The sequence below is a fragment of the Haemorhous mexicanus genome, chromosome 11 (assembly GCF_027477595.1).
Source record: "Haemorhous mexicanus isolate bHaeMex1 chromosome 11, bHaeMex1.pri, whole genome shotgun sequence".
Lineage (NCBI taxonomy): Eukaryota > Metazoa > Chordata > Aves > Passeriformes > Fringillidae > Haemorhous > Haemorhous mexicanus.
The window spans coordinates 12,617,868-12,687,949 of record NC_082351.1 but is presented as its reverse complement, the minus strand read 5'-3'; the positions used below and the strand labels follow the sequence as shown (position 1 = coordinate 12,687,949).

The following is a 70,082-nucleotide window of genomic DNA, read 5'->3' as shown; positions in this document are numbered from 1 at the left end:
TTCGACCCTCAAAAACTACCTTTCCCTAAAATAAATAAAACTAAGACCGGGAGTCTAGGATTTTAAAGCAACCCTACAATAACAAAGCAGTGTGTGCAGATCAGTTGTCACCAGCAACCCTACAATAACAAAATAATACACGCAACCCTATGCAACGCTGAAACAACCACCACGGGCATGCGAGGAAGGAAATATATTTTCCAGTGTCAAACTTAACAAGACTTTGTTCTGCAGTAAACTCAGGGGTCAGAAGGGGGATGTAAGGACCAAAACACCTTGAGCTGTGTATCTTTAATGTCACGCAGCAGGCAGGGCTGTGGGACACGCGGCAAGCGCCACTTCGTTAGCGCGGGGCTTAATCGTCTGGAAAAGGAAAAGAAAGCGAGGGTTTGCGATGAAACAGGAAGTTCCCTCAAATCCTGGGGCCTTTGAAGAATTGTCAAAGGAATGAGAAGCCTGAGTGTTTGAAAAGGCTCTGGGTTGTGGAGCCAGAGGGGGCAGGGGGACACAGAGAGGGAGGCATCGAGCAGAGACCTTCTCCAGACCCACACTCTGCTCTTTGTTCCCCTTTTCCTTTTTTTTCTTAAATTATTAGATTTTTTTTTTCATTCCTTATTTGTTTTGTCTCTCTCACGTGCACTTTCATAGGCCAGCAAGAATTTTTGTACAGTTTCAGCAAAGCCCCAGTCCTACACCATGGCATTGCTGGTGTGGCATTTCCCACACCTTGCTGCAGAACAGCACGTGGAAGTAGCTCTGTGATCCAGGCTCTGCTCACGCATGATGCACAAACCATTTTTTTGAGGAAGTCTTTTAGGGAGTTTGAAAAGTTCTGGTTAGCTGCCTTTTTTATATTTTTTAATTAGTTTTTTCTGCCTTTTCTATGTTTTGGGTGTGGCATTTCTGTGTGGCTGCAGGAGCACACAGGCAATGCCTCCACTTCTCCTAGTGCCTGGTCAGCCATGAGCAACCAAAGAAAATTCCTGTATGATTTCTGAGGCATTTTTCTCAGCATTTGAAATGCAAATATGCTGAAAAAGAGTAGTTCAGTGGCTTAACTATTACTAGAGGGAATCTGGTTGCGCAAAACTGGTGATGATGGTGATGATAACAATGATGAAAGGCTGGTTCAGGGTTGAATTTAATGACCTGTGGTGTGCTAGTAAAAGGGCCTGGAGACTAGAACTGGGAGATTCTCAGCCAGCTGAAGGCATCAAGGAGGATGCCCGGTGCTGGCACACTTTCACAGAGAATGGATTTCATTTCTTTTCAAGCCCAAGGTGTGGAAGACAAGCTTTTTCTTCCTGTATACTGAAGGGAAACAAGATCTGCCCTCCCCAGGCAAAAACTGCTGGTGATGAGGTGCCTTTTCCCCTTGCAGGGTGCCCTCCCCAGTGCCCAGAAATGGCAAGACATGACCAGTGAGGTGGCTGAGAGGGAGCACCCAGCTGCTCTGCAGAGAGGGCAAGCCTGGTGAAAGAAGCCTGGAGCGAGAGCTGAGACACACTGTCATGACACTGTGCTTTCCTCTGTGCTAATCGTACGCTTGGGACCAAATTTAGCCTGGTGTAACTCTGCTGCAATCACCAGGGATTCATTTGGCCTCTGGTGGTTCCATTGTTTTAGCTAAATGAGTCAGAAGAAGCAGTGTATTCTTATCTGCACACAGTGGGGCAGTGGCACTAATGGCTCAGTGAGGCAGACCCCAAAAGCAGCATGACTGGGACCTGGGCTCGGGGCTTCCATGAGACGAATGGGGCTGCAAGAGGAAATGTTTTGACATTTGGGTTATAGATGGAGGCAGGCTCAGCGTGGGTGCGAGCGGCGCTCACCGCTGCTGCAGGCAGAGGGGAAGGGGGCTGGCAGGTTCCCTGAATATTCGGCGGTGCCGTTTGGAGTTCCTCAATTCTTCGGCCATCGGAGAGGGAAGCTGTGGCTCTGGAAGGGGCACGTGGTGTCAAAGGGGACTTCACACCACTTCCCGGCCTGGCGAGAAAGGGAGCCCGGGCTGGAAACGTTCAAAAAGCACCGGCTGCATCCCTGGCTGCTCGTGCTGCTGCCAGTGGCTGGGTGTGGGGAAGGAATGATGGGACAGAGCACAGGCCTGCACAGGGCTGAAGTAGATGTTTTGGGGAAAAGTTTTGACTGCTAGCCCAAGGCAGGGTGCTGGTTTAGTATGTTATGAATTCCCTCAGACTTCTGGGAAATTGAGGATGATTTGGAAAACCACAATTTTTCCACCCCAGGTCAGTACAAGCTGTTTCCAAGCAGAGAGGTGTTTGCTGGAGGGCCTGCAGGAACTGTGTGCCTCACCCAGCCAGCATCCAGCCTTGTGGCAGGCAGTTTTGGAAGGGAAATGGAGCAGGCAATGGAGATGAAAATGTTGCTCCCCTTCCCATGCCTGTTGCTGCACCCCATCTCCCCTTTTCCCGCTGCACCCACTGGGCAGTGAACACAAGACTTCAGTCTCCAAGGCTGTCAACCTGGCACATTTTGCCATGGCCAAACACTCTTTAAAGCAAGTACAAAGGCAGATCTTCTTCTGAGGATGGAGATAACATTAGGTAGGAGGGGCGGGGGAGAGCAGACCTGGAGCCTCGCTGCTCCCAGCGCTCCTGTACCTCCACAGCCTGAACGGGCGCATTCCCAGCGTCCGGAGCCGGATAATAAGCAGAGCCACAGGAGCTATTCAGGAGGCTCTGACCCTGGCTAGGTAACTACATAATGAGCCTATTTGAATTGCTCCCGTCCCTGCCAAAGGGGTGGGATCGGGGGATGCTTTTGTTTGCAATAATGAACCTGTAATTATGCTACATTTCTTGGTTTTAGCCACATTTTGTGTGTGTGTGTTGTTCTCTTTGTATTGACAGATTTATGGCCAGGATATGCTGCTGCACCAGAAGCCGTACGGCACCGTGTGGAGACTGTCTGACTGTCGTCTCAGAAAGGTGTGGGAGAGGAGAAGGAGGGGGTCTTTGCACTACCTCAGTCCCCGAAGGGTTAAATAAATGTATTAAAATTATTGCAGATGGCACAGGTGCTGCCTTTCCAAAAGTCACAGGTTTCAGCAGGGCAGGAAAAAAATCTTTTAGGCTCCAGGTGAATTAAAATTTAAAAAAAAAAAAAAGGTAGGGAACAAAATAAATAAATAGCACATACCAGACTTCAGCTCCAAGGCGCTCAATAAAATTACACTTTGAAATGCAAGGATTAAGCAGAGTAGGTGACAAGGTGACTTTGTTAACAGGCTAATCTCTTGCCTTAACAGAGACAGGGGATTTACATGTGACTGCACAAAACTGCTTTATGGTCTTCTTTCCAGCTGGAGAATGTAGGAAAGGGGAAGGAGGAGACGGGACAGGGTTGGAAGTTTTAGAGCCATTTGTAAAATAGCTTTAAACTATGTCTTTCTTATTGTTTTAGGTTTGATTGTGGTTGTTTAAGCAAGTCTGTATGGAAATATGGCACCAATAATAAGCTGTTTCCAAAAGGTCCAGGTAGCAGATGGTGAAGATGTACAGAGTAATGAATAATTGGGTAAAACCATTTGTGGTGTGATTTCTTCCTAAATGGTTTTATTTGCTTTCTTATAAAAAGCCAGCCAGTATCATGGACTATTCAAAATGCTACGTCAGGACTACTTTTCTCTGAGTCTTTCTCCAGATTTCAACACTTCTTCACCAAGGAATGTGTGAATTCTAAATCCAGGGTACTTTTTTCAAATGGCCTCTCTGTTCTTGGGCAGGGAAGGGGAGAAATAATTTTTAAAAAAATAATTTAAAAATTAGAGCTTTAGGTCTTTACAAAAATGGAAATGTGGGGAAGCAATCAGTTCAAACCTTACCCAGGCTTCTTTGTCTTTGGATAAAAATGACAATGAGAAAGCCAACTCCTGCACAGGGTTCCTCTGAAATTCAACAGAAAACAGGCTGAGCGTGTTCTCTGGTTTTAAATAGATCTGGTGAAAGTATTTATCATGTTGTATTTGTTGCAGCATATCTGGGGTATTTGTGGTGACTGCAGACATAAGAACAGATTCTGTATGGAAACTTGGTGTCAGATCCCCAGCCCATTTACAGATTCATGTGCTGGACCATTTCTGGATGAGATTTCAGCTTTTTCAAGTGGGTAAAGATGATCTCATCTATGAGGGCATGGAAACAGACATCCTAGTGAGGGAGGGGAAAGCTGATTTTCCCTTTGCTTTGATGCTGGGGTAGCAGGAGGGAAGACAGTTTCATTCAGAAGAGTTGTGCACCTCACTTGAGTATGACTTTTTAAACAGTTCCAAACAATCATCCCAAAGAGATGATTTGCTGAAAAATTTTTAAATTATGTGCTTGAGTATTACCCCTCAGGGTTACATCCACTCCTGCATTTCAAGCTACCTTTGCAGGAAGGTGAGTGTAAAGGCTCAGCAGTCCATCTGCCCAAAACAGCCATGGCCAGCTTGTCCATGGACATGCCAGGAGGTCATGGAGCCAACAGGAACACAGGCAGAGGTCAGAACTGCAGTGGTGTAGTGGGAGGGGAAGTGGAGGGATGGGACAGGGCTGTCACCCAGCACGGCTGTCACCGTTTCCCTTGGGGAGCCATCTGACTGCCCCAAGAAAATACTCAGCTTTGTGGTGAGTTCAACAAACTTGCTGAAACAGCTGGTCCAAGGTCCAGCTGTAACTTGGCCAGTGAGGACCTGCAGTATTGCTCTGAGTCCCCTCTGCCCCTCTGGATATCAGGGACAGCTGGAGCACATCCTCCTCACAGCTTTTGGATGACAGTGGAACTCGTGTGCTCACCACTGCCCAAGGGTTTGAGATGGCACGGGGCCATGCAGGCAGCCATGTGCCAGGTCCTAGCAGGGCTCATCAGAGGCAGACCGCTGACTGTGAGCACACCAAGCACTTTCTCGAGCATGGATGGAAGAGAAAGTAAAAATTACCCACTTTAAAAATCAGGCACAACCTCAACTCTGAAGTTTACCCACTATTTGGGTGCTAAAACATATTCAAACCTAGCAGCAGACACTTATTCTGTGCAGGAATCTGACCAATTGTTTCCCTTCTCTCTCTTGTCCTTATACCTTAAATCATTTTGACCTTTAATTGGCCCTAATTTGCCCACAGACGGCCCTGGGACCCTTCAACACATTTGCTTGTAATTGGGTCTCTTTGTTATTTTTCTAGAGAGCCACTGTTGGTTGTTTCTTTTTGAAAACACTGTGGCATATCACTGAGAAGCCGCTTTTAAATGAGCCCTGCTGGAGGCCGGGAGAGCCCTGTGAAAGCCCAGCAGAGAGAGACAGAGCTATCTAAACGCAATTATCATATCACTGTGAAAACGTGAAACAGCCTGAGCTTAAGCAAACATCACCCGCCCCTGGGCTGAGGGTGGTAAAAGCTTAGCTGGGAGGTGCTGGGTTGAACCCATGGGAGAGGTTATCCTGCCATCACACCTTTCACCCAGCAAAGCAGGGAATGTCTCTCTGCCTGTTGCTTACCGCGGCTGCGTGTGTAACTGGGCCACGTGTTTTTCTCCGTGGTTTTATTTAAATTCACCTTATTTCAGTGTGATGGCTTGCAAGGAATTGCTGAGGTACAGCCACGGGGCACTGCTCTGCAGAGCAGGAATGGGACAGCCCGGGAAAGGAGCAGCAACAGCAGCAGACAGCACTGCCCCAGCCAGGCCCTGTGTGTGCCACTAATCTGGCTGTGGCCACAGTTTGCCCTTAGCCCTGCTCCTAATGTCATCAAGATCTTAACTGTCCAAAGTGAAGTTAGGACAGTGAGGGATGATACTGCATCCAGATAGCATCTGCACTGCCTCCTCACTAATGGACACTTGCTCTGTGAGCCAGCCTCTGCAGTCAGCCCTGCAGCGTGGAGACCTCTCGTTAATATTTGGCCCGTGCAGACCTTACAATCAAGTTAAGCTACAGGGCTGTTGAGCCTCTGACCACAGCTGCTTGTGCCAATGGTCCAAGAGCATGGGAACTGCAGTGTGTTCCATAAAGCTGTTTTAGCACCAGATCCCAAATAAATTCACTTCCCATGGCTTAGAGCAGTCACACAGGCAGCACCCACAGACTCCTGTGCCTTGGGACAGGTTAGCAAACTACATCTCACATTGTACAGAAAGTCAAGTGAGTCATGGCTGGCAGGGCTGAAGCTGAGGCTGAATTTCTGCCCTGTGGAGGAGAGTTTTTGTATTGGGTCAGCCTGTTCACAGGTGGCTCCAGCAAGGAAAAGACACTGCTGTTTCCACCTGGCTGACACTTGTGGAGTTCAAATGCAACTGAGGAGGATGTGCTGCTCTGCAAAGGTAGCAGGTATGATGATGCCTCCTGTCCCTCAAGGTTATGAGCTGAGACAGGCATGGCAATATGGTGTAAAATGTAAGATGCACATGTTTGGAAGGAAAAGAGAGTCATGCCCTACCAGCATGGCTGTTAAATGTAGCTGAAACCAGCAGAGGTTGACCTTTAGAAGCAGAAAAACCTCAAAAGTCCTCCATTACCCCTGGATAATTCTTGATCTCTTGGGCTGGAAGCTGTAGTTTCTGGTGGTCAAGGCATCTAATTGGAGTTAGACATCTAATTATGTGGATGGAATTAGCTCAGTAAAATGAGTCTTAATAGTTGGCAGCAAGACTCCCAGTTATTTAAAGTTCCTACCATATTTTGCCAGCACATAACTGGCTTTCAGGCACTGGGGGAAGAAGCCCATCTAAGTGTCCCCTTTCCTCCCTAGGTCAGATCCTGCTCAGTCAGAATTATGTGAAAGGGGCAAGACTCGTTTGCCTAAATGTCTCCCAGCTGGGACAGTTCACCCAAAATACCAAACTCCAAATGCAGCTGGCACAGAGACTCCAGGAGTGACTGAAGTGCTGGTTTGAGCCCAGGGGTCAACTGCAGTCCCACAAATGCAGTCAAGGAAATTCTGGTTCTAAAGGTACCATGGAGCCAACAGGGTGAGGTTTGGATCCACACAATACACCCAGGCACAGCTGGGTCCTTCCTTGGAGGACAGACTGGGCATAGAGAGCACAGGGCTGCCAAAGCAGGGCTGGACACTCTGGAGTCTGCAACAATGAAACTGGGAAGCATTTTGGAGTTGTCTTCAAAATCTTCATCTCTCTCCTGACTTTACTGTGATTTTTTTTCTACTGCTTTTCCGATTTTTCTGTCCAGGTTGCTTAAAATCCAAGACATTTAATTTCTGCTAATGAGGTACTGGTCAGATGTGGGTTCTTGCTGGGGTTCAGCAGTGGACCCTTGCTGTAACACCCCAAAGCCTTTATAGTGTCCTGGCAGATGCTGGTCCTCATAAGTATATTTAGATACTGGATCCTTGCCCTTGAGCTCCAAGTGCTCAGGGTTTTTGTATATGCAAATATTTGCCAGGTCACGGCTCTATTTGTATTGCCTGTTCAATAATTTAAGTTTATATTTAAGTTTCTGATGCTCTGTTAATTTTTTTAATCCAGCCATAATTTTAAGGAAAGAGGTTTCTTGCTTTGCTTTTTAAGCAGATGTCTGCATTGTCACTTGTGAGTTCAGTATGTTGCTGCAGCAGTGGGTCCAGTGGTTTGAGATGCTGTCTCTAGTTTTGGTCAATAATGAAGGAGCAGGAGAACTGTACTGTACAAATTTGTACATTCCTGCTGTTCTTTTGTCCCAGTGGTGGCTAGGACATGCTTTCTGCTGTCAGAAAGGTCTGTCCTGGTGCTGAGTCAGAAACCTGGTCAGCTGTCCTGCCTCTGAACAACACAAACACACCAGGATATGCCTGCACGTGCCAGCTCCTCTGACAAGCCAACATCTCTCAGAGGGCTTGGATACCATCCCTGGCATGGGAAGGAGATGTTCATGTCATGGACACCCTCTGCACCACCTTGGTCAGATCTGGAGAAAGAACACAGTGGGGACAGTGGCATGGGAGTTTGCTCCTGCTGTTCTCTGACAGCAGTGCATGGAGCAGCAGAGGGTACTGGTTTCAGGGCTGCTGGGCTGCTGTTCAGCACTAGAAAATTCCCCTTTCAACAATTCTCTGTTTTATTAAAACAAAAAAGCTTGAATGCTCAGGCAGGAAGAAGTCATTTTTCCAAAATAGACAGTGATGAATTTGGGAAAATTGGAGGGAGCCCAAGGAATGATAGCAGACTGAAAGCTGGGTGACTTTCCTGGGAGTGACCAGGGAAGATTTCAAAGCCACCAACCCCCCCTTCCCCACCACTGCCACAGAAGAGCTGAAACCTTGGCGAGCAGAGGAGTCACTGCCACCACTGCTGCTTCCTTTTCTTGCTGCCAGATAAAGAGGACAGACTCTCCTTTTTCACTCCATTCTGCTCACACAATGGGCAAAGGGGATCAGTGCCAAAATTACAAGTGTGAGCCCTTAATGCATCAGGTTGAACAATGGGCTTTGGAGGCGTCTGCCTTGTCGGAGGAGCAGTACAGCTTAGTTCTGACTACCCAGTGCCATGGAAAAAAACCTCATTGTCCTGGCAAAATGCTCCCCAGAATGAAAACACCCTCCTCCTTCTTTCTTCAGCTTCCTAATGGGAAGCAAAATAACAAACCAGGCCCACAATTAAACAAACATGCCACTAACTGAGCCGAGCTCAAGTGTAACAGATGTTGCTGCAGTTGGGCCAGGCTGGAGGCCGGGAGCAAGCCATGCTGGCTGGCTACTGCTCCTGGGATGCTGTTGCTGAAAGGTTTTCTTTGCCACAACACAGCCTTCTCCTTCCACCAATCTTCCTTCCTTTTTCTCTGGTACGCCTTTTTTCTTGCTCTCGCCCTTGTGCATCTTCAACTGCTCCACCTCATCACATGTCATTCATCACTTCATCAATTTCACTTTTTAGCACTCAAAGCCACAGGTTTTGTTTCATAAAAGCTGAAGAGATGAAGCAAAGCCATGCCAATTAACTTTTTAGGCCATGTTAGTATAGGAGAATGAAGCAATTCTTTTTCTCCATTTCATTTCTCTCGATCTGTCTCATCACAGGCACCTGGGCTCCACAAGGATAATCAACGCCACCTCCCAGTTCCTGCAGTCCCCCCCAAGTCTGATGGCTATCGTGCAGGTGACTGTGAGGCTGTAGCTCAGCACACCTGAGATTCCCACCCTAAAAGTGCTTCTCCTCCAAATATTATGAACATCTCTGCAACACAAGAAATTTGGTTTTTGAGAGGTGACAGAGCTGGCTAAAGAAGGGCAAACAAAAGGGAAATTGTGTCCTTTTCATTTCTGGCTGAATCCATCTTCTCTGCAGCTTTAGAACTGGTGCAATCCATGATGGGAGTCTTATGACCTCCAAGGCTTAAAGTCCCTGGCTCCCCACCTGGCACCAACTGACTGATGCCTATGATAGCCCATGCACCCCTTCATTTACGAGGATCTGTTCCTTCCAACTCTGTGTCAAAGGGACCAAAATAATTTGGCACAAGGCAGAATCAGAGGCTGCTTGGCCTTGCTTGTTCCTCAGCAAAGCTGTGCCAGGCTTCTATTACTGCTAGAGGAACAAGAGGGACTCAGGGCTGGGTGACAGCCCAGTGGCCCTCCAGGGCTGGGGACAGACTTCACAGGCTTTGGGTCACTCCCTAGAGCAAAGCCTCCTTCTCTCATCCAAGAGCCATAGTCACCAACACCTTCCTGAGGTGTTTGGAAGAGGAATATGGGGCTGTACATTGGAGCACCTGTGCCCACACCCATCTTTGGCTTCTCTTTTGCTCTACTTGCTCTTGCAGCTACCGGGCCCTGTGCAGTGGGGCTTTGCTTTGCCCCAGGCTGCTGTAGCACTGCAACTTCTGTGACTATTAATAGAAGTCTAAGGAAGTAAGAAAAGTTAACTTCTCTTTCTCCTTCGAGCAGGGAACCTGGAAGATCCCTTAAATCTTTCCTGGGGTGTCTCAGAACAGGGACTTTGCCAGCACAGGGGCCCTCTGAGCCACATGTCACCAGCACAGTTTGGGACTGGAGCATCCCACACCTGCCACGCTCAGAAATTCTGTACAGCGTAGGAGGTAAGCAGCTCAGAATGAAACCTTGCTTGGTTTACCCTGTTTGTTAGGCAGGACAGGCTGGATATCCTGGGCACTGGCAATATTAAGCCAACACCACCTCTCAAAGCTCTGCTCTGGTAAGAAACCAGCCAAATGCACAACTGTCAAGTAACCCTGTCCTATAAAACAGTGGGTGCTTTTTTCAAAAAATCCATCCTTCATCTCACTGCCCTTTATTCTTCACCCCACCCCCTTTCTCTCATTTAAAACACAAATTTGCATCTGTTCAGTTCCCCCACACGGTTGCCCCCAGCATCTTTTATTTTCACAACAGCTTGGAAATGCAGGTTTTGTGACTAAGACCTAGAGAGACACACCTTGTTACAGCAATGTATCTGGGCTGTGGCTGCAGAGCAGTCTCTCTCCTCTCACCAGCTCTGGGGCTCACTGGATGCTGCTCTGAGCCTGTTCAGGATGCTGAGGAGCAAAATGAAAGCAATTTTTGGTTTAGTTAGGTTTTATGGCCAGCTCAGTGTATTGAGGCAGTTCTTTACAGGGTCAAGTGAAAAGGAGGGGAAAAGAGGGAGACCAAGTAGGAGAGTGTGCTCAGCAGAGACATTGGCTGGGGATGCTGCAGAGCTGCTGCCTCCAACCCTGTTTCTTTAATGCTGGTACATTATATATCTTGTGTGGATGCTTGTTCTGGTTCCTGCTCAATGCATTGACCAGAATGCTGTTTAACAGAAGTCCTTCCCTTAGTCCCATCCCAGCAATCTATAACTGTGGTGTCTGTATTTAAAGCCCATTTAATTTCAGTCTTCTGTATGCAGGACTATTTTGATAGAGCTGGGGAAGTAATGACACAAATAGTTGATAGCACAAATAGTTGTGCTGGCAGATCAGAAGAGGTGGCAACCTCTGGATGAGAGCCATGAAAAGCAGCTGTGGCCAGACACCTCTGCATGGAGTTTGGCTGCAGCTGGAACAGGATGCACAGCCTAGAGCTTCAGTCACCATTCCATCAGGTCAAAGGAAGGGGAAGAGTGAATCAGTCCAGAACAAATGAAAACTATTCTGAATGCTTGATCATAAAATTAAAGGCAGCTTTTAAAATCTCAGCAAAAAAAAGCTTTGGCTAATGTTCCACCACTCTCTTATTTCTGTTGTCAGTCTCTCACCTGGCTTAATTCCCATCCCAGACAAAAGTAGAAACGCCAGGATACCACAAGTGATTGTTGGTGCTGTAGCTCTTCAGGTCAGGAAGAAGCAGAAGTAGGGAGGATTTCTCATTAATTATCCTACCAGTTTCTAAAAGTATATCTATACAGTCTTGAGTATCTCAGCTTCTTCTAGAGCAGACACTGTAAGGCACCAGCAATAGCACCATTTTTGATAGTGACTCAGACCAATTTGGCTGCAACATCTCAGAAACCTCATCCCATGATATCTAGAGCTCTCCACACAATGCTTCATGTCAAGTGAGCAGTTACTGGAAAGAGAAAGTAAAGTGAAGGGGTAGCACCCCCTGTGACACAGAGCAAGAAATGAAAGCAGGACTGAGTGAGGCTAAAAATGCTGTGTGGTGGCAATTCTCAACCATTGTAACAGCCCTCAGGAGAGCAGCTACAAATCAAAATAGCTTGCAACAGCCCTCTGGGGCCAGAGCCAGAGCAAGGAAGGTATCAGCCAGTTCTGTCCCCATCACAGAACTGAAGCTTAGCATGACTTGGAAAGCAAAGGACCTGTTTTCTCTCTCTTGGAAACAGGGATCCACAGATGTCAGATGATTAGGGCTCTTTTTACAGAAAATGCAAAATAGAAGTATCACATAACCCTGCAGTCTGCTCATCTTTCATCCAGCAATTACTTTCTTTTAGATTCTTCTTCTGTCCCTCCTGGAGGGAGAATTCACTTTTGCAGAGCATTGGCAATGTGATGCCATGCTCATGCAGGCCTGGAGGAGCCTTGCATTTTCCAGTGCCACCATCAGGACAAAAACGTGACCTTTTGCTGCAACCAGAGCTGCCCATAATCCTCAGGTCACTGGTGACAGCATGCCTGACATGCAGTATGCCTGCAAACATTCCAGGAGATCTCTCTGATGCAAAGCCCCTTTGGCCATGCGCTTCTGTGCAGGCAGCCTCCATCTCTTTGCATTTCAATCCCATCCATCTACAGCCAATCATCTGGGAATCTTGTCACTTGCATGAAGTCCTCTGCTCCATAATTACAAGGGCCAAAATAAGTTCTTTAAATGGTTTGTGAGGTGATCCAGGTGATGAGGGTGTGACCTAAGGTATCAAAACTTCCAGCAATAAAGGAGCATCATCGTTAGCTGGTCCCCTTCAGGGGCTGGTATGTGGCAAGCACTGGAATGCACCACTTTTCTTCCTCTGGCTTGATATAATTACTTTCAGTGTTATTTAAAGCTCTGACTAATCACAGGCAATGGCCAGGTTTATAATGCAACAGTGTGTAGCCTGGAGGAAATTCTGACATAATTACACTGTATAAATTCCCCCATTAGAAATGACACTGCATTGGCATTGTGTATGAAGCAGCCATGGTCCAGTTAACTGGCTCTGTGAAAATCTTTCTGACCCTGTTGATATCTTATTGACACTTCTTACAATGATGAGACTGTTCCATGACAGCAAATGGAAGCCAAAGGCTGAAGAGTCTCTCCTTTCCTCTTCATGTCTTTAGCTGTGGTTGTTTTCTTGCCTGGTGTTCTCTGGGTGAGGCCTTGCTCAGTTCTGATCCCTCTGAAGTAGAAAAGAAGCATGTGGTTATGGTACAAATCACAAAAGCCCATAGAAATCCTGACTGGGGTTGCATCATCTGCTTCAAGGAGCAATTACTCCCCTAGGTCCTATCCCTTCACTGCAGTGGGATTTTGGGCCATATTAGGATTTGTTCCGACCTGGCATTGCCTTGCTCCATGGCAGGGTAGCGAGAGCCAAGCTGCTCTCCTGCTGGCTGTAGCTCATGCCAATGGAGCAGCAGGGTGCTGTGATGGGCTAATTTGTCAGATCCTGATATGTTACTCTGCAAAATGTTTGCATGACATATTTGTTTCCCACTGCAGTGTTAGGGCTGTGGCACAGAGGGAGACTGCACCCTTGGTTGGGAGGATGATGATAGAACCCTCAGGACTGTGGGCAGTGCCATTTGGGCAAAGGAAACCAAACACATTTCCAGTTTTGGAGCACTGGTTCAATGTAGGTCAAGGAAGGACTTTGACCTTTTTGGCCATTATCTTGCATAAGGATCAGAAAAGGAAAAAATTAATAATCTGAATAAATTCAATGAATATTGGTTATAAAAACAAAAGCTTATAGAGAACTTCAAAGCAGTTTTATCACCTCACTAAGGAATGTTCAGGTGGGACCCACTGAAAATATATCTTAAACAACAGGCTTTCTAGCAGCAGAACAAATGGTGATAAGTTCAGAGGCTGGGATAGGGCAGTATGATTCCAGCCTCCCTCTAACCTGGGAGACCCAAACTAATTTCAAGTATGGGGAATGGGATCTGGAGCCTTTCAGATCTTCAGTTTCAAGCTGACTCAGGAGACCAGCAGGTCTCCAACACTGACAAACTTAGGAGATAAATGGAGTGGGGGAGTTTAGTTATAGCTGGAACAAAACATCCTACCTGTAGAGGATTATCCCTTGCAGTATGCTGTCTATACCATTTAATTTACAAAATCCCAGCAACTGGGTTTTGTTGTGAAGAATGTGAGAAAGACTATTCTTTAAAGGAGGTATTGACACAACTATTTGGGAATCTTTTGGGCTTTATGGAATACAAGTGTCATTGGTGGAATGTGTCCATTTTCACCAGCTAAGAGATGAACTCATTACCCCCCACCCCAAAATCTGAGGCAATAATGCCTGTCTTTTGTTTCTTTATTTTCAGCATCATCAGGAAAGCTGTGATCTGGATGCTCCACACAGTCTCCTTCTTCAGCAGTAAGCAATGCCTCTAAGAGATTATTCCTAGTGGTAATCAGAGCCTGGAGCAAATGCTGTTGCATGTATGGAGAAGTGGGGTGGGCCCTTGCTGGTGTCCCCACACTGAGCTGGGTCCCTATGGGAATACAGAGGTTTCCCCAGTCCCTGCCTCCCTGGGTGCCTGCCCTTGCCTGGGCCAACACCAGCATGGAACAAGTCAGCACTGCTGTTCCCTATGGCAAACCAAGCTGTGGCTAAAGGAGTATTTGGATACCCTGGGCTGCCAATTCAGAACTTTCCTAAAACCAGCAGTAAAATTTGCCTCCCATTCCTTTTTAGGAAAGGAAGGCTGTAATATAAAATCTCATTTTCTAGGCATTAAAAGTTTACAACCCACACCATTAAAAGCGACATTCTGTGTCTAACTTAATGTTTGGTCTTCAGGAACAGCTAGGAGGAAAAGAGAAGGTTCCCTGTTTGTTCTACAAAACAGGAAAGTGGTTGCTTTCTATACTGTAAATATGCATTAGAAAGCTCTTATAGGCTCGTGCTGGGGATTTGATGTTTTTAACTGACTACATTCCTTACATTTTTGTATAACTGCCAAGAAAGCTAAATAAAATGGCTTTTTTAGTGTTTCCTCTAAGAATAGCCCCGCTTCTTTGTAAATATAGCAAAGGAATTGTTGATAATAATTCTTTGGGAGAATAACTGGTGTTATTGATGTTAAAAGTAGAAAGATTGCTGTTTCTCTGTCTCAGAAACAGAGCTAACCAAGTAGGCTGGGACTTCAGAAAGCCTGAGCATTCCTTGGCCAGTTACTGAAATTAGACTGGTTTCATTCCTGTGCCACAAGGTGTAGAATCAGAGAAGACCAGCACTGAAACTCAAGTAGAAACAAAAAACCCAAACCCTAAGATTTGTATTTTCTTTCAGGATGCAAAACTGAACTTTTTTCCTCCTTGTTTGCACTTCTCCATTTGCAGATTGTTCTGCCTTTTGCCAACTTACCCTGAAAAACTGGGGTTAATTTACTCAATTTGATTCAAATGTGCACAACTAACACTTGGGCACCCTTAAACCTTTGCAGTGTTAGGGGAAGTCCCACCCTCCTGAGATACCAGCATGCAAAGACCAACATTCTCGAGTGGAGCCAAAGTTTAGACTACAGAGCCATGCCGAGTGCTTGACTGACACTCATCATATAATGTGCCAAGACCTTGGATATGTTTTGTAATGCCATGCAACAAACTGGGAGTAAAACCAGGATTGCAGCATGAGAATTTGAACCAGCCTGTGCCATGCTTTGACTGCTAAACATTCCTGCCATCCAGGATTACCAGAAGGTGGAAGGCTCTTAATCCACTTGCAAGTTACTTTCACGGGGGAAAAAGCTACAATTATTTTTTTAGGGCTGACTGAAAGCATCTGTCTTCCCTGCAGTTGAGACAACCCCTCACAAAGGCTCCCTGTCACTGACCAGACCTGCCCTTCAGCTGAGCGTGCAGAGATCTGGTGCTTGTTCAGCCCAGCTTCGTCAGGGCTGGTAGCCCTTGTCAGGATTATTTTTCAAAACAGAGACTTGGTGGGGCCAGGCTGTAGCACACAGTGCCCAGACACTGCCTTCTGTTTGTTCTGAGTCTGCCTCCTCCCAGCTTCCCCAGGTGCTCCCTACCTTTGCCACAGAAGTCGCTCAACGGTTGTTCCTGATTCACCTTTGCCAGTTGCACACAGCATTTTATAGCTCTCTGTGATCATTTACCCTCTCATCTGCTTCCCAGAAATGCCCCAGTCTCTTTAGTTATTCCTCATAGAGGTATAGTAGGTTAAAACAGAGCAATTTTACTCATGACAGTCAGTGCTGTCATGCCTGGGTTTCCCTCTATTGTCAGTTGGGTTACTTGCTCTTTTTGTCAGAGAAATGTCCACTGTGCCAGATGTTATTTGAAGGCAAGTATCCTGGCATCTTTTGAGCCAAAGAAAGATTCTGTGTTTCACCTTCAAGCCTGTGCTTGTGCCACAGCTTTGATGATATCCAAAGCTACAATATCTCTAATGACTACAAAATTCAAGCAATCTGTAAGGGAAAGGCTTCTCATCATCTCTACAAGCAACTTGTGAATGTGAGGTGGTGAAGGATGGAAGGCAGAGTTCTCACCCCATAAGGACTTTCAAGATAAAGAACTTAAGACAGCTCCTAGTGGTCCCTGAATCTACAAATTAAAGCAAATAAAAACTCACCCAACTAAAAACCAACACCAGCAGAACCCATTTGGTTTTTATCAAGATTGAGAGATGACACAAAGGCTGACTACAGCATTAATGAACTTGTCTGTGGTTTAGGAAGATTCAGATCCTTCTACTGTTGTTTCCAGTATGCATCTGGGCTGGTGGCTGCTCTGTTTGTGTTCTTAACTTTCATGTTACCACAACTAGTTCCAAATTTGGGTGGATTTTAGCAGGTAGGACTTTGTTTGGGTCTAAATAGCAGCTAATTTAGCAGGCTCAAAGAACTTCAATTCCAAATGAGGACAGAATTATGAAAACTGATTGTCCTATGAGATTTCTGCCATTCAAAGTCAAATTCACACTCTAAACTTGATTTGTCTATTCCTTTTACTACTCTTTGGAAAAATCTGAGCACTGTGATAAGGACTGGGTGAAGTAGAATGAGAGCAGAATAGGTTAAACATTGCAGATATGCTCAAATTGCGATTAAGGAGAGACCCCAACCTGGAATCCAAACCACTTTCTGACTTCTGCATAACTGGATAATTGAGCTGTAATGGGATGCAGAGTGTTTGTATGTTTGTCTACCCATGAGCGGCACAGCTTCTTTTATGTTGCCTGGACTACAGGCCCCAAAAGATCTTATACTAACTGTAGGATAAAATATCTATTGCCTGCCTGAATCCCTCCATGTGCCTGAGTGAGAGGGATGTGAGTGAGGGCTGAGTTCCCAGAGTGGGAGCACAGTGTGAGAGCGTGCGATGCTGTTCAGAAACATGGCTTAAGGTCAGACTCCACTCTAAAGCTTCCCCAGAATCCCAAATCCTCTTTTTATATGAGTTTCACTCAAACACAAACAATTAAAGAATTTCATCTTCTTCTACTATGGTGGGAAAGCTTGGAAGCTTCTCTGGTCTCTTAACTTTATTAAACAGCCCCAGAGTGTTCCCTAGATGAGGGTCCTGCCTGGCTTCAGACAACCCAAATCTTTGTGTTTGCTGTGGATAAGTTGGTCTCTGATGCCAATTGGCAGCAGGGAAGAGAAATAACACAGCTTGTTGCAAAGAAGAAAAAAAAAAAAAATGAGGGGCAGCTACAAGCCTGGTGTGTGCTCATATGATTGGAATGATTTGACAAGGACTCCCATCAGTGGCAGCATTTCAGAGACCTCAGCACGGGCCACTGCGCATCTCCACTATCTGTGTCCTTTTGTGCTTCCCCTCCTAAAGCCAGCAGCCAGCTCCAGAGCTTAAGCACCATATGTTCTGATCCCTGCCTGGAGCACAGGGAGGTGCTTTTTGTAGTTTTAATTTTGGAATTTGCCCCATTAATAGGCACGGTCTGGTGGAATGGAGAGAAACATTCCTCCTGGGCCGGATTGCTCTGGTCTCCAGCAGCTCTCTCATCACCAGGGGTTTGTCCAAGCGTGCAGTATGCTAACATCCTGCCAGCTTACCTTTCTCAAGCTGACTCAAAGGCATTAGGCCCACCAGTGCAAATAAGGTGTCTGCCACATGTCTGCTGGTTTCTTCCTGGTGCACTGAGGCAAAGCAGCCTTTCCTTGTCAGTCATTGACAAAAACTGTTGATTCTGGAACTGACTGTGCTGGTTGTAGAGGATGCTAAAACCTCTTGAAAGCTGGGAGGCAGAGGTGTTCTCTTTTAAAAGGAATTAAGGTCTAGAAGGAATTTTTCTGAGACCTTATTTGATATCTGGAATAGAAATGGCTTTCCTTCTCCAACTCCACCTACTCAACACTCCAAGTAACATCCTGAGATCCTTTAGACACATTTCCTCTCCTCTCCAGACTACCAGCACTGGAGTTCCACTGCATTTATTTCTAGACAACTGACAAATATTCCAGGTGAGTCCAACTTCAATTTGCTTGCTGAGATAGTGTAATGGACTTAGTTCAGTCTAGGGAGAATGTAGCAGTTGGAGAACATTTTCTGGTCTACCAGACACTTCTGTCTGGGTTGAGCTGGAGGAAGTTTGGTCCAGCTTGGTTAAACTGTTAAAATCACAGCCAGTTCCTGAACTGCTTGTTAAAGCTCAGGTCTGGTACATCTCACTCTATGTTGGTGTTTTCCAGGCAACTTCTCAAGTGCAGGCTGAGAGGGATTTCTGGGTAGCTCCAGGCCCCGGGATCACCCAGACACCTCTTGAGTTACCTGCCTCCCAAGAGAAACACAGCTGTGCCAAAGGGAAGCTCAGCCCAACATCTGCACGTGCCCAAAGCAGCCGGGACCTGTCACTGCTAAATGCTGTCGCAGGTTCTGTGGCTGAGGAAGGACCTTGCATTGCAAAATGCACACACAGAGAGCAAGCCCATGATAAGAGAGGCTTTTAAAACACAAATATTGTTGAGAGGAGTGGTGAGCCCAGCTCTATCTATATCTAAGGACAGATCCTGGTGGCACTGATAAACTGCTGGAGTGAGAGCCTAATGCCCCTTGGCTCCTGTAGGAAACAGGACCTCAACTAACATCTGTAAATAAATATCCCCCTGTGTCTTTACACACTTAAATACCTTTGCAAACCTGGCTCCTTGCCTGTTTCCCATACTTGGCTGCTGCCTCTTAAGGCTTGCAGAGTAGCAGGAGCAAGAGCTCAGCTGTAATTTGGGGTTGAATTGTGCAAAGTGCTGTACAGGCACAGAAAAGAAGACCTCTGACCACTTCCCAGCATCCAGGTCTTGTTTTAAAAACAACCTCCCCTGGTTTGTTTGTATGTCTTTTTACCTTTTATTCATTCTTTTCTTGTTTCCTTTATATTTCTGATGCCTCCAAGCTAGAATACCTTTGCTGAGCTCCTGACTGAGCTAAGCCAAGCCTGCCACATGGAAAGGACTTTTCACCTGTGCCCTGCTAATCTGCAAGTGGTGAGTGTGGCTGGAGTGAAGCTGCAAGGGTTGAAATGAAGGGTGTTGGGGGTAATACTGCACAACAAATTTTGTGCTCCAAGATTCCCACTGGGATTAGGGAACATGAGCACTGCTGGAATAAAAAGCAAAAGTTTAGACCACAGAGAACTGAGCAGATGCAAACATGTGATACAAAACTGAAAAACTGTGCTCCAAGAGAGGCAAATGCACTCCAGCTGTGCCTGGAGTGGGTGGGTCATGCTTTTCCTGTGCCCAGGCTGCTTATTCGACAGCAACTACCAGGATGGGATTTCATCCAGGTTTACATCAAGGAGCTTGTCCTGTCTCTTGACCCTTAACTAGGTAAAAGTTATTATATTAATAATCAACCAACCCGGGGCTCCAGATTGAGTGACAATTTGCATCCATCTACAACTTGCATAAGCCCAAACCACCATAATTTAAAGAAAAACCTCTTGAGCTGGCATTTCCTGTGAAATCTCAATAGCAGAAGTGTGTCTTCTGGGTGCTTTGATGCATTTCAGGTTCGTTTTGGGGCTCTGTAATTCATGGCAGCTGGTTCTCTGATTATTTTATATTAAGGACCAACTTCCAGTAACATCAGTGGGAGCAGGATTTGAGCTCTAAAGCTATTATTAACTAATGCAGCACAACAATGCCTGGCTTTGGTTCTGTTTTGTTTTCTCCCAGGGTCTGAACGTGTGTGTATCCCATTAACTCTGTCCTCACTGCTCTCAAGATGTTCCGCACAAATGATTTTATTTTTTTTGTAAGAAAATATATGTTACTAGGCAGTTTTATGAGAACTGACAAAATGCCTCGTAAATAACCCAGCAGGAAATATGGGGTAAATAAAATTTTTACAACTTCATCATAAACCTGAGAAGTCTTTGGTTCCTTTTCGAATGGAATGAGCAAGGTATTTCATTAAAAGAAAAGACATGCTCTCTAAAGCCCAACAATTATAGACACAATGCCTTTTTAACCTGCAATTCAGTCAAACAGGTTTGGTGGCAGTGGAAAATGTTAAAGGCCCTGTTTTGACAGTTTGGGTCATGCTCCCCACAGATCAATTCGTGCTGTAGGTTCCCTGCACAGCAGAGCTGGAGAACTGGTGTGTGCCTGACCTCCAAAGTATCCAGGACCTCTAAGGAAACACCTCTCTGGGAGAACCTGCTCAGGACAGGCTGCTGCCTTTGTACATCTCTGAGTATGGGGCTGTGCCTGGAGCCCTAAGTGCAAAGGGAATACAAACAAATATGGTCCTCAGGTCTTCAGCACAAGCCTGAAATGCAGTGAGTTGGTCAAAAACCAAGAGGTTGAAATAGAAATGCTTGGAACAAGCCTCAGTCGTTTAACTTTGCGTGAAGGGGGAGTTCAGCTCTCAGGAGGAGGATCTTTGACTTGTGATGTTTTAACAAGGTGGGAAGACAGAAGGCGGTGTCACTTTTAAGGTCTTTTCACATGTAAAAACTCACATCGACATCCATGACTATTTTCTACTTACAGTGAAACAGAAATTGGGCAAAATACACCTGTTCGTGGGCGCGTAATAGGTACGGAAATTAACTCCAAAAGAAGTGATAAGGTGCCATTGTAGGCCTGCATTGTCTGATGAAATACCCGATGAGGTGATCTATAGTGAGGGCCTTTGCCATTTCTCCTGCCTCTTGTTTTCTGATCCCCACCCTATTTGTGCCTCCAGCCTGGCTAAAAACTTGAGAGAGAGCAATCCTGGAAAGGCTGGGTTTCACAGAAGCATTGGAGATGTTGAGATACCCTTGTTATCTTCCTGAATTGAGGGCAGACCAGAGCTGACACCACCACCCAGGTCTCCCCTTGCTGGCACCACAGGCTGTACTCCACAGCCTCGGTCCCCACCTCTCCCCGGGGCCATTCTTGCATAAAGCCCATCACTCAGGGTGGAATGGGCTCCACCTTCCCTTGCAGGCACTGCTGCATTCCCTGCCTTCCCTCCCGGTCCCTCCCTGTAGATAGCCGTTCTCCACCTACTCCGCGGATTGCCTGAGTCCTCAGGACATCTACTGCAACTTCCTACAGCAATGTCACGAGGAAAGCATCCAAAGCTTTTGCAGCTAAAATGCAATGAAAACAAAGAGGTAAGTTCACCCCACCCCACACTCCAAAGCTCTTGTGATGTTGATTTTTTTAGTGGCCACCAGTCACACTTTGGGAACAGGACACCCACAGCAGAGGTGGTCCCTGCACCAGTAGGTGCAGTCCTGCAGCCTGATCCTCCCTGTCCTGAGTCCTGAGCCAGCCCCAGGTGGCACCCAGGCCAAGTCAGGGTGTCCCTGGGAGATTTGCCTCTATATGGGCTCCAGTGTCTGGCACTGTGCAGAGAAACAATCACCACAGCCCTTTCCCTAGAGGAAATTCCCTCTTGGCACTGAACAGCAGGGTGGCATGGCAGAGCACAGCCCTGGCAGAGCAGGCTGGGCTGGTGCAGGGCTCTGCCCTCCCCCGGCTGTGGCTGACAGCATGTCAAGGGAAATTGGCTTTTCAGTGGGACACACTGCTTTAGTGAGAGCCCATATGTCCCTGAGTTATCTCTTCTGAATTCCCCTTATTATCCCAAAGCCTCTGTCACCACCCCCCTGCCTCTACCCTCTCCTCAGGCCTCCATCATAATGCAGAGGTTAAAGAAAATATTATTTCCTTCTAATTTAGCCTTTGTCTTTGGCAATCAAAATGCCCTTTGGGCCCCTGAGGATTCAACCTTCCAGGTCAGGGTAGGACATGGGAAACCCCTTCCCAGGCATTTCACTGTAGATAATGTGGCTGATTCATGAGATCATTCAAAGCTCTGCCTTCTGCTGTGGCTGCTGCTTTTGGTGCTTGGGCTCTACCTCCCTTTCCCTCCCCACAACACCACCTCTCCTGGCCAGATTTTGCAAACCATCTGGGAAACTGGGAGCCACAGGAAGAGAAAAAATATAAAGCAGGTTAGATCTACTGCAGCAAAGTCTCTGTGCATGGGAGAAAAAAAAAATCTGTGTGAGTCCAGAGAGCAAGAGAACTCTGTCCCTGCTCCAGGAGGGGCTGAGCCAGGGAAGCAGCAATACTTTGCAATTCTGCCCCTCCTGCTTGGGCCCTGGAGTGCCAGAGTGGACAGAAGAAGTGGGAAGACTCATGTTGTGATACTGCTGGGCAAATATAGCAAGAGATAGGGGAGCATAGGCAAATCTGCCTCTAGAAGCATCACCTGTGTGTTATTTGTTAGGTTGAGGGTGCAATACAAAGCAGCAGCATATATTTTTAATTTTTATAAAATCCAGTATACTGTTCACCATCTTTCTGAGGACTCCCTCTAACATAACAGCCAACAGAGATAATGCTGGTAAAAGAGCCAATGGTGTAAAGGGAAGACCTATAAAGGACAATATATAATTTATAATGGAGTGTTGTTATTTTAACCTTTCCTTCTTTGTTCAGTTTTATGTATTTGAGTTGAAAGTGCACAGGCAGCAAGGAGATAGAGAGCATTAACTTCACCCTGTGACATGCAACACAGGTAAACAGGGGGGAAGGCTGACTTGTTTTGTGTCACCCGTGTGGTCTCCCAGGTAAGAAGGGTGTGTATGGAAGGAAAGTCTCTAGTGCTGGTGTCCCACACATTTTTCTGGCTGTATTTGTCCATTTCTGACATGGTTGAGTGTGCAAATGTGTGGCTGGGGAACAGATGATTGTCATGTGTTCTAGGACTTTGCCCCAGGTATCTCCTCACTGTCTACTCTGGACAGGTGATGCAGGAGCGGTGCAGGAAAAGGTAAGCACTGAGTGAAGGACAAGGTATGGGTTGTTTGTGAGCACCCATGGTTATTCATGGATTAACAACCCTGTATCATTGGTGGAACTGTATGGAATTAGATCACAGGACCCTTTCAGAAATAGAATCCATCCATCCATCCATCCATCCATCCATCCATCCATCCATCCATCCATCCATCCATCCACCGATCCATCCATCCATCTTAAAGCAGCAGCCTCCTAAACATCTATTTAAAACATTTCAAAAAGCCAAGCTGGCAAGACGTGAAACTCAGAGGGAGACAGCAGGGTGGGGAAAGCGCCTGAGAGCCGGGAATCGAGGACAAATGGTGCCCACCCCTGCAATGGTCCCAGCCCCCATTCTCACCCTGCTAGCATCCCTCCCGTTGGTAAACAGAGACAGACCGGCAGGTTTTCACCTTGTCTCCTCAGACAAAGGAGCTGGCCCTTTGTTTCTCTGTGTGACTCCCTGGCAGATGGAAGGTGCCTGAGGGGTCTTGTTCAAGGAAAGGCTCCAGTATGCAAAACGCACCCACAGGCAGACAGGAGAGGGGTGGATTTCCTCCTGAGCAGGACCTGGGTGAAACAGTTTTTGTCTCCTGATGGTTCTGTTTTGACTTTGAGAAGACATAAGTAGTCTGAAGTTTTACTAACCGAGCCTTTTGTTTTAATAGAAACTGAGAGGGAAACCCAGCATTTGGAGCCAAACTTTAGTTCTGAGAGGGGAGAAAGCCAAAATCCTGATGTCAGAAGTGTGTGCATATTTCAAATATTTAAAATTCTTGCACAAAATTTCTTAGGAGGTGAGAATCTGACCCATAAATCAATTCAATGCAAGCTTTGCAAAGTACTAATATTTGCCAATCCTTGCTTTCATCCCCTGGGGATTTACTGGTTTTTATTCTTGTTGCTTTCAGTGGAAGTAAGAGAGGCAGACAGAGGAGATAGCCAAGCCAAGGAACAAGAGTTGATGAGATGCCCATAGTTAGCTGGTCACTTAGCCTATCACTCAATGCTGTTTTACCAGGTCTTCTTCCAAGGCCATTGCACCACATATGTGGCCTAAACTGGATGTATGTGCTTTCTCCAGCCTCCTACAAACACAAAACACCAGGCTGAGGCAATTACATCTCTGAAAAGATATTGATTTCTTGTAGGAAGTGTCAGGCACTGCATGGGGAATTTCATTTCCATGCCCAGCTCTACTGTGGGGGCAGCTCAGATCTGCCCCTGTGGATGGGCAGTCTCTGGGTTGGAACCAGCCACCACCAATGGACCTGTTATTTGGAGATCCTGGACTGGCTGGTAACAGGAAGATGCCCACAGTGCTGTTGGCATGATTTGCCCCCTTGTTTCATTATTTTCCTTCCCTGCTCTGACCTATTATTAACAGACCCACCTTCTACCTAGTGTTTCTGTTTCCCCTGATATATTTGTAAAAGGCCTCTTATTCTCCTTAATCCCTTTGGCTATAATTAACTCATTCTGCATTTTTGCTGCCCTTATCTTTTCCCTGCAAGCCTTAACTGACTGAATATTCTTGTTTGGTTGCCTCCCTGTTTTCTATTTCTACTAAAGGTTTTCTTTTTAATCCTCAGATCTCTGAGCAGGCTTATTTCTTGCATTTTTCTTCTTTATTTTCTCTTCTTTTCCTCTCCCACCTTGCTGTGTAAGGTAGACCCCATCTACCTTACACACATCTCAGGATGTGTAGATCTCAGGACTGACTCACATGGAGCATTACTTGCTCCATTTCTTAATTCACTTCAACTCATTCACCTTTTTCCTTTGGCACTATGCAATTTTTTTTTTTTTTTTTTGCAATGCTGGTTTTGCCCTTCCTTGTTGGGAGGTTCCTACCTTCTCAGACAGCTCCTTTCTTTCACCCAATACCTTTTGTTCTACAGAAAACATGCAAAGTAAAAATTACTTATTTTTCAGAAAATATTATTTATGCAGGGTTTATTTCTGACCCAGTAAACCAGAAGGGCTGAATGTGGACTCAGAGCTCTCCAGCACTCTGTGGCTATGGATTGGGGTGGTAAAAACCCACAAGGGATGGTGCAGACATGTTCACCATCTCCATGCTGAGGCAGCCTGTCCTGCCTGTTCCTTTAGGGTACATGAGGAGGGGGCTCGGGCCACCCTCTCATTCCTCAGCCCACTGCTACCCCCTCCCTCAGGAGCACGCGCTGAGAGGATGATATTACTGCTAACAAAGAGATAGAAACAGAAGTGCACTCTGCAGCCATGCCTTTCCTCTCCCTCCCAAGGACACCTGAAGGAGAGGCCAGCAGGCCATGCAGGTACACCGTGTAATGGATGCAGGGAGTGGGGATGAACAGCCCATTCTTTTGTTCCTGCTGTTGTGCAAACAGAGGCTACAGCAGACAGCCTGCTCCACTCCAGGCTCAGTCCTGGGTGAGGGCAGCACCAACTGCCCATGGCCATGCCCACAGCCAGTCCTGCTGGCCTGGTCCCTGTCATCACTTAACAAAGCCCATGGCCACTTTTTTGCCCTTTACTTTCTTCCAGTTTCAGGCTTTGCTGCTCTAGCACTGCGGTTCAGCAAGGTAGAATGGGGAAGGGAAGGAGGAAGAAGTTTGAGGGGTTGTTTAACAGAAAAAAAGGGGAAAAAAAAAAAAAGGGAAAAGGCAGTTCTCCAGGGCCTGGACACGTTTGGTGGTTTTGCCACTTCTGTTGCCTGATCCACCTTTTCAGACACACATGAGGAAACTTCTGAGAATGCTCTGGGCTGGCCCAGAGTGCTCCTGCAGCTGAGCCCAGGGCAGGGCAGACACAAGGGAGCCCAGGGCAGAGGAGACATGAGCCCAGGGCAGGGGAGACTCGAGGTGCCCAGGGCAGGGGAGACACGAGCCCAGGAGAGACTCAAGGTGCCTGTCACGCTGGGAGGGGAGCAGCAAGGCCAGGCTGCTCCCAAATATGCACTCACGCATGCACACCTACCAGCCTCCTTCCACAAAAGAGGGTTCTTTCATTTCCTGTGAGAGGAGGAGGCGGGAGAGAGGGAACTTGAAGGCTGCAAATTCCTCAGCCACATATCTCGCCTCCCTCTCCTTTCCTATGCTGCCTGCCAGCTCCACGTTCAGGAGCTGCAGCTCCTGCTTCCCATACAAATAGGCAAGGCTGAACAACTGTGCTTTTAAGCCTTGTGAGACATTCTGTTGCTTTGGGGGTTGTTTTCTTATCACAGCATTCGTGTGCTTTGCCTGTCAGAGCCACCTCAAGGCTGCTCTAACTCCAGAGGGCCAAGTTGCTGGGTAGCTGGTTTGGAGCACAGGCATGCCTTGTGCTGTGTTTTAAGCATTTTTTCCACCTGAGCTGCCCCCTTCTTGCCCCCAGCCAGCCTCAGGAAGCTTGTCTTCATGCATATTGACAATTGCCCTGTGCTGGAGCAATGCTTTTCCAAACCTTCTGCTCTATACCTGCCATTTCAAAGGGATATTGTTGTCAAGCACCCAGCTTGTCACAAAACTGTGAGCTGGAGACACTGAAGCAGCAGGTGGTACCCAGGTGTGTTGGGCTAATCCTCGGCTTTTCTAAGGCAGGGTTCCTTTTCCCCCATGAGTAACTAGGACAAGCACAGGAGAGGCAGAAGGTGTTTCTGTTCCAGCTGTTCGGCACTTGCAGGCTTTCCCTTATTTTATACAAGGTAGGCTGTACTGCTTCTCCTGTGTCAGGGACAGACATTAGGGGTGATGGGTGAGATCTTATTCTCCCCAGAGCTGTGGCAAAGCAGCTCACACCAGCCACCCCAGGGCTGCTGTGGCTGTGAGGAGGTAGTGGTTCTTTGCCCATTCAGAGCATCCTGATGCTGTGCTGTGGCTCAGTTAGAGCCACTGCTGATGCAGGAGGGAGTCCAGCTGCCTCTTCTGTTTCTTTGCCTGATCCTGGAGGCATAAATGAGTGGTATCAATCAGAAACAATGCCTGAAAGTCAAGTAGATTTGGTGTTCATCTAAATAGGGGAAATCCTGTGCACTGAGATTTCAGGACCTGGTGGCTGGAGTGCAAAATGCATGGAGAGAAAGCACACTTCTGCAGAACATTTCCTAAGACATCCAAGGACTCTCTGAAACCCACAAAGCCTGCCCTAAAACCACAGCTGCAACAAAAGAGGAAGAGTCCACAGCAGAACTGGGAGCATATTAAACCTTGCAAAATCGGTCTCTCTCTGTGGTGGGGAGCATGTGTGTAATACATACACACATACACACAGAGAGAGCTGTGCTTTTCAGCATCAGGGCTAAAAGTGAAGGCAGGATGTAGGAATGCTGAGCAGGGGTGGTGATTTCAGGCAGGGCTGGATCAAGTGCAGTGGCCTGACTTGACCAGTCTTCCCAGGACCTAGTACAGTGGATTTAAATGATTCTAGGTGGTTTATAAGCCACACAGGTAAATTCAGCAAATATGTAAATGGGAGAGTGAACCATCAGAAAGAGCAGCAAGGATGAGGGTGCAGATGAGAAGAAGTGCAAGTGGTGCAGAGTGCATAGGGCAAAAGGAGTGTAATTTCCAAGTGACCCTAAGGAAGAACATAGGAAAAGAAAGTAAAAATACAATCAATGCGAAGACAGCTAGCTGTCTAACATTCCAGTACCACCTCTGTTCTTGTCCTGACACCACTGAGTGAGGTTGCAGTTGTGTTCCAAGTTGTGCAGGCTCCTATGAAGGCAGTGTTCCAAGCTGACCCAGTGACACTGCCCAAGGTGGCTGCTTTCCTGTGAGTCAGGAGCTCAGGGTTAATTCTGTGATGCAGGACCTTTGCTGGGCAGGTGTGTGTCCTTCCTGAACGTGCCTGCTGCATGTAATCAGCTGCAAGGTTCCATTCTTGGCATGTGACCATGCCCAAGGCCTACACTAACACAGATTCTTGGATTGCCACAGCACTACATGACATAGAAAAATCGTGCTTTAACTAAGCAGGCATAGACTGTAGGGGTGTGAGTTAAGCAGGTGTGGAGCCTGTTCTAAATCTCAGAAGTCTGTAGCTGCTGGGCATAGTGGATTTGTCTCCTGGAGGACTTTAGAAGGCACAGAAGAAGGAAATGCACTGGAGATCCTTGCTGCTATCTCAGTTCTTCTGAGCACAAGGCAGAAAAACAGCTTCTCCATGCTATGTCTGGACTGCAAGGAGACAGGCTCCACTGGGCAAGCCACAGCCCTGATTCCGTGACCACCTCATCCAGAGCAGGGATGTGGTTGGAACTCCCTGACCTCCTTCAGCCCACACACCCAATCTTTCTTCCCAGGAAGTCAGATCAGAGCTGCTGTAACCCTCAAGGTGAAGGTCCAAGGAGTGGCTGAGACCAGGGGTTACAGCAGTGTTGCTGTCTCGGGATTATCCATGTCTTGCCTTCCACTGGAGCAAAATTCACTTTCATATCCCTCAAAGTCAGCTTGCTGTGGAATTAGTGGAGAAAGAGAGTAAAGCAAGAGGATAATGCAGTGGAGGAGCATTTCTTTGCATCCTTCCTGGGTAGAGGCATTGTCCCCTTTCCCATCACTTGCAGGACCAGCTGTGATTTCTCGCAATGCAATGCCAGACACAGCCATCACTCTCTGGGTTCCTTTCCCTTTCATTGTCCCTCTGGAGAACAGGACTCTTGTTAAAAACCCTGCAAGTATCATTGAGAGCCAGCTCTATTATTCCCTAGCCAGTGAAGCAAGACAGGCATACTCTCCCACAACCTAGGGATGCCCCTCTGATCTATTACCAATGGGGCTATCTTTAATGGGATCAGAGCCTGCCCTTTTTCACATCCCACAGGGACAACACCTGCCCACCAGAGAACAAAGAAGAAACCTGTTGTGATGGGAAAAAAGACAGAGTTCTCTCCAGAGAGGCAGCAGAGCTGTTTGATTGAGAGCATCTTTCTCCCAGCCAGCTGGTTTGCTAGCAAAACAACCAACTAAACTTCATCTTTATGCAAGAGAGGAAATCTCTGTGGAGCAAATGTCATGAGTTCCATTTTATTCACCTACATAAACCACAAGAAATCTGGGGAAATCTTTCCAGAAAAAAACTGTAGGAGCAAGAGGGAAAATATTTCTGCCTAAACTAAATATCTAAAAAATATTTTTAAAGGGTAATGGCAGTGCAGTATTTGAAATTCTGCACCCAAGAGATCTATCTAGAAGCTCCATCTCTAGCTTGTCTTCCTCAAGAGACACAACAGTTAGGATTGCTGTACATTCCTCTGTAGCCCCTCTTTGCAGAGGTGCAGCATCCCAGTCAGGCAGGCCCAGTGTGTTTTCTGCACGAATGTCCTCTGGAGTCTGTCCCATGTGTGCACATCTGCCCAGGAGTGCCCTTTATCTGTAGCACTCCAGTCCTGGGGCAAGAAACCAGGACGGGACCAAACAACCCCCATCTCCTTGACAGTGGTGCCAAACTCCAAACCAAACCACACCTTTTTTTTCTGCCTGTTTCTCTAATTGGAGACCAGGCTTCATTGCTGGTGCTTATCCCATAAGCTGCCCAGAGGAAAACTGGCACATGAGCACAGGTCCAGGTTCCAAGGGGGTCAGAAGGAGGTTGTCTGTGACACAGGGGCCTTGGGACAGATGGTTCATTAGCCCAGTCCATAGCTGGAGTGGAAAGACTCAGGCATGCTTGGGTGTGTTCGTGCATCCTAGTTTATTTGGCAGTTTGGTGACTCTTGCAAAAGTGTAATTGTGAGCAAAGTTTTATTCCAGTGGATGCAGCACGTAGCAAGAAGTTCACCTTCAGTTAGAGGGGATCTTAATATGACCTTCCGTGAAAAAAGGGGCATTGTTTTGAGTTTTTAAACAGCTGCTGTGTTCCACCCCACTAATGGTTGCAGTTCAGGAGTGAATAATATAAGCCTTAGATAAACACCCGGTAAAATAATTGGGATCTTTCCTGGCGGGGGGAGCAGGCAAGTTACTCAACAAAAAGAAATTATTATTCTCACTGCGTAGGAAATGAAGTGTTCTCTTTTTCATCATCAAGTGGGCTGTCACACAACATCTCTCCCCGCCCTTCTGGAAGCAGCCCAATGCCACTTGCAATGCTCTCTTGCCATCTTCACTCTCATAGGAAGCCAGAGACTGTTTTAGTTAGGACTCATGTATCTTCTCTGTTTTCCCTTCCGACCTTTGTCTGCTTCTCCATCCCATCCCCAGCCTTCTCAAGAATAACCCTCCCAGCTGCCCTTCTGCTGTTCTGAACGGGAGCAAACGCCATCTCCTTTCTCGAGGCAGCCGTGACACGACGGCCAGAGAAGCCGAAGCTCCCCCGGCCGCTCCCTGCCGCCAGGCTCCGTGCGCGCTCGGTACGCGCTGTGTCTGCGGGGCTGGGCAGGACTGCAAAGCGCAGGGCCTTGGGTCTTGGCCTCCATCGGATGAACAATTTCCCGTTGAAGGTTACTCACTTCCTGTTTTCCGTATTTAGACAATCTGGGCCTATTGGGAGCTTTGATTTTTTGTAAACTTCAGCTGTTTTAAACGTTAAGTCGCGGGAGACTGAGGTAAGGGGAAGGAGGGGGAAAGGCCTGGAGACAAATTAGGGTTATTTAATCCCAGGGCTGTGTTCTCTCTGCAGTGTTCTAGTGACCATTAGAGCATGTGAAAGGAAGGTCAGGGGCTGACAGCATGGGAGATGGCAAGAGGGCTGCTTCACAATGGGCCCGGGCTGGAGGCGCTGCGTGCGGCTCTGCGTGTGCGTGGGGCTCTCTGTGGGGCTGTGTGGTCAGCTCTTGGAATCAGCCAGGGGATGCACTCCGATGACTAATGTCTCCAATGTGTCATCTGTGCCACAAACAGCTGTATGGAGGTGGTAAGAGCAGCGCAGCAGCTCCACAGCAGAGGCAGGGAGGAGTTTCTAACCTAGAGAGTGCTGTGCCCTTTCCCTGTGCCTATCGGTGCACACCACATACTGACATTTGTTAGAACTTGCCCTGAAGTTTGCTAGGCTGGAGCAAGTTAACACTTGTGTGTAGCTGATAGGGCAGGTCAGGTCTTCTTTATGCCTGCTTTGCAAGGGTAAACTGAGGCACAGAGTGCTGTAATTCTGCTTGTTATCAGAAAGTGAGTGTGTGAGGGAATGGGGTGAGTCCTGGCACCAGTCAGGCAGTGGTCTGCCTCCAGAGATGTGCTTTTTCATCAAGAACATATTTCCTGTGCTGCTGGGAGTAATGCTTGGAAAGAAGAAAATAGTGTGCAGTACAGAGTGCCCGTGGGCTCAAAGGTTATGTGAACAATTTTGGTCTGTTCCTTTTTGTTCATCTAGTTCTCTTCTATCTATGATTAACTCTCAACAGGGGGTGGGTTTGCTTCCACATTTTTCAAGGATCCACAAAAAAGAAAACAAAAATAAAAATAAAATAAAATAATGGATGGGCTGAATTAAAGCAGGTGAGGGTAAAATAATCTGTATTTTATAGCAAAATCCAGTAGGGATTGCCTCGACATCACCCTAGCAGTATAACCAGCCACCAGAATGCCAGTGTGGGCAAGTGGGAGTGAAGTAAAGTACAAGAGACAAAAAATGACAACCAAATAGATAACAAAACGTCCCACGTAATGAAATCTGCCATGTACTCTCTGCCTGACACAGAGCAGGTAGGAGCTGAATAAAGAGCCAGAGAAAATTAAAAGCATTGGGGAAGACTTTGGTGAAGCAGGTGTTAGAAGAAACAAGGGTCCATGTTCACCCTCTGGCATTGATAGCCCAGCTCCAAATGATTTACACAGGCTCTTGACCCTCCTGAGCCAGAGTCAACTTTCCCCCAAATAACTCCCTGCAGCCCAGAGTGCAGAACCACAGAGAGGGGAGCATGCAGGATACAGGCAAGTGGCTGTTTTCTGCCTGGTGCTGCTCTGCAGGCTGGGTTAACGTTATACTTCCCTGATTCAGGTTTTTATAGACCAAACAGTAGCAGTTCCCTCCCTCAGTGGTATGCTGAAGCCTTTTCTCTGAAGGAGGGGTTAGTTCACTATTGTCCTCCTACCTGCTGGAAGTTTTCTCTGCTGTGTCTCTCACCCTGCAACCACATTGTGTTCAGATGCGCTTTCAGTGCTCAGAAATGCAACTTAGCTCTTATTGCAAATGCAGGGCAGTTCTGCAGTCTCCCATGAGTTTCCTCTGACAGGGGTCCTAGATCTCCCAGCAGCACCTTGGTGCAATGTGAGCCCTGGCTTTAGGACAAGCTCTGGATCTGGCAGGAACACATCAGACTGAACCTCCAGGGCTGACTGCAAAGCTGGCACCACAGAGAATTGCACCCAAAGCTGTTCAAGCAAATGGTGTCTCTGAATTGGCACCAGCCAGCTGCCCTGGTGCTGAGGTTTGATCTGTTAGACCCAGAGCAGCCTGGTTTGAGCTCATATCACCATGCTTAAAGAGCAGTCACCTTCTCTCACTCAGAAATGTTTACTTGCAAGGACCAGATGGCCCAGGGAATTGGGCTAAACAAAGCATTTTACTTCTAGGTCATGCATTCTAATCCAGTCCAGGTTGGAGATAAATGAACATACTCACCTGATAGCCACTTTTGGCTTCATTTTTGTTTTTCAGGCTAATTTCCAAGGGGAGATGCCTCACCACAAAATGTCCCTCTCTGCCCTGTCACAGTTGGTCCTGATTTGACTGTCTCTGTGGAGAAGCCAAGGATCAAATGCTCCGTGGCGCCAGACTGTTTTCTTTTGCAGCCTGCAGGTAAGGGGAAGTTGTCCTATTTCTGGCTGTGTCACGCCTGCCCTGCGGATGGGCAGGAGCTCAGTTTGTAAATCTGCTGCCCCAACCCCCTCCACCAACGTGAAATTAATTTTTTTAAAAATGGGAAAATGCTTAATTGCGGTTGACATATAGGCACTCTCTGCTATGAACTTTACATGCAATCACAGATAACAGCATCAAAATTAATGCCTGCTTCCCACTTGTCCTTCTATAAGCAATAAATGTTTGGCAAGTCAGTAAATAACAAAATTCTCATGTGGCCATCTACAGGTCACCAGGATACTTAAGAAGTTTGCGTTAATTATACCGTGTTTGCCATCAAAGAGGGGATATTAACCCTTTCGAGCTGCTGCAGGAAAGCAATGGAGCCATTTGAAAATAAGTAAATAAAATTTTGTCACTAAAAGTGCAAGCTTTGCAAAATAATAATAAAAAGAGGGATGTTTGAAGCAAAAACCTCAGTAGACATCATGGAAAATACAGTACCTTTTCAGCTTCCCTTTTATTTATTTTGTATTTTGACATCAAACACTCCCTGTAACCTAATCTTCTTGGCTTTTGATGTGGCCGTGGAGACATGACAATTAAGCACCGCTTAAAACAATAATCCCAACAACAGGAACCAAAGGCAAGTAATGTCAGGGTTCCCCCCTCACAAAAATCCTGTCCCCCAGTGTTTGGTGGTAGTGAAAGGACTATAAATCCCAATTTGTTGCCTTGATATCTGCTCGGTGCTTACACTTTACGTTGAACTTTACACACTTGCTCCATTTCCATTCCCTGCTGTTTGTTTTTCTTCTGCTATGCGAAATGTCTGGAGACAAACACAATACACACATTGCAGAGAGATGGTTTGATCTTTCACAGATTAGTGCCACCTGACAAACATGGGATTATTTATTATCTGCGTTGCAGGAACTGCTGAAGCCCCCGCTCAGAGAAGCACGCTCCTCCGGGCGCTGGGGGATGCACCACCCCTCCTGACAGCCTGATGGATTATGGCCCCAGTTCTGTCAGTGGATCCAACCAAACCAGCAAAGAGGCAGAGAGGCAGCCCCCAGGTAAGCCACCATCACAACCTGAATGGGATGTGTGCTGTGCAACCAAGGCAAACAGCTTGATTATTCCAAATTTTAAAGAGGTATTGCTAGTTCTCATTTCTCAGCTATTTGAAGATGGAGGGAGAGAGGCTGAGTTTATTTAAACCTGCTTGAAAAAGAACATGTTTCTTTTTAAATGAAGCTTGCACAGTATGCTATAAACTGCCTCTTTTTTTTTTCTTTCTTTCTTTTTTTTTTTAATGGGTGTTTGCACTAAGCCTTGCTGAACAAGTTAGAGAGATGATTAACTCGTCTGAAATGATGCAGGAAGGCCTTGTCCCAGTTGTGTGTTCTTCCTTCAGCACATGGAGAGCTGCTGCAGCTCCGTGGTATTCACCAGCAGGGCTTGCAACCAGGGCTGGGCAGGAGGCTGCAAGGGGAAAGACAAGCACTGCTAGAAAGGGCTGGAATTCACACACACACACACACACACACACTGAAAAAGGAACCCAGGTCATTTTTTTCTTTAATGAATAAAGAGTTATCCCCAAGCTGATTACCACAGGGGTTCAAAGGAGAAAACCCAAAATTCACTAACAGTTTTCTTGAAAATATTGTTGCAGCAGCGATGCCCACCCCTACACATGGCAGGGTGACTTTGCAAGACTTGGCTTCACTTTGTAGGGCCCCAAGGGGTTCCTTGTGTGGGTCAAACTCGACTGTGTGATGGAAGCAGCTGCAAAGTTTTGGTGTCATGGAAGATCTGTTTGGTAAGCACTTTTCTCCATCCTCACATGCCAGTCCATGTGCACACCTCCCTGCGCTCAGGGCTGCAGTCCTGTTCCCAGGGCAGCACTGAGCAGCTCCAGGCTGGCCATCCCCCCTTGCTCCCTTCCCAACACTGATAATGACAAATAGCAAGAAACAGGTTTCCAGGTGGAGAGCGCTCCTTTGGAGAACTTTCCGCAGCTGGCCTCTTTTCTATGTTTACAGTGCTTTTATAATGTGTTTTTACTGTAAAAGTATTTCTCCAAACACTTTAATAAAACACAAAAAAAAAAAATATTCAAGGGAAACCACAGTTCATCATCTCCAATGTGGCTGCTCCCTCAAAATTTAAACTAGCTTAGAAACTTGGGCACACTTAACTGCTTGACCTGTCACTCCAAAACAACACTGGAGAATGAGCTTTTGTACCTGTGCTTCCAATACTAAATCATTCTTTAACTACCCTCTTTTGTCCTACCCTGGTAGGGTTTCAAAATATCATAGCCTGCTCTGCATAAAGTATAAGCTAATAATTCCACCAGCAACAATGACGATAATATTTCCTCTCTCCCTACTAAAAGCAGCTTTTATGACATGAAACAGGGCACAGGTAATTTCACAAAAAAGGTATTTATTATTCTTAGCAATATTCACCTTGAAGGAATATGAGGAAAGCATACACTTTTTACAGACAAATATAAACATGTTGTACATAATTAACAATAATTTAGTTCACTAATCCAAAAATAAGCAAAATAAAAATTAAAATAAAAACAGAAAATACTGAAGAATTCTTTATGCTGATACAAGTACAAAATAATTTAAATCTCAACTGCTGTTGTCTATGCTGCAGTGACTGACAATATATTGCACTTTGTCAACTGTATCAGTAATCCCTGTCTTTCACCCACACCCCTTCCCCTCTGCCCAAATCCTACAGAAATTTGAGTTGGGTACAAATAGTGTACAACTGTACCATTGTAAAAGGCAAAAAGTATAAAGGACCTAATTTTTTTCCGCAGTAGATTAAAAATTCTTATGATTTCTCCCAACCAATTTAGTTTCCCATTTATTTCCACTTCTTTACAAAGTGCACCTATATGCCTACACAGACCAAAAAAAAAGAGAAAAGCAGGATTTTCATGGCTGCTTGGTTCTTAATTATAAAATACTACATTTTAGTAGGCTTAAAAATTACAGGCTTAAAAAAATTTACATACATCTTTTTTTGTTTCATTCTGTTTTTTTCTTTAAAGCAGGACTTTTGCAGTAAAGATACAATTTTTTTTTTGATCAAGCAGGCTTGATCAAAAAAAAAAAAAAAAAAAAAAAGAAAAACCCAACAACAAAATAGTTAAAATTTAAAAAAATAAAATAAAAAGCTTTTCACAGAGTTAAGCTTACGTGGTTTACATTATCGAACCCCTCTGTTCATTGGGGCATTTTCATCAGAAGTATACCTAAATATGTACACCGTATGTTATACTGGAGCTTGTGTTCACGAGAGGCATCAGATCATAACAATCAATAGAATACACTTCACATTGGCAATAGCTTTGTTTTCGGTCATTTACGTACAATATGGTTTCATAATGGGAGATTTAATTTTTTTTTTTTTTTGTTCTTTTCTTGTTTTCATATAAAATCCGCTACGGAAAACAGACGTTCCCCTTAGAACGATGCTTTCCCTCAGCTGTCTCTGTGTCTGGGATTTGATGGATATGTGAAGCTCAAACTGATTGTTTCTCTTTTTCCCCTCTCCAGTGATCTCAGCCTAATTTCTGCCCTTCCTCCCGGTGGACTCCACCGGGGTGGGTGCCTGAGACAGCAGGCGCTGGCTGCATGTGGATGTGGTGGCCACACTGCCCAAAGTTTACCCAAGCAGCTAATCTGCATTTTTAAGCGACAGCTGCCAACATGACAGAACAAAATGCTTCAACCTCCAAAGTCTGCGAGCAGGATGGTTTTTGTGCCCCATTATGGTTTTGGCTGTGCTAGAACTTCACCAGGCATTTACCAAAATCGTGTTGCAGCTATCACCCCTTGCTAGTGCAGGATTGCCTTCCCCGGAGTTTTCTCCCAACAGTCTGTCTGACCTAGGTTGTCTGATTTGAGGAACAATAGGGTAGTTGGGAGAGGAGCTCTTTTTTTAAATTAATCTTTCATGTTAGGGAGAAGAATGAAGGAATTGTGTCAAAATAATCACCATCTTGGGTATATTAAAATCCCGTCTTACAGCTACATTTTTGCTTTGTTCCTCGCCCTTGCAATCTTTTCCCCCTTCCTGGTAACTTTGGTATGGAAGATAGATGGAGCTAATCCAAGAGGGCTGTTGAGTACATTTCCCCTCTCCTTGTTTTGAAGGCAGCTTTTCTTACAGGGTAGCCATAGCAAATGACAGCACAAAAACATGCAATCAGAGGGGTTGAGGCTTTTTGTGGAAAACAAAATAAATATGACTTTGTGTCTGATTTTAAAATTTATGATTTAATAAAGATGCCTTTTTCTTTCTCTTGGTTTTGTTTTTGTTTTTTTTTTTTACTTTTCTTTTTTTGGCTTTTTTTCTTCTTTTTCCCCCTATCCCAAACAAAGTCCGCAATAGAAATCCAGCATGTCTGGCTTCCAGTGAGCCAATTCCATCCTGGGAGGCTGCTTTTATCTCTTTACAATATTCACAGTAATAACAAAGAGAGAAAGGAAAACCAGTTCCAAGCCTTCTCTTTCAGCTTCTGCCATCTTTTGCTTCCTGCTGGACCATGAAGTATCGAACAGGTGAGTTCTTTTTTCTTATACCTGAGGGGGCAAAGTGCATTACAGGCACCACTACACATTTCTGCAGAAGACCCATCATTTGCAAGGTTTTAGTCCAGCATTAAAAGTCAACCACATGGGAGCAAAGGTCTCCTTTTGCCATCCCTACATTCTCCTCTTGGCAGAACATTGTCTTACTTGGTGTCATCTTAGGCAAAGTCCCATGTTCCTAATATCTGGATGGGTCTCTTGGTCATCAGGTTTTATCCCATGGCTGTAACCATGCTGGATGGGTGTGGGTGTCCAAATGAGATGCTGGAAGATGGGTGGATGGGGGTAGGTGTTGGTAGGATGTGTCCAGAGTGGCTGAAAGGGGGCAAATGCCCCATGGGTGCCATGTGGCTGGCAAGGGCAGCAGCGCTGAAGGGAGACGACTTCTCCTGCATGCACTTGGACAGTTCCTCAAAACACTCAGAGCCTTTCTTGCTTTTCTTTGATTTGTTGGACATTTTCCTATTCCTGGTCTGAATTCCTTCCTTTTTCATGGTCAGAGGCCTGTTCACCTGCAAGAAATGAGAAAATCAGGCTCATGCAGACAAAATGACTTTATTGTGCAAAAATGAAAATATTTGGATAGCCCCCATGTGTTTTTCCTGGATGGAGACCTTTTTCTGGCCAAAAAAAATGGTGTTTCTCTCTGCAGAACTTGTTTATATTGATTTGTTTAATAAAACCACACACACAAAAAACCCCTAGACATGAAAAACAAATTGAACTGAATTTGGCAGCTGATGACTCTCTTTCCCGTAGGCTTACTCTCAGTCCTCATTAATTTCCTAATAGAAGATCAAACTGGGAGGCACACGCTGACCCAAATTCAGTCCCGAGACATGAGCAATCTTGTACCAGTAACCTCTGTTACCTACAGTGTAAATAACGTTCCCAACATATCAAGTGTTCCTGCTTAGAATTAATTCCTTTAAAAAAATTAAATAATACAACAAAGCCTTAGATACAATTATTTCTTTAGGAGTCAAAATGAAGATAGCCCATCAGGATTGATTTTTGCACAGAGCCCATTCCAAATGGCCTCTGTTTCTGGAGGGAAACAGCACACAAAACCCTCTTAGTTAAAACCAAGTGTGGCAGCTCTGTTTTGCCTGGTTTGCCCAAGCTAGAAGCCAAGCTCATACATTGTAATGTCACTGAACTTAGCATCACTATGCTGACAAAGAACGGCTGTCACTTCCCAGGGGAACCTTAGAGACGGGGAAGGAATAAAACAACAACCAAACCCCTGAAACCAATAAAAGCCTAGTGTACACCACGCAGTTAAGACATCAATCCACACCAGGCAAGCAGCGACACATGAGATGAGTAAATACTCACATTGTGCAATTTATAGTAGAGTCCACAGGCATTACAAACTGGGTCCCCGTTTGCATTACGTCGCCATAAGGTCGTGGTGGTTGTCTGACAGTTGGCACAACAAGTCCCTGCTCTCCTGGCCGCTGACTAACCAAAAGAAAAAGAAAATTAAAATGTATCACCAGGTGGAGGGAGATCATGAGAAAGGTCAAATTGGACTCAATATTTAGTTTGAGGAAAACTTGTTACTAAGATTTTACAGAGTATCAGGGCTGGAGGAAAGCTGCCGTCGGTTTTAAGTTTTATGGACGTTATGTTTTTGCTTAAATTTAAATATTATCCTATGCAAACTTTCAAGCCCCACGGCACTCTGTGTGCAAAGGAAGTAAGGAGAGAAAAAATGAATCTCTGATTACACAAACAAAAATTTTAGAGGGGGGAAAAATAATCTTGACTTTTTCAAATTTCCCCTTTTCAGAATTCTAGAACTCATCTGTCATGAAAATGCATTTGCCTTTTTCTTTTTCTTCAGTGACGAATTTTAGTCTTTGCCAATGTTGGGACTGGGTGTGAAAACAGGGAATCTTTAAGAATGTGATTTTTACCCCTACTCTGGCCCTTGAGAGGTGGACACAAAAGAAAATGAACCACATTACTTAGCTGGGTGCAGTATTTATCAGAGCCATCACTGACAATTCAGTTTGCATTTACAAGTGAAAGGGAGAAAACAAAACCGGCTCCAACTTTCTTTAAATATTTAGCAAACCAAATTTCATGCCTTGCAGCAGTGATTCCGCTGACCCCGGCTGCCGCCTCTGTCCCTACTTAGCTCCTTGGCTGACAAGCCCTTAAACAAATGTCTTAAAATTAAACAAAACCACCAAAAAATCCACCACCCTTTCATAAAACTATTGCTCTGCTGAAACTAAGGTGAGGGGAAAGAAGAAAGCCCAAACATTAAGCCAGCTCCCAGAACAAGAACAGGAAAAGTAGAACTGCGGGCGCCCGTGATTCCTGCTCGGGCCCTTGTCTAGCAGACCCACGATAAAGCGTCCTTTGTGCATGGACAGTGACGTATAAAGTGTTATGGACAGACTAACTGCACCCCATATTTTGGGAAGTTGTTTTGTATTAGAAACCTTCAGCCCTGCTTCTAGAAGTGGTCAAAACACCAAGTCCATTTTGTGCTACTGAATTAATGCTGAGGACTCAGGGTTTTCTTGAATTGGAGTTTACTTCCTAAAGCGAATCAATCGCGGTCATTCCCCGGGGCCTTGCTCCCTGGATATTTCTGCAATTAGCCATGGAGAGCCATGGGGTGAAGCCCAGCAAAGCTCACAGGAATGCACAGGGCATCTGTGTGAGCAGAGCCAGTCCCAGGGCAGTGGGATTCCCAGGGAACTCGGTGTGCTTCCCTGCCCACCAGCCCCAGTGGGGAGCGGGCGCCTCTGGAAGCACAGCTCGGCCCGCTCACCCAAGAGGAGCACAGGGTTCTGTTCTCACTTGCTCCTGACTTATGCCACGGCCCCCTGTAACTTTCCCAAAGCTGATGGACGGTTCAGCAGCTTTAGGCAAGAATCAGGCCCTCGGAGACTCATATATTGCGGTGCCTTACTCGGCTGTGAGAGCAGGCCAAAGGCAGAAATAGGGGGTACCCCCTACTGCAAATGCACTCATGCAACCCAAACACAATTAATGCCAGACGTCCAAATGCTGACATTATTAATATGATCACTCTGTTATTGCAGGGCAGATGAACAATTTCCCAAAGATGGCCACCTCCTCTCCCCCGCAAACAAGCAAACTACAGTGGAAAAAGGGGCAATAAACAAAGCTGTAAATCAATTAAAACTAAACATTTAACCAGCTAAACACTAAAAGAAAACCTCTCTAGTGCCCCCCAGACCCCGCACAGTGAGCTAAGTATAACAGTCTCCTAACACACTGGAAGGTGGAGACCTATGTTTGCATATTTGAGATGGCTTACTGATACTCAACTATGCTGCTTAACTCTATGGCCTGTTCCATTCAGTCTGGAAAGCACTTGAGCTTGAGAGACGATAATGTTACACTGTTGTCTTAACATTTTTCTATATGTCAGTCACTTTAGAAGGCGAGTCATTAAGAAGCTTACATAGCTGAAATTCTGACTCAGGACAGAAATCTTCTATATCCCATCCCAGTGTTAGAACAGTAATGCAAATTTTCTGCTCTCTAAACCTCGTTGATATTTGCCCACGAATAGCTAGGAGACTTAGGCACCATAAATCACAAAGCTCCAAAAAATATATTTATTATTCTTAGCATTTTACGCATTATTTGCGGAGTAGAGTGTATTAGAAATTTCAAAACAGCAAGCATGACTGGCAAGGCTTGCCTATAGAAACTCTCTAAAGCTTTTAGAGTCAGGAAACAGATACACAAAGTTTCATTATCTTTAACGTACAGATATCCGGATAGGAAACTACTACCAGGAGCTTAGAAAGGACTTTTTTTTTTTTTTTAATCAGTCAAATGAAAATACAAAGTATAGGTGACTCCATGGAAAAATAATAGGATTTTTTTTAACAGTAGGGGATTGTCTGGGGAGGGAACCAATATTAATATTGCCAGAGAATATAAGAGTGAAAATTACTTCATGGCTTTTATACAAAAAATTTTTGAGTGGGGAGCAGTAGCTTTGACTCATCTGATTTGTTTTGCTTTTCTGGAGCTGGAATTTTTTTTTAGTCCATGGTGGAGGACATTCATGCTCATAACCCTTTCGCTCCCAGTGTGTGCCCAAACCGTCCCAAGAGGGCAAGTAAATGAGGAATTAAATTAAAAGCTGTCATCTGAGGACAAACGGGGAGAAGGACACACGATATCCCGCATGCATTGTGAGCGGCAGGGAGGCTTGGGACAGGCGGGCTCGGTGGTCCTGCCGGGATGGGGGCGGAGGGGGAGATGTGCCCCGAGGCACGGCAGTGACCTCGCCGTGACTGACCCCGGTACAGAACAGCTCGGCTCCACGCAGGGGCTGAGCAGAGATGAGGCACGACCGACTCGTGCCTGTGTGTGGTCCTATTGGCTTATTTATCCCCAAACCCAGGAGAAATAAAGACACCTACCAGCCTTCGCTTGGGTTTAATGAGAGGTCGGTTTTGACCGTTCATTTTGTGGTAGAGCCCGCAGGCGTTACACAGGTAATGCCCGGTGCCATCTCTTCTCCAGAGAGGGGTAGCAGTGGCTCCACAGTTCACACACTCTCTGCCTTCTAAATGGAAACACGAAGAAAACAGATTTCTTGCTTTAAAAACAACTTCACAAAATCTTTCTGCATTGTCCTTTGGGCACTTTTCAGAAGTCAAAACAGTGTGTTAATTCTGTTAATTAAGCACAACCAGACAGCAGTGACATCTACAGTACAGGCAGCAAGGAGCTCAGTGTTTCAAGAACTCCCAGGCTCCAGTGAGTATTTTATGTCATGATCAGGAATAGGCAGTGCTCTCTGCAAAGTGAGAAAGAGTGACACTCTTATTGTGTCAGATGGAAGTTATCATTTCAGCGAGAACTCCCTCAGTCTTCACTGGGCACCGCTCCCCTCCCGGATCTATTGCACTCCGGTGGTGAAATCCCTGTTCCCCTGCCACAGAATCACCGTGCACGTGCACACCAACACACACACCTGCAAACACACAACACTTTAGAGACAGAGTCAGAGGAAGAGGTTTTCTAGAAATAAATCTAAGCAAAATAACCTCCAATTCCGCACCTTCTTTTCAGTTGCAAATACTACAGGATGAGAAAGTAGAGCCGAGCAGATTGGGAATGGATACAAAATACCAGAGTCTCAGTTATGATTTTTGTTCTAAAGGCATAAAAACACTGTTAACACTGTCCTTTGAGAAAGTTCAGTTTCGCTGGACATTACTGTATAAAACAGGCTTGAGTGCTTTTCTGTTTCTGTGATTTTTCAACAATCCAGTTTGGATTTGGTAGGGAACAGTTTACCTTCATTATTAGTTTAAGTACAATGTGGTAAACATAGCATTGTAGAATGGCTGCATTAAATAAAACACAACATGTAAGTCCAAGATATCTGTTTCTGCATCAGAGAGCTTCCTGCTAAAAGTTCATTTGCCTTGGATGGTTTGAGGGCAGGTCTGCTTAATATAGAAATCTCTCTTAATACCGTTTATGCAAATCCTACAGTATTTAACTGGAAAGGAAATTCTTTTTGCTAATAACTGAAGCAGGCCATGTTGAGTTCAGCGGGGCTCGGTCTGCCTTAATCTAGGGAGTGGGTAGCTTTTAAGCAACACAGTCTAGAGTGAGAAATGAGGGGAGCTCTGCGGCACTGCATTTGTGGCTCTTGTCCCTCCCAGGGCAGGAAGCTGCAGGAGTCGTCCTGTCGTGAGTCTTAGTTTTCCTACAAAAACACTGAGTGGTCACGAACCTTCCCCAGTTCCTTACACTGGAAGCTCCCTTACAGAGGGGAAAAAAAAAAAAAAGAAGCAACTGTAAAACAAAAGAAAAAAGGTCCTTGTTTCCCCCATCTAAAAATCAGCAGCAGCTATGGGACAAAAAATTTTTAAAAGCTACTCAGGATCCTTCTTGTCTTTAGAGACCTGGATCTTGAGCCAGATTCCAGAGTCAGGAGATTTGGGCTACCCATTGCCTGTAGCTTCTCTTCTATGCACTAAAAATGAATACACATAGTAGCAACTGCCTGGGAATAACGGCAGAAAAAGAATGTATTTTTTCCCTTCCGAGGAATCATTTGAAACAGTACTGATGAGCTTGTAAAACAGCTGGTATTTTTGTTGCAAAACTCATAAGAGATCACATTTCTAAATTATTGTCTACTTAAATAAAAACATGTAGTATATTCATAAGCAAATATGTTCAATGTAATACATATGCAAATGTCTATAAGGCTATTTATTTTTAAAGGACTGTCTAAATTCAGCCCCAATATACTGCAGTAATTTCCTTCCATTGGTAAGAATACTAAACCAAGAAGGTCAGTAGAATTACATAAATTGCCATAATTTGTGTCTAACTATAACTACTGTGATTTCAAAGTGGGGCCAAAACTTTGCTCATCGCCTAATTTACAGATTTAGGACCGCACTTTTAGAAGAAATGCAAGGAAGGGTGAGCATGGGAAAGGTCTGCAGGAGTTGTTTGGAAGCAGAGATATGTCTGATTCAGGGTAAAAAAAGAAAAAAAAAAAGCGAGGGGGGAGTATTTTCTAGTTAAAGTTAGGCTGGGGTTAGTTAGCAGTGACTGGACACCTTAGTCTGTTACACTGGTATGTAAACTATATTTGAACTTTTGCTCTTGTAAAACGCGAAGGGGAAAAGGCCCTTTGCGATATGAAGGGGACAGGCCAGGGAAGTTTCGCTTTCATCTTGCACTGGAGCTTTGGGTAGTGTTAATGGAGAGACGTGGAAATTACGGAGAGAGAAATACCTATCGCTGGAAAGTCCCCATGTGTCATCCATGGGGGCTTGCCTGACTTGAGGGAGCAGGGTCGAGCCTGAGCCCCTCGGGAGCCTGAGGCCTGCTTTTCTCCGATGAAAAGGGTTCGGGTTTCTTTCTCCATATAAATCCCTCTTTGTACAACGCGGTCTGCTGGCTCAGCCTGCCCTGGTCCCGCGCCCCGCGGCCCATTCGAGTGCCCTGTGGCCAGTGCGTGTGTGCATCGGCACCCACAGGAGCCCAGGCCATGCTCCATCTCCTACTTTTAAAATCCCAGAAAAGCAGAACTAAGCAGTCACCTGTCCCTCTGTCCCGAAGCGGGCCAGCACACGCACCCAGCCTCGCAGCAGCCCGCATGCTCGCCCCAACAGCGGGCGCAGCCCCCCATACGAATCCCCGGGAGCGCGGCCCTTCCAGGCGGGACACGGCGGGACGGCCGCGGGTGCGACACATACCTGAGCAGGACCTGGCCTTGCTCCGCGGCTTGGGGGTGAAGCTGGACGCGGGGCCCCCCAGAAAGCTGCCTGGGTGGAAGAGGCTGCTGCTGTAGTCGTGGGCTGCCGGCACGTAGGAGGGGTAGGTGGGGATGGGGTGGTGGGTGGAGGGCTGGGCCCCCATGCTGGTGAGGCTGCTTCTGAGCGGGCTGGCGCTCTCCATCTTCATCCCCTCCGACAGCGACACTTGGTACTTGATGCTGTCTTTGTCCTCCTGCCGAGCCCCGGCGGAGGAAGAAGGGGAGGCGGCGCTGGTGGAGTTGGGGTCTGGGGACACTTCCTTGGGAGGGGTCGGGGGGAAGCCGAAGAGGTGGGAGCCGGAGTGCGAGGCCGGGGTGAGCGAAGACACGGAGGCGGTGCTGGAGGTGCTGCTGCCCGGGTACACCGAGATGGCCCCAGGCGCTCCGGCCGCCGAGGGGTGAAGGGGTGTCTTAGTGAAGGGGCTGACGGTCCAGGGGTTGTGGTGATGGGCAGACAGTGCCGCCTTGCTGCTGTCCAGCCAAGGGATCCCGGGGCTGTGGATAAGATGAGGCCGGCACATTTGACTCCCGGTCAGGCGGGCTGTAGAAACACAAGAGCGTTTGGGGTCAGCGTGGGGCGGCTCAACCCGGAGCGGCTGGGGAAGACGCCAGCTCCCCGTGGTTGGGCAGCTCATCGGTCTGCGGGCAGCCGGAGGACAGGCAGCCACGGGAGACTTCACAACCCAGGGAAGAGCAGCCAGGCTGGTCCAGCAGCCCCTTCCCCCTATCCCATCTGAGGGATATACCAGCCAGCACGGCCAGAAGGAGCAAGGGGAGCAGGAGAGGCACTCAGGCAATCCCTTTCTTCCCACCCCATTCCTGGGAAAATGCAGCAAAACCCTTTCTGCTCTGTCTTTCTAAGCTGCCGTAATGCTCTCTCTTCGGCTCCTAAGAACACCCCCAAATAAAATCCATCGCCGGTTTGAATCGGTTTGTATTTTGCATCCGGGAAGTAGCCGTGTCTGAGAAGTTTTAGCCCGTGCGCACACTGTTTCCCCTTCCTCTCTCACCTCCCCCCTTTCTTTCCCTCCCCTCCGCTAGCCCTTGGTTATCCCTAGGGTTAAAATCCACCCGTGCCTCCCTGTCTATCCTGTTTTCGATCTCCTTTTCCCCGGCTCCGACACACCGAATCGGCCCCGAGTGAAACTTCTCATCCCCGCGCAGGACACCCGCGGCTCGTACGGAGGGGCCCGGAGCGCTGCCGACTCGGCGGGGAAGGGGCCGGGGTGCTGATTTACCGTGTGCCTGGCTGTAGGAGACCCTGGCCCGGGCATGGGCGGAATTGGCGTAGTAAGGGTTGCCCTGGGAGTCCAGGTGGTTGAAGAATACGTCGACTTCATCCGGAGGTAGGAGCTGCGCTGGTTCCATGTAGTTGTGAGCCAGCCCGGGGTGGTGGCTGTCGGGGTGCTGCCCGTTGAGCACGGCGTGGTGGGCCATCCAGCGAGGCTGATCCGTGGCCACCTCCATGGCCTTGGGCCTCCCCTTTCACCCACCCCCAGGCCAGGAGAGAGCGGCGCTCGGTGGGGGCGGGGAGTGCTGCTCGGTGGGGGTCGCTTTTGACGCTGTCTGGTGGGTTTAAAGAGATTGGGGTGGCTTTTCTTAGAAAGAAAACCGGCGGGAGCTGGAGGGCGCCCTCTGAGGCGTGGGAGAGGATCCCTGAAGTCAGCGTGTCCCTCCGTCAACAGGCGGGTAGCGGAGGCAGGTCCGGGGAAGCGCCAGGACAGCACCTGTAGGGAGAGACAGGAGGGTTGAGCAGCTCGGCAGCCGTGGGTGCGCTGCTCGCCGGGCCGGCTCCCGGCCGGCTTCTTTTCCCAGAGGTACATGGAAGGGGAGGGGGAAGCAGAGCCCCTCCTCCCTTCCAAAAATATCCTGTCCCCAAAACTCCTTGCCTTGCTCTCTCCCTGCTCATTGCCCCACAAAATAAACAGAGATCCATTTCAAACTCTTAACTAAAAAAAAAAAAAAAAAAAAAAAAGGAAAAAAGAAGGGGAAAACAAAAAAGGAAAAAAGAGAAAAAAGGAAATAGTTTCGTTCTCCCCCCCCCCCTCCTCGCTAGAAACGTCAATAGGAGTTTTTCCAGCTGGCTTCAAAAGCGGGGTAAAAAAAGAAGAACGGCAGAACTAATATAGCGTAGTTTTAGCAAGAACTCCAACTGACACAAAAGGAAAAGGAGGGGGAGAAATAGGGGTAGACAAGAAGAGTGGAGTGAAGGGTGTTTAGAGAAAGCAGAGAGTGCGCCCTGGCAGTGGCGCGGCGACCCCCCCGCGCCCCACACTTACCCGGCGCGGGAGGCTGGGTGGCGATGAATGCCGGCGTGGAAGATGCGAGGGCAGCCAAGAGGGGGAGAACGGAGGGGGAATTAAAAGAGCGAAGAGGGAGAGGAGGGGGGAAAGACAGAGCGAGCGCGGGAAGAGCAGAGGAGGTTGGATGGAGAGTGTTACTCAGATGGCAAAGCCGCTGCTCTGGCCGACTCGGTCCCATCCCCGCGCATCCTATATGAGCGCTGGCGCCAGCTGGCCGCGGCGCCGCAGACGGGCCGGGGTGCGCTGGGCCGGCGGCCGGGCCAGCCAATCCCGCCGCCCCACACCGCCCCCAACCGCACCCCCGGCCCCAAACGGAGCCGGCCCGGGGTGGGGGGAGCGCGGCAGACCCCCCTCCTCCGCCCCTCTTCCCCCGCTCGCAGCATCTCGCCCGGCAGCGCCGTGGGGGCTTTCCCCGCCCGGGCGCTGCACGCCCCTGCGGGGCGGGGACGGCAAAACAGAGGGGTCCCGCCGGGGAGTGCGGGGATGCGGAGCGGGGGGCGGGGGGGCGAGGGGGCGAGCGGAGATGGAGTGCGGGAAGGGCTCGGCGATGGGGCTGACTCCGCCGGGTGCTGCCCCGCCGCTGAGCCGTGACTTTCAGCGCCGCCGCCGGGATGCCCGCGGCTGGAAATCGGCACCGGGGAGATAAATATGCTAAAATCCCTTAAATCAGGCACAGCAGCGCGCATCCGGGAGCGGGACAAACCTCAGCCCGGTCACATTAGTTTGAAATAACTGTTTGGATCGGGAAAAAATAATTAAAAACAAATAATTGCGAGGCTCCGCGTCGACCCCGGAGACCGACGGGACGAGCAGGGCCCGGGCAGCGGGGCCGCTGCGAGCCGGCTGCAGGGCAGGGAAGGACGCTGCCCTCTCCCCGGCCCGTAGTGCTCGGGCCGGACCTGGGATGGGGTTGGCTGGCAACTCTGGGCCCGGGGAGCCGAGCCGAGCCGGGCCGGGCACAAGGACGCTGGGACTGAACACAGCCTTCCCAGTGGGGCTGCGACATCTCTAATGCTTTTTTTTTTTTTTTCCCAACCTCACAAATTTTTCCTTAAAATAATTAATAACAAAAAGCAAACATCACAGTTTTCCTATTTGCAATTACTCGTGTGCTTTGGGGCGGGGAGCGGAGGTGCATCCCGAATCAACAGGCGTTTTCTGTGGAGTTTGTGGTGCAGCTCAGCGGCAGCAGCCTGGTCGCCGGTCTGGCTTCGCCACCCGCTAAGGTGCGGATAAACCGGTCCGCCTTTGGGGCGGAAAATGATAATAATGGGAAAGGCACAAACAACTCCCCGGAGCGAGGCCGGGCGCTGCTGCGTGTCCCGTTTCCCAGGCGCTCCTGTCCCGTTCCTCAGCCGTTGCTTTCGGGGAAAAAGGGAAACGCTGATCGCAGCCCTCCAGCCCTGCTAGCTGGGCGCGGGCGAGGACACCGTCTCTGCCCCGGGCTCGGGGCGGCGGGGAGCAGCCCCTCCGCTCGCGGGGCAGCGGCCGCGGCTCCAGCCCGACGGCGCGGCCAGGGCAGGGGGCGCGGGAGCGTCGGGGCCGTGCGGGCTTGCGCCGGGCCCCACCGGGGGGCTGCGGACGGGGGCAGCGGGGCGGCCCCGAGGATGCTGCTTCTGCTGCTGCTGCCCCCGGGGCCACCCCCGCGGCGGGCAGCGCTGGGGGTTGGGATCTGGAGCCGGCCTCCCCCGGCCCGACCGCCCCAGTCACTACGACGCCGGGGCTCTGACGTCACCCGTCACTGCCAAATTCGCCAGGAAATGAACTTTTAAAAAATAATAACAATAATAATAATAATAATGGCAATAATAATAATAAAGCTCCTCTTCCTCGCTGCGAAGTACGTTTGGTCGGAGCGACATGGGGCTCTCTCTCTTACTATCCCCCGCCCCCCACTCGTTGTCCCCCTGTAACCTTCCCCCAAGGGACCCTCAACGCAGCCCCCCGGGGGGAATCGCACAGCGCAGCCCGCGGGAGCGGAGCCATACTGGGGGACCTATAGGTTGGGACAGGAGGAGGCGATTATGCTTCCCCCCCCTCCCCCTCCGCATGCTCTCCTGTGACGCCTCCTCCACCCAAAGCCCGGGTGTCCCGCTCCTCCCGGCCCCCTGACCTCGGGGCTGTGCGGTGGCGCCGGGACCGCGGCGCCCCTCGGCCCCTCCTGGCGCTGCGGGGGGGTAGCAAGCGGTGGGGCCGGGTAGCTCCTCCGGCGGCTGCCGGGCGCGGAAGGGGCGGTGGAGCCGGGCTTCTCCCGGGACGGGCTGGTTGGCCCGGGCAGGCCGGGGACAGGCGCTGGGCCGGGCTTGGTGAAAAAGGGGCCGGGGTTCGGGAGGGCAAATGCGCCCCGCGCTGCGGAGAGTGCCCGGGAGCCTCAGTCCGGTGGTGACCGGGAGGAAAGGGAAACAAAGCAAAAACTTTTTAAAAAGAAAGGGGAAAAAAAAAAAAAAAGGGAAAGTTAAAAGGCAGAGAGAAAACCAAGCGGGCTTTCCAAGAATCTGACTTCTCCCTCCGAAGCATTTTCTTTCTACATGCACCCCAATCACCCAAGTAGCACCCGAAAATGGATTTTTCAATGTTTTGAAAGAATGATGGCTACAAAATAAACGCGGGCCTTTGGAGGAAGATCCCCTCGGCGCCTCGTTGTACCCAGCGCCGGAGGCGGCCGGGGCCGGGGTGCGCCGTGCCCGTGGAGCCCCGACCGGCGGAGCCGAGCGGCGGTCAGCCGGGATCGCCCGGGCCTCGCCGGCTCCAGCCCGCCAGCGAAATCCAGCTCCTCGCTACATGCTTATTAATTAATTTGGATGTTTTAATTACTGCCCTCCTGCCATCAGCACGAGGACGCGATTTTGGGGTTTTTTTTGGGGGGGGGAAGGGGTGGGCTGTTTGTTTTAGGCAGGTGATAAAATCGCAGTTAACGAGCTGATAATTCGTTCGTGTTTGTTTTAAAAGACAAATTGTAAAGATTAATCAGGCGGCTTGATTTATGGCGAGGCAGACCCCGGCGCTGCCCGGCCGGGGCTCCCTGAAGCCCCCGTCTCGGGTTACCCGAGGCCCGGCAGGCGAAGGAAAACAAAAGGGGCGAGCGGGTGGCGGCGGCGGCTCCGGCCGCGCCGCCTCGGGACCGGCTTCCCCGGCGCCCGCCCCACCTCCGGCCCGAGGGTCCGGCTACCAACTCCCCGCCGCCGGGTGCTCTCCTCCGGCGGCCGGCGCCTCTCCTCGCACCCACCTCTCGCCTTCTGCAACCCCCCCCCCATCAAAACCCTTTGTAAAATAAATGACCCCTCCAGCATGGATGAAAGATTTTTGCTGAGAGCCCGGCTGAGCTGGGAGACTTCCTATCCGGCCGGCTCGCAGTATGTTGGTTTATTTTGTTCTAGTTTGTAATTTTATCCGATTTCATTTTTTTTTAAATTCCCGACGTGTCCCGTCCCCGCTGCCTGGTTCTGGCGAACCGGGTGCCGGCTCTGGTCTCTGCCGTTCAACGCCCCGGCGGCACGGCTGAGGTTTTTAATTGAATTAATGCACCCACCGGGAGCAGCAGCGAACTGCGCTGGCTGCTGGAGGCGAGTGGCTTAGCTCCGCTCCGCAGCCCGCCGCTCACACGGCTGGTTAAGCAGCTCTTCCCTCAATTTTCTGCCAAAGCTTCCCCGGAGAGGGTCCGACGGAGCCCCACTCCTTCACCCCGCGCCTTCCAACCCCCTTTTACCTTCTTTCCCCCCTTCTTCCCCCGGGGACTACGGGCTCCGTTTTATTACCTTTATTTTTATTATTATTATTGCTGTTGGAATTTATTTTTCTCTTTTAATAAGGGAGCTTTCCCAGATCTGGAGGCACAACTGGTTATTTTGATTTGATTGACAAGTGATGTCATATCATTAAGGGAGGGGGGAGACGACAGCATGTTTTAGCAACAGTTAGTAGCGCCATGTGATAGAGTTGACACCTATTCTTGGGCAGAGGAGAAGGCAGAAAACAAATAAGCCGGCGCCGCACGCGCACCGGAGAGGGGAATCTTCCTCTTTTGTTTCCCCCCTTCATTCTGGGTATTTGGATCTGGGAAAAATTGTACTTGAGGAGAACCCGCAGACCCCAAGGCACGTTCCTGCAGACACCCCTTTCCTAGGGTGCCCCCGGCGACCCCCAGGGCCACACTCTGTCCCAGTGAACGGAGACCGGGGGGCCGAGACCTCCTGGGCAGCATTGCCCGCTGCCTCCCCGAGGTGCAGCCCACAGACGCCAGCAGGGAGGGCAGGAAAACTCCGTGAAAAGAAAGAAGAAGAGGGAGAGAAGTGCTCAGTGCTTAGCACCGCACGGGGCAGCGGCGCTCCCTGTGCCAGCGGGCAATGTGAGAGCCCCGGGCGGGCTGGGGAAGGGGCTGCTCGCCGGCGAGGAGGGGGCTGGGAGGGTCTGCTGTGGGCGTCCCGCCCCTGCTCTGCCAGCAGGTAGGAGCCCTGGGCAGCCGGTCCCTGCGAGCAGCCTCCTCACCCGCATCGGGTATATTTCCTTGGATTTTTGTGGGGAGAGAAAGTTCTTGCTTTCTGCCTTAAAAAAAAAATAATTCTCTGTGTTTTCGGCCCTCTGGTCTTGTCTCCGCTTTGCTTTTCGTCTCCCCCGGCTCCCCTGTCCTGCGTTACTAGCTCGAATTAATGGCTCCTGATAGGGTTATAAAGTGACACAGTTACCTCGTAACCACAAGACCCTTACATAAACTGCATTAAGGAAAAACAAAAAGAAAGAAAAACGCAAAGGCGCGTTAGAGATACGACTAGGGAAATAAATCACGGAAAATTTAATTTTTTGCTTGTTTTGGTAAATACACTATCCTCCATCCCGCAGAGGATTTCTGCGGGGTTTGTACCCCACCGTGGGAACCCTCGGTCCCACTCTCGCTCCCGACACGCTCCCGCACACGCCTTCACCTGCGCTTTGTCCGCAATTTGCCTGGTGCCCGCAGCCCCCCGGCTGGCTAGGCTGCAACATAAAGGGGAGGAAAAGCCTCAAGCAGACCCCAGCCTGGCCACAAAACCGCCTTTTGTGTAAAAGTTCCCGAAGATAAATGCGTGCGTGGGGAAGGGGGAGGTTGGACACGCGCAGCTTTGTCCAGAAAAAGGTATAATTTTCTTTTTCAGGAGCTGCCAGGAAAGATTTCGTTTACAGGATCTCTCTTTAATTTTATGTGTGTATATAATTTTTTTTTTTTCCTTTCAAGGTTATTTCGGAAGGAGTTGTTGTAGGAGGGAGGGACGAGGCCGACCCCGCAGGTTTGATTTGTTTCTCCTCAGGCAAAACTTTGGTGGGGAGAGACCGAGCCGGCACGGTGAACGGGACTCGACTCACGACCGGCAACGGCGGTGCCCCGCGGCCGCCTGCCCCGAGCCGCGGGGCTGAGCCAGGCCGGGGCTGAGACTTTCGAGGAAAAAATATTTGTGTTTAATAAAGATGCTCCGTGCGCCGGGGAAGAACAATCCCCGCGACCGAAACTCGCACTCCCTCAGTGAAATCGCTTTTCTTATTGAAATCTCATCAAAACGAGGCAGGCTTCGCTCCTGGACGCTTCTCTTTTTTTACATTTTTTTTTTTTTCCTTGCCTTCCAGCCTGAGCACCCCAAAGCAAAAGGAGGATAAAGAGGGGAACTTTGCACATACAAAAAACAGAAGAAAAAAAAAAGGCGAAGGGGTGAAAGAGTCGGCGGAGAGGAGCGGCCGTGCCCCGATGTGCCTGGGTAATTTTAAATCATGCAAAGCTCCGTAAAGCTGCCGCACGGGACTGGGACGGGAGGACTCCCCGGCAGGCAGGTGCAGAGAGAGCGGGGCCGGGCCCTGCCGGATTTCGGGGCAGAACAAACCCTCGCATCTTTTTTTTTTTTTTTTTTTTTTTTTTTTTTTAATGCCCAAATCTGCCAACAAAGGGAGAGAGGAGATAGGATGTAGCTGCGGGGAGGGGACGCAGGGCTCTCTGCACACCCTGTCTCCGGGAAATCTCTGCCTGGCCGCCCTGGGTGAAATGCAACTTTCCAAGATGGAGATTTAAATAATCACCCCAGTGACAATGGGAAAGAAAAAAAAAAAAATCAAAACAACCAACCACCGCCCGGCGGCCCCGCTCCCCGCGGGGTGCGATGCGGGGAGATCCCCGCCGCCGGGCAGAGCCGGGGGAGCCCCGCCGTGCCCCCGGGCAGACGGGCGCTGCACCGGGCTCCGCCCGGCCGGCTGGGAGGCGGCAGCCCGGGAGGTCCGGCCGCACTGGGGACATTTTTTCGTTCTTTACAAACGCTGCCAGATTTGTCCCTGGGGAAAACTGCCCCGAGAGAAGCGCTCCCGCAACGGGACCCGAGCCTCGGTACCGGCAGGGCCGCCCCCGGGCCGCGCAAAGCCGCGCTGCCGCGGGCCCTTACCTTGCCTCTCGCCTATCCTAGTTTTTCTTTCAGTTCTCCGCACGGTGCATGGGAAGCGTCAGTTCTGCTGCTGGCGGGGCCGCTCCGCGGGCTGGGGAGGGATTCGGCCGCCAGAGCCTCCCCGGCTGCCCGCGCCGGGAGCGGCGGCTCTGCGGCGGGCGGAGGGTGCGCGCAGCCCGGCCGAGGGGCTGCCGCCTCGCGCGCTGCTGAAAACTGGCAGCAGCTCCGAGCTGAGCCCTTTTTTTTTTTCCTCCGTTCCCTCCTTCCCCCCTTCCCTTCCTCCCTCCTCCCTCCCTCTCCTTTCCTCTCTCCCTTCTTTCCCTCCCCTTCTCTCTCTCACTCTCCTGCATTCACGGATGGCACGGCGAGCCACTGTGTATTTATGTACATAATACGGCAGCTCGTCCCCTCCACTTCATTTGCATCATTACAATATCTGTACAAGCACATCACATTGTCTGTTGCTTGCACCTTTTGTTACGGTTGCTGTCACAGTCTACGCGACTTGACTTTCATATTTTAAATGAATTGATATTATACCAACAACACGCACTCACATCCCCGGCGCAGGGAAACCGGGCTCCGGCGCGGCGGGCGCAGCAGCCCCAGCCTCTCCCGAGCCTCTCGTTTCTTCCTCTGATCCCAGGGAAGGTGGGCTGGGGGGGAGACCCTTGGTAGGATCAATTATTCCCATAAATGACTCCTAGTCGTATTAATTTTCTTTCCTTCTCTAGGGAAGGAAATGCTTTGGGAGTCTTGGGGATTTTTTGGGGGTTTTTTTTGTTTTTTTTTCCATTGACTAGCCTGGTTTTTGCATAACCTCATGTTTCTTCTCACACCTATCCCCTCCAAATTCAGCCTTTCGTGCTATACACCTGCACGTAAGTGAGGCAGCAGAGAAGCTGGAAGAGGCACAAGCAGATATTACGCGACGAGTCGTTGTTATAGCTAGGAAAGAGACGGTAAAATATGTATTTCGTAGAGGACTAAGAAATGCAGCCAGAACGAATGTTTTGGGAAATGTTTGCGCGTCCCAGCCCTGGCTTGGCAGCCCTCACCTGCCGGGTATTTCCCTGCCCCGGTGCGTGTGTGTGCGGGGCTGGGGGCTTCCCTCGCCCAGCGCCCGCTGCCTGCATGGGCTGACGGGCACCGGGGTCGCGGGGGCCGCGTCCAGGCGGCTCGGGGGGCGCGGCGCGATTCTCCAGAGGAGGGGACAGGCGGGACCCCCGCCCGAGGCTGCAGGAAAACCATATTAATAGAGAAACAAAGGCCGGACCGTCCTGTGGGGGCCCTGCGGGTGGTGGGGTAACGAAATATGGTTCGGGAAGGGAAGGAGAAAAGTTTCGCGGGAGAGGAATTATCATCATAATGGAGGTAAAAATGTGAGCAGGGAAAAGACGGGGGGGATCCTATTCTGCTGGCATTTTCTGTCTGTCTTTGTGATATGGTTCGGGGGAAAAAGGGTCCTTGATATGCGGCAGATAATTCTTATCAGCCCCACGCAGCCCATTTCCAAAGTAAGTGTTTTAATTACTCCTCCTGTATTACCCTTCATCCTCTGAGAAAAGATACATCACCAGATTTATGCAGGGGGAAAATACAAAAGAATGTGGTAATAAAATACATACATACATATATCCCCTCTTTTTTCCCTTGTGCCCAGGAAGAAGGAGACGCTGTCGGCAGCCGCGTCCCGAGATCGCCCGGCACGGAACGACTCCAAAACGAGGAACTGTCGCTCAGGCGGAAAAACTACTGGAAAAGTGGGGTTTGAAGGCTGCAGATTTTTCCCCAAGAGGGGTCAGACGGGGGTGTGCGAGCCGGGGGCTCAGGGGGCTGAGACCGGAGCAGTGCCCACCCGAGCCTCACCGCGCTGTGCCTGCTCTCCAGCCGCGCCGTCCCGGGACAGCCGGGGTCACCCCTCCACGTTCCACCAGAGACATTGGGGGTCGCACGGGCAGGGAGTCAGGATTTTCCCCTCATGCCCGCTGGAAAAGAAGGATGTTTTTCTTTCCTGTTAAGCTTTCGTACTAAAGATGTCATCTGAAAGTCTGGGAGGAAGGGGGACCGTGCTCTGCTCTCTTTCACGGTAACAACCATATCATATTGAAAAATATGATAGACAGTGGGGGAAGATTTCCTCCCCCATTAAAAAAAAAAAAAAAGAAAAGGAAAAAACCCCAACCTTTTCAATATTGATTAAAAAAAAAAAAAAAAGGGAGAGAATTTTAAAAGAGAAGAAGCAGCACCAGCAGCAAGGAGAATATAGGCTCAGCAGCTCTCCAGGTTAGCTTCCTTATTATTACTATCCAGGGGTAATTTTTCATCTCTGCTAGCTAATCTTTGTTCCTTGTGAAGATAATGAATAGCCCAATCCTTATCTCCTGGGCTCCTGGAGGCTGCTGGAGAATGGGGTTGAACAGGGTTGAAAATTGGTTCCAAAGTGCTGCTGAATAAATGGTGTTCCTTATCTCTCGCTTCCAGATTATCGGAACCCTTTCAAAACTCACACAACAAATACAGCCACCGCATCTAATGCATCATTTACCAGAGCAGATCTCCGCGTTTGATCGGCAGATAGGCAAAATCTATGTATTCCTTGCTTTACTTAGTATGCATGGATGCGGGGCTGCTGTGCACGAGGGTTGCCCCCGGCCGGGCCTGGGACACCCCCGAGGCTCTTGGCACACACGGGTCTTCGCTGTGGATTCTGTGAGTGACAAGAGTGTCCCCTGCCTATCCCTGATCCAGGGGAGCCGGGTGGGACAGCAGCTCAGAGTGCAGGGTGCTGCCACACAGCATGCTTGGAAATTTGGACTTGCTCTGCTGAGGTACTGGTGGATTTGCAGGGAAGGGAGAAGAGTTGTGAACATCATCCTGGGCACCTCAGGCACCTGCTCTTATTCACACTCACTCCTGCACCCAGAGCCTCCTTCACCTGCATCCCTGGGCAGCCACTGCTTCAGGAGTGATGAAGCGTGTGGCAGCACCTCTGTCCCCATGCAGAAAGCCACGGCCAGGCTCAGCTGTGTCCCAGTTCTGCCCCTGCCTCAGCAGTCTCAGCGTCCAGCTGGGTCAATCTAGTGAAAACTCCCGGGGCTCCCCCCAGCTTGTTCCCCCCAAACCCTGGCCATGGAGCCCTGCCAGTCCCTTGGGTCCTTCACGTGCTGGGCTGGGTGACCCCTCCACCTCCCAGCCACAGGCAGAACAGGGCACCTGAGACAGCCCAAATTTGGGAAGCAATTAGTGATTTTGAAGGACAAAAATAAACCTTATAGAAGGGGAGTTATTTTCTCCTAGAGTTAGTGTGAAGTCTGTCCCTTCCAGCTCAGGACAGTATCAGATTTTTCTTCCTTTCTTTCTCTCTTCCTCTCTTTTTTTAATTTTCTCTTTATTTCTTGTTTCTTATTCTGTCTTTTTTTTTTTTTTTCATTTTTTCCTTTTTCCCTCCCAAAACCTGTCTATATAACCGTAAATGTCTCCCAGTCCAGGTGTGCAGCCCCCAGCTCCAGAGCCAGGGACAGATGTCCCTTTGGCTCACCCAACCCTTCTTTCCTCTGGCAGTACCTGAGCTTGTGCCAGGAACCAGACAAGGAAACATTTTATTCTGCACCACTGCAGCACATGACATATTGCTAGCACTGCCCTGGACCCCCAGACCAGGGGGACAGCAAGATTCTGGCTTGGGGACAGGACACCCACAGTCTTCTGGTCTCCTCTGCCTGTCCAGCAAAGCTCATCTCATCCCTGCCTGGAAAGAGAGAGAAACTTTGATGGGATGTTGCAGGCAAGCAGCAGCCCCTGCCCGCGCTTGAAAGTTTTGCAAATGTTCAACTTGTACTAATTTTGTATGGCTGTATTCACAGTTGTTCTCTGTAAAAAATGGACCTGTGTTAGTTTATTAATAACCTAAACATTACGCATTAAAGACCTATGAGTGACACAAGATGACAAAAAGCTGTATTTTTCCAATATACACAAGCACACATTTAATAACCTTCTATTGCATCTCAGCTAGGCCTTCTCTCTGATGGTTCCCATGGCAACTGAGATAAAAAAGCAGCCATTTTCCATATCTCTATGAAAGTCTATTATATTGCAGGATTAGTTCATCTTCTGCTAAGGTCAAACACAAAGTCATACAACCTGAAATATTTAGAATCCATGTACATTCATTTTTTTATATGCCCTTTCATTTTCCATAAAAGACTGGGCTCCTCTGAGGTTTTATTCCCCAGAAAATGCTAAGCAAAGCAATAAAAAAATCATGATTAGCAGCTGATGAAAAGTTCAATTGTTTTTTTCTCTCTCTTTTTTTTCCTCTCTCTCTCTCTCTTTTTTTTTTTTTTTTTCCCTTTAAAAAAACCCCCACTATTGTTGGGCAGATAGTGCCTTCCCCATTTATCTCTATCAGCAGCCGTGATTGCAGCCGATACCTGCCGCCTAATTGGGCTGGGAGCGATTCGCAGGCGGACGGCGGCACCTTCTGGCAGCGGCGGGTGAAGGCGGCGGAGCCGGGACAGCGGGGCCGGCCCCGCTCCGCATCCCCGGCCGGCCGGGAGCCCGGCACAGCCGAGCTCGCCCGGGGCTCCGGGGGCTCCCCCGGGAAGGCACCGCCCGAGTCTGCGCCGGATCGAACAACTCATAAAACCCCGCTGCGGGCTGCAGCACTCCGGAGCCTGCTTCTCTGCTTTCCGCCGTGATTAAACACTTTTATTTAGGTAGGTTCCCAAAGCCTTTCACCCACAAGTTTTAGCTTGTGCAGGCTTGCAGGAAAAAAAGGGGGGGAAAAAGTGTTACACACAACTGAGTGGCTCCCGTGAGCCCTGATCTCTTTGCAGGAAAGCGAAGTCACTTTTCTTTTTTTATGAAGGAGTTGGCAACGTAATTCAACCGGGCCTTGGTGACACCTGGAAATGCAATAAAGTAAAGCCTGGGCAGCCTCCAGACAGTTTGAACGGTGACAAACATGTTATCACCCATGCCATGAAGAACTACGGCTCACACTTTTTCCAAGGTCACTCCTGAAAACCTGGGAAATCAGGGCAGAGAATTTGTGCATGTGGCCATTCACACTTGTGGTTTTGTTCACAGATATGTGCTGCAATGTGGCATTTATTCCAGTCCTTTTAATGTGGAAAAATAGACACTCTGGAAATAGGTGGAAATGGGGAGAAGCTCGAGGGTGGCAAAAGGATGGAAGATTTTTTTTTTTTCCTTCTTTTCCCCATCCCTCCATCCCCAGGAGGCCCCACAGGGGTGTCCCAGGGGCCCCAGCCATGCTGTTGGAGCAGCTCAGAAGGAGCCAGCTGGGGGCTTTAGCAGGGATGGTGTATTCCAGTCTGTCCCTGGGGATGATCCAAGCCTGCTGCAGAGGTGCAGTGAGACTGGGAGACAGGAGCTGCTGTGGGCAAAGCCAAATCCCAGCCTAACCCTGCACTCCCCCACAGCCTCAGCTTCCCCCAGCCTGGGTGAGGGCACAGAGGTGTTGCCAGAGGTCAGCACAGGCCCAGGGGTGCTCTCAATAAGCTGTTTGCAGGAAGGGGTTGCACAGCAGTTGCCAGAGCCATGCCCACCTTCTGAAGGCAGGGAGCAGCCCCTGCTCTCAGCAGCACACCTGGGAGGGGGTGCCAAGGTGCATTCCCTAGCTGGGGACCTGCTAACACAGAGCACCTGTGCACTCATAAAAGCCCACACCCTGAACCTTTCCCTCCCCTTCCTTTGCTCTCTGCTTCCTTCTGCTCCTTTGGGGGGAGAGCAGATGGCTGTGTTTTTAGAACTTATATAAACCCACAGATTTTTAAACTTTGGAACCTGGGATTTGGATGTTTGGTGGTTTGGGGTTTTTTTAAGGTGGATGTATGTTTAGTCTCAAAGTTTGGACAAGAGAGAAGGAGGCTGGAAATGTGTCCTGAGCTGAATATTTGAAGGAGGAATTGAGCCCATCACCAAACACAGGTGGGTTTCTTTTTTAAGTCTTGTGGTTCCTCTTCTCCCTTACTTCATCCTTGCCCTCCTGGTCAGCAGCTGACATGGTGGTTGCATACCTGAGGTCTGTGGTCCTGAGAAAGCCTTCAGAAATCTGGGAGTATTTGCATCCTTCAGCTAAAAATCATGTTTGAGCAGGGTGTTTGCACCCTCTTCTTGGGGCAGTGGTGTTGGTCTTGTCTCACAGCTCTGGCTCTCCTGTGATAGCTGCTGCTGTGACAGGTGGGGCTAAGCAGCCCCAGAGCTGGTAGTGTGGCTGCTATGGAGGGTCTGTGACAGAGCTCAGTGAGAGCACTCCTGTCCTCCAGCAAGTGGGGATATGTGAGGGATGTGTGCTGGTGCCCACTGGGGCTGCTGGGAACTGCAATGGTGCTGGGTACCATGCTGAGTGCTGTTCAAACTCAGCAAAAATGGGGAAAACAAGTCCTTTGGGCTGCAAATATGAAGATTATTTCCAGTGTCCAGTTAGTGCTGGGGGAGCCTGGAGGATGTGGGGCTGCTGGCTTTTTTCCAGGAGCAGGGTGGCTGTTCCTGCTGGGAGAAGGGGGCTCCTTCCAGCCCCAGGGGCTTGGGAGGCTTGGCAGTGCCACCAAGGGGGTGGTCTCCCCCTCCCCAGTGAGCCAAATGCTGTGTGGTTCATTCAGGGCCATGGTGAATGCCCCAGTTTGGCCCCTGGTTGTTTTTCTGTCTCTCTGTGACATCTGGTGCATTGCTGTGTTCCCAGAAAGAGGCCCTGATGGAGGATGTCAGGGTAGGAAGAAAGGAGCTGACCTTGCTATTAAAAGGCAGCAGAAATGGAAATGTTTCAGGCTGTTTCTAGCAGACATGTCTGGGAAGAAAATCTCCTTGCCCTGTTTCATCAGGCCCTCGTGGGTAGCTTTTCTCTGCTAATTGTCCACTTGATGCTACACTGGAGATGCTTAATTTATCCTTGTCCCCATTGTATACCTAAAGAGATCCTGTGGAGTTGGAGAGGGAGTTCAGTCCTTCTGATCCCTCATGGCTTTGTACATTTCTGGTCTTACAGTGGCACAAACAGCCCTAATGCTCTTGGATCAAAGATGATGGTCTTGAATGGGAAGAGTTTGGGCCCCAGTCCTGCTTTGAGTCCTAAGCAATCCTGTTGAATCTAGTTCAGTAACCCCAGCAATGTCTCATTAAAGAGGGAATTTCTTGCAAATCTCTGATCCCTGCTCTGAGCAGGGTCCCGTGGAAGACCCCTTGCCATTGTATGGCTGCTGCTTGTGATGTGGGAGAAGCCAGGTAATTATTGAGATTAGAGAGAATAAGCTTTGCTTACAGTTTGAGATGAATGGACGTTTTAAACTCTCTTGGCTTTTTGGCTGAAATCAAACGTGGCATCAGTGTAACATCTGTATCCATTATCTGGGGAGTGGAAGACTAACCTTGCTTGATGCAAGGCATGAACTTGATTTAAAAGGGCTTTCCTTCAATTTTGCTCCCCAGTGCTGAGCGATCCTGCTGGGTGATTCTGTGGGAAGCAGGGGCTGCTCTGCCGGCCTGGAAGGGAAGGGGAGGAGGGAGGACAGCATGGTAGGCTGTGCTGGATATCTGGGACCTGCTAGAGGACAGCATGGGTGTGGTGACAGCACAGTGACAACAGGCAGCCATGGGGATGGAGATGTACAGACAGTCCCTGCTGGCCACAGAGGAATCATCTCCCTGCTTCAGTCTCCTCTGAGCTGTGCTGACAGCCTGTCTCCAAAAGCCCAAACAGTACCTCAGCAGCAAAGGCACAAATCATCCCAGGTGCCACCTACCTGTGCCCCAGTTATGGTGCACAGTGCTCTGGCTTCGTGCAGGGCCTGGAGGGAGCTCAGAGCCAGCACTCACCCACAGTGTGGGTGGTGCAGGGGGCTTAGTGGCAGCCACCAGAACCAAGTGAGTAAGGCCAGGAGCACAGGCAGCTGCTCTTGACTTCAGCCACAGTGCTTCCATTGCTCAGACCAATGTTTTCCAGGCTCTGTCTGTGGACATGTCAGTGGTGCTGCCAACAGCTGTCCCAGCAGGACCATAGCATCAGTGGGAAGCATCAATGAAGCAGCTTCCAGAAGCCATGGACACAGAATAGGGACAGTCAAAGGCTTTCTGAGCTCTGCCTTCAAATGCTTTTTGATGATGAAAGTGGCTCCTGTGAAATATCATCGAAGCTCTCTGGTGCTGAGCATGGGTGGGCACTGCCTGGGCTAGTGGCCTGTGCTGCTGTGGCAGTGGCCAAAGCTGGGCAGTGAGGTCAGCATGCCCCAAATGGAGAAGACTCACAGTGTAGGAGCTCAGGGATGGGCTCTCCTGTGGGGTTTCTTCATCCTCAGTGCATTGAATGTGTACTGGGGTGAAAGCATCAGCTTCACCACTGTTTTCACTCAGCATGTTGGCCTCGGTCTATTCTTACTGTCCTTAACAGTGACAAATCCCTGAGCAGAAAAGCACCTAATGACTTTGCTTCCCACTCCAGAGAGAGGGGAGATGGCACTTAAGTGAGCCCAGGAGCCTTTTACCACCTCAGGGGACTGGCCCAGGTCTTGTTGGAATAAATCAGCCTGGCATGTCTCTGCCTGCCCTTGCAAAGTGAACCCCACGTGTGCTGGAGGGAGGTTTTGTTTGCTGGGCCAGAAAAACTGGAACACAGCCTGAGAGCAGGGCAGGAGCCCAGCTCACCTGCCACACTCAGGCAGATGGCACATGGGGGGCAGAACTTCATCCCTCAAAGCCCTGCACATCTGAGCCACTTGAAGAGTGCTGCTCCAGCCCCACACAGCCACCAGCCAGGTGGGTGGGGGGATGCAATGCCTCTAACTAGGGGTTCTCCAGGAAGGCCCTCTCTCCTTCAGAGACTGAGAGCTGATGCTGGGAGGCAGAACATGTTGCCTTTGACTGTTGTGGGCTCTTAAGGCCTTCTGGAGCATCTGGCTGGGGACAGACATGGCAGCAGGGGACGTTGGAGCTGCTGCACCAGCCAGTTCCTCTGCTGTGGATGTGTAATGCACACCAGCACAATATGTACTGTGCAGAGTGTGTGACTGTGGATGCAGTGTTTATTTAGGTGCTGAAGGTGAAATCAATCTCTGCCATTCCCTCTGGGCTCAGTCCTTACCTGCTCTCCCAGCTGAAAGACAACTCTGCTTCTCTGTACCATGGGAAACGTCCTCCCTCCTCAGAGGGATGTTTGCTGGGTTTTGGGAGTAAAGCCCTTTTCCCTCCACACCCCCCAATGCCAACACTCACCCCTCCTTTCCCCCTAACCCCTCTCCTCACTCACTTTTGCCTTCATTTCCAAAGGCTGGTGAGGCTGCCACTGCTCTGCCTCTTTCCCTTGTTTTTCCCATCTGTTTTGGAGCCCAGTGGGTGGCTTGGGACAGAAACCTGCCCAGCTCATGAAAGCCATAGAAACACTTCCTATGGGGCTGATAAAAGCAGGGTGGAGGTTTTCCTTTTTGTTTTTTTTCCTTGACCAGAACCCAAAATAGCCCTTTCCAGTGCAACAGATACATCACCACCAAGTCATCACCCCTGTGCAGTGACTGCAAATCCTTCTGGATGGTGATGTTTGATGCTCTGGAGGAGGCAGCCAGGCTGCTGCTCCTCCCCAGCACGCCCAGGTGAAGTGGGAGCAGTGGCACTGGGATGGGTGGAGTCACTGGGAGCATCCCTCTAATCAATGCTTTCCTTAACCTGTTGATCTCAACCCTTGCCTGCTGGGCTGTTCTCAAGGCTCCCAAACAAAACCCATCCTTCATTAGGTAATGTGGCTACACTTTTTTTTCAGAATTGAGGTTTTTTTCCTTAAATCACTTTTTTTTTTTTTTCACCGAACTAAGAGGGAAGAGAAGGGGAAGAAGGGAAACCCCTCAGCTCTTGTCTTGGTGACTTGTCACGCCTGCCTTTAATTGACAGACCTTGTTATTAATGTTTTCCAGCCGCCTCTCATCCAGGGCTCAAACCTCCCTTTTAAAGCCCTGTCATGTTAAAAATTGACATGTGTTGACTTTGGCCTGGGAGAAGCCGGGCCCTGGCTGTAGGTAGGAACTGCATGTGTTTAGTCTGGCTTACATTTTATTTTCTCCTTTCATCAAATTAGTTCAGCTGTATTTTTTTTTTTTTTTTCTGAAGGAAAGAAAAGAAAAACTGCTTGACAATCTGAGGCTGTGGGTTAGAATTGCAGTATTGCATTAAAACAACAAAAAATAACTTACAAATGTGGGCTGTGTCAGGCCTGGTGGAGATGGGGCCGCTGGAGCAGGGATGGGAAAAGCTGCTGCAAGTAAACCCTATCTCTATGGAGGCACAGAGATTCTTCTTGCAACCCCACAGCCCTGGCTGCTTGTCTGATTTATTCCAGTTGAGCTTGTTGCATTCAGCCTTGCTAAAATTAGTGCTGTCCTAGCTGCACCAGGTTTATTTCTCCCCTTTTTGCTCAGCTGTCAGCAGTCTTGCTGTGGGTACCACCCTAAAGCCCAGCCAGGCATGTGCTGCTAGCCCACAGAGTGACCACTGGGCTGGAAAGCCAAGGAAATCCTGCTTTTTGTCCATTAAATATTTGGGATTAGGGGTTATGTGGCACATTTCATTGGGATAGCAGTTGAGATCCAGAGTGCATCCATCAGGGATGCTCCTGTCTCTGAATGTGGAGTGGAGGAGTACCCAACACTGGGGAGAGCATGTCCTGCCCCTGCTCTCCCAGGTTTTTACCTAAACCTTAGTGCCTCACTGTGGGAGGCATCTGGTTCCCTCTTCCTGTATTTCCCCAGGTTCTTCAGAGTTAAATGCACCCAAAATATCCATGGGGTTCATTTAAACAGGACATCCCCCAGCCCCAGGTCCCCGAGGACCAGGGAGCACCAGGTCCTGTTCTGGTGCCAAATGAAAAGCAGCAGCTGAAGCTTCAGGGAGTTCCTAATGGGCTCGTGCCACCAACCTGCCCACACTGAATCCTACCCTGCTCTGCCAGGGTGAAGTGGAGCCTGGGGCTGGAAACAGTGCAGGGGGTGGGAGGGGGAGCCCCAGGAGGGGCTGCAAAGGGGTTCCGCGGGGCGAGGGGAGACACCTCTCCTACCCCCTCAGGGGCACAGCAGTGGCCATTACTGTCCTTAACAGTGGCAAATGCCTGAGCAGAAGGGCACCTAGTGACTTGGTTTTCCATTCCACAGAGAGGGGAGATGGCATTTAAGAGAGCCCAGGAGCTGGTCTTTCTTCTGCAAGTAGTGACTGCCTGTCATACCCAAACAGCACAAGTGAAGTGGAAATAAACAGAGAAGGATCCTCCTTTGCCCCAGGGCGTGTTGCAGACAGCCCATCTTTGCCTCCTGAAAGGTGTTGCAGGTGGGTGCTGGTTTAGCATCTCCTCTCTTAGCAATTCCAATGTATGTCCTTTTTTCCTGCATCTTGTGATGGCTGTTTCTGTGGGCCCCATGGGATGCCCATCCAGCTGACCTGTATCCTCAGTGCCAGCTAAGACTGTGCCAGACCCACCATCCTGGCAGTCACAGGCCCCCCAGCCTGGATTATCTCTCAATTTTTTGTCTCTATGGGCAAACAAGAGGTCCCATTGGTGATGCTGACTGCCCCACAGGTGCCACTGCAAACTGGGGAGCTGAAGGGTTCCCTGCCTCCCTGACTGACCCATACAGAAACAGTTCCCCCCAGAAAGTGTGAAGGGATTTGGCACCAAGACCTCTTCTCCCCACAGCCACAATTCCTTTCCAGAGTTCCCCTCAGCTGGTCCATACACAGGAGGACCTGACTCCTCATGGGGGGGATGAAATATTTTCTCACAGTTACTTTTGTAACATTAGTGAAATCAAAGCAAAACGTGTCAAAATTCCCATTAAGACACATTTAACTTCCCTTGTTCCAAGACAAAGTGCCTTTGCCTGGAGGCAGGTTTCGGGTTTGCTGCACGGCCGTGGGAGACTATTGGATTACAGGCAGCACCGAGCCAGAGTTTGCTTTCTTTAGGGTAAAGGCTTTTCCTAATCAGGATCAGTTTAATTCTGTTATCTGAATTATTAGCTTGGCTTTGTGTCTGGCCTGTGCAGGAAGAAGATGAGGGAAAGGAGACTGTTGCTGGGAGAGGAGAGGGGAGAGGGTCTGAGCCCCACAGGGCAGTGTCTCTCCTTGTCTGGGACCTGCTCTTTGCACTACAAAAGCTCTGTGTTGGTGTTGTGGACAATGATGGATGGGGGAGCCTGTGAAGGCCCTCCAAGGGCTTTGCAGCTCCAGGTTAAGGCTCCTTGTCTGGCTCTGCCATAGGTGAGTGTCAGCCTGATTTACTGGTGGGGAAACTGAGGCATGGGGCAGCAATCAGGAATGTGGAGCTAAGCTGCCCCCACCTGTGGAGATGTAAGATGAATTTTTCATTAAGTGGAGGATACAGCTTCTTTCCCTTCTTTCCTCCTGGATAAAAGCATCTCTGCATCCTGGCTCATGTGTCAGGGGAGAATGTTTGGGCCTTACCACATCCTTGCTTTGAAAAGGATACTTTTTACCCTTTCCTTTTTTACCCTTTCCTTTTTTCCCTTTCCTTTTTTTTTTTTCTCCCAGGAAAAAGGGTGTGTATGGAAATCTGAAGGGAGTGTTTTCCATGTTATTCCTCCAATGTCCTCACTCTGTGTCACAGGGTCTGTCTGTGGTCCCCACTCCCTACTGGATCTTTATGCTTGTGCTTGAGACATACACAATTGTTGCTGCTTTGAGCCCAGGCCCCCCAGGGAACATTTTGGCTGTCAAACCTGCTCAGAGGGCACCAGACAGCAGCAGCAGAAACAACCTGTGGGCACTGCTGGTGGCATCACAAGGAGAGTGGGATGGGGAATGTTGGTGTGGTGGTGCTGGGAAGGGCTGGCCCTGGATGAAGAGCCTGGGCAATGCATCCTGAGTGCTCAGGGAGTGAAGTTTGTGTTTTCTGTGCCTCTGAACAGACTGAAACCAGGTGGGACAGAGGCATCAAAGAGAAGCTGGAGCTTGCCCATGTGGGCAGCAGCCAGCTCTGCTCCTGAGCGCTCCCAGGTGGCTCCTCAAGATGAGGGTGAAGTTGCTAAGTGAGGAGGATCCCAGCTTTGTTTCACCCATGCAATTCAGGGGAGAGGGGAGCCTTATTTCAGCCCAAGAGCTGGACACCTGCTTGTCCAAAGGTGCCACCAAGACACTGAAGATGAGAGAACCCATGCACAAGTGGTGTGGTCAGGACTGGCCAGGTTGTCAGGACACCACTGGGGTAGCTGAGACTTAAGAGAAGCATGCCAGGATTCCATTACATCTGATTTAACAGGTAATTCATGAGACTTTCCCCATCCTACAGCAGTGAGACACCTCTGCTTAATAAACTCTCCTCTCTTTGATTGCAGTCAGGCCACGGCTATTCCAAGGCAGGACTGAGGGTGTCTGTTGGCAGGGCTGTGGAAAATAGATGAGACATAAAAGGCTTGGGGAGCCCTTAGCAGATCTACCACTGAGTTGTGTCTTACTGGGTTTTTATAAGGTTTTCTTAGCACCCATGAAGAACAAGAGACTCACTGGTACATGAAGAGTCCCCAACCCATTAGATTTGGGGACAAAAGAGCTGCTTGCTCCCATGGGAGTGGGAGCAGGGAGATCCATCACAAGGCAGGGGAGCGATGTGAACAGCACCATTTCTTATCAGTGATGGGGAACATGTGGCTGGACCCATATTGATCAACATTTAGGGATCCCACACAGGGCAGAGATCAGCTCCAAGGTGATGGAGGCACTGCCATAAAGTTTTCAGCTTTGTTTTTTGCTGGCATAATCAATCTTTTGCAAGAGATGCTCTCTGCTCAGCTTTCTGACATTATCTCATCCTCACTGTTAAGTGCAGGCTGAAACAACGTCCCTGCACTTTAATTTTCAGACACTTTAACTCTGAGCATCTTTGAAGCCTTGGTTCCATGGTTCCCTCTGCAGCCACATCTCCTTGCTGATGAGAAGCTGTTGCACAGGGAATTCAGCACCTGTCTTTGATGTTCTGTCCCTGTAAGGTGCTCCTGTCCCCATGGCCTGCTTTGGTCTACCAAGTCTTACAGGTTCCCTGTGTCAGAGATCATCTCTTTCCTCCTAAATCAGAAGCTGATGGTTTCATGTCTGAGTCCAGGAACACAGTGATTCCTGGGGTTCTCTTTGCTTGGCCTCCTTAACCTGATGGAATCATCAGGCTGCCTCTTCTGCTGGGCCCAAATTTTTTCCAAAGAATCTAATTTTGTGGAGATACTGCAGTGGGGTTTGCTAGCTTGCATTTGTGATCGTGCTGTGAATTTAATTAATATTGTTGAGGGGTTTGCAGTGTGATGCTGATGTATGGGTTGATGTTGAGAGTTGATGTTACTTTGGGTCACTGCTGGGGGCTTCTGCCAGAGAGCTGCTGATGTCCAAGACGTGTGGTACCAGCTAGGCTAGGCACTTTGGACATCTTCTCCAACATCCTCTAGTCCAGTCCTGTATCCTGAAGTCCTTTCTCCTCTTCTGGAAAGAGGCCAAGAAGATGGGACATGGCATAAACTCAAGTTATTGGAGCTTTGACTTTCTGTCATGAGCTGCTGAGCCAGCATGACAAGGATGGCACTTCCAGGGCCATCAGCTGGGACAGCCCACAGCCACCCTCAGCAGCTGTCCAACACCATCCCAACTGCTGTTGCCACCTCAAGCCCTGCCTTGCAGCTACTCCTGGTGAGCACAGTCTGTGCAGTTCCTCTCTGGGTGTTTCATGATGCACTGCCACCCACCCATGGGAAAGGGACCTTCTCCCAGCTGGGAGTGGGCAGAGCTCTGAGCAAGCCTGCTGGGCTGTTGTGCCTCCAAAGCTGGCTGGCGCCAGCCTCTCTCACCCCAGGGTGCCTCACCAAAATAGCTGCTATGGAAAGAGGTTTGTTGACTTTTTTCTTTTCCTTTTATTTTTCTTTTTTTTTTCTTCCTGTGCTCAAACTTCCCCAGACCTCCTCAGAAGACCCTGGCATATCATCCTACAGATGTGGCATAGAAGCCTTGGTTGCAAAATATATCCGGCATGGCAGTTGGCAGTGTTGTGCAATCTCCATCAACTTACGGAAACCACTGTGAGATACTCTTAGAGAGGGACTCCAGCCCCATCCATCACTCCAGCCACAGTCATGTGTCCCACTGTCAGCCAGGAGGGCACAGGCAGCACGGGGACTGCAAGCACCAGAGAGCTTTCCCTCTCAGTGGGTGCTCTCGTGCAGGAGTGGATGGGATATCAGCTCTCTTCTGGTGTCCTTCGCTTCTCAGACCTTCTCTGTTGTGCTGCCACCAATGTCCCACCATTAGATTTTCTCCTTCAGTGTCTGTCACTGCTGCTGGTTTCACACCAGTAGTCAGAATCTGGGTGGTTGTGAATGGCCGTGGAAAGCTCAACATGGCAGAGATGATGGTTATAGTAGCCCTGAAAGGCCAGATGTGGGATGGCAACAGGAAAGCTGCTGTTCAGCTTCCTCCTTCTTAACCCAGCAGAGACCTTCCCACTGGCTCCAAGGCCCAGCTGTCCCCTCTGGCACTCCATACAGTGTGCTGGGCAGGCAACAGGACACCTTCCTCCCAGTGATCCATCCTGTTCCTCTGTTCTCTGGGGCTCTTGCTAAATGCCCTCTCAAATAAGTGGGGCCTTGGCTGCAAGGGGGCACTTGTGCAACAGCCTGGCTCTCCGGGATTGCCAGGAACATGAACTTGGATTGGCAACATTCAGCTATGGGCAGACTTGGAATTTGGGCTGCAGCACAGAGTTCTCACTGTCTTTACCCTTTCCTGTTCTTGGCACTTGCCAATGCCAGGGCTGTGGCAGGCATGGCAGAGCTCTGGGAAGGGACAAGGTGCTGTTGGGAGCAGCCATCGCTTACCCTTCACTGCTGAACCCTGCTCAGCATGGCCAGCCCTTAATCTCCATGGTTTATTGCTGGCACCTCCTGGCCAGCTCACTCTCTCCTCCCGAGCTGCCTCTTGCCCTTCTCTCTCTCTCTGCAGGCATATTAAATCACCAAGGTCTGCCCAGGAGAAATTGCTGCTGCTCCATTACCCTGCTGTCAGCATCCACTGCACTTGTGAGAATCAGGTTCCACATCAGAAAATAATAAAGGCAATATTATGAGCAAAGGGGAGAGGAGATTAAAAAACCTCTTTAAAGAGCCTTCTGGTCCCCATGCTGTTTATCACACTTCATGACTTTGTGTTACTTTTGTTGTCACTGAAGTTGGACTTTTAATTTTCCTCTGATCATCAGGTGACTGGTTTGTAATTCCCTATGGCTCCAAGGATTAAAATAGGTTGTTTTTAAAAATACCTGTTGCTCCTCAAGATCAGGTAGTGCTACTTTCTTTGCTTGTTGGAGTGCTAATTAAACACTTTATTTAGCCCAAACACAGATGTTGAGTGCGCTGAGCCAGACCCACAGTGGCAGTGACAGAGCTGCTTGGGAGGACTTTGTGTCCCAGTGCTTGGCTAGTTCTGTTTTCCAGTTCTGTTCTCCTTGGGATCTGCCACTCTCATGTCCAGCACTTTTGGGGTTTTTTTCCTTTTTTTTTTTTTTTTTGTTTTGTTTTGTTTTGTATTTTGTTTTTTTCTGACATGATTGACTTTCCAGGGTGTTTTGGTCAATCTTCATCCTTAATACCGTTGACTAACGATTCTGTTGGATTTCACAGAATGATTTTCATGCACTGACACATTTGTGCTGTGAGTTGGCAGCAGTATAAAGTGAGGGTGTTTAAGTCCTCCAGCCAAAACTGCCATCTCCTTCACCTTCATGCCAAGTGCTTTATCTGTGATAGGGTTTTTGTGGCTTTTTTAAATTAATGGATAATTGCATATATAAATCCCATGAGCTCCAAAGAAATGCTGGGTGTTGGTTATTGAGACTGT

At 48.9% G+C, this 70,082-nt stretch overlaps 1 protein-coding gene and 2 long non-coding RNA genes across 5 annotated transcripts; 2 read left to right on the top strand and 1 right to left on the bottom strand.

The window, feature by feature from the left end:
- Positions 1–29,909: 29,909 nt before the first annotated feature.
- LOC132332329 (uncharacterized) lies at positions 29,910–36,909 on the top strand. Of its 2 annotated transcripts, none has more exons than XR_009487880.1 (5): positions 29,910–30,275; positions 32,429–32,569; positions 33,506–33,651; positions 34,254–34,400; positions 36,163–36,909. It is a non-coding gene; the product is annotated as an uncharacterized LOC132332329 (long non-coding RNA). The 2 variants fall into 2 exon arrangements; XR_009487879.1 differs by having other exon boundaries at positions 29,910–30,380.
- A 266-nt stretch (positions 36,910–37,175) lies between these two features.
- Positions 37,176–47,083, bottom strand: GATA2 (GATA binding protein 2). Its single transcript, XM_059856519.1, has 6 exons — positions 46,777–47,083; positions 45,736–46,224; positions 44,439–45,038; positions 41,628–41,773; positions 38,539–38,664; positions 37,176–37,712 (listed from the first exon to the last, which is right to left on the bottom strand). Exons 2-6 carry the CDS (start codon positions 45,962–45,964, stop codon positions 37,413–37,415), a joined length of 1,401 nt encoding a protein of 466 aa, XP_059712502.1. The 5' UTR covers positions 45,965–46,224; positions 46,777–47,083; the 3' UTR covers positions 37,176–37,412.
- On the top strand, positions 45,719–57,152 carry LOC132332330 (uncharacterized). Of its 2 annotated transcripts, none has more exons than XR_009487881.1 (4): positions 45,719–45,843; positions 52,010–52,061; positions 52,396–52,523; positions 54,054–57,152. It is a non-coding gene; the product is annotated as an uncharacterized LOC132332330 (long non-coding RNA). The 2 variants fall into 2 exon arrangements; XR_009487882.1 differs by lacking the exon at positions 45,719–45,843 and adding an exon at positions 50,137–51,910 and having other exon boundaries at positions 54,859–57,152.
- The last annotated feature ends 12,930 nt before the right edge of the window (positions 57,153–70,082 follow it).

What these genes read in the sequence shown, in the direction of transcription:
- GATA2 (XM_059856519.1), bottom strand. Translation starts at nt 45,964, where the DNA reads ATGGAGGTGGCCACGGATCAGCCTCGCTGGATGGCCCACCACGCCGTG. An exon ending in CAAGGCCAGGTCCTGCTCAG is followed by an intron (nt 41,774 to 44,438) that starts GTATGTGTCGCA and finishes GTTTCCATTTAG; the next exon opens with AAGGCAGAGAGTGTGTGAAC. An exon ending in TCTACTATAAATTGCACAAT is followed by an intron (nt 37,713 to 38,538) that starts GTGAGTATTTAC and finishes CATTTCTTGCAG; the next exon opens with GTGAACAGGCCTCTGACCAT.